Here is a 72089-nt window from a genome sequence, read left to right as displayed (position 1 = left end):
ACGATCCTCGTGTCTTCACACGAGGTATTACTTGGTGATCCCGTACACTTGCGGGGAAGCAATCAAGTTTCTGGCGCCGTTGCCGGGGAAGCAATCAAGTTTTTGGCGCCGTTGCCGGGGACCTTTAAGGAATTTTAGGAAACTTTTAGATTATTACTCTAGCCATTTCATTCTTTACTCATTTTTTATCGTTATTTTTCTTTTCCTTCGATCTTAACTTTTGATCATCTTTCTTGGTTTTGCAAGGTACGGTGCATGACACATCCGTCTCGTTCATACATCATGGCTAATCCGAACATCAAGTTGGAAGATTGCGTACACAGATTTGATGGTTGGATGAATTTGCAGACTCAGCAACATTTTTCATACCCTCGAGACAACCATTTATATACTCTGCTGCTATCTGGGGATTCTAGCATATCTTCTGATGGTTGTAGCTGGCACACAGTGTTTGAGACCTTTATGAAAAGTGGAAAACCATCAGTGAGTGAAGGCAGCACATCACCAATTGAACAGTTTGTTTTGATCACCGAGGGTCGACAGTTGGCCACCATGAATCCCACCTTGGAGGACCGTGCTAAAATGGGCCAAGTGCCAGCAAGGGTACAGGTGTGCACCTTGGGGCAACAGTTTGGGCCACATGATGGTCTTAGAAGTAGTCCTGAGTGTTGTGAACTTCGTGTTCATAGTATGGACAACGATTCGATGAGAGTGCGGGAGTGCAGTAGAAGAGGTAGAATCCGAGCAGGGGTGATGGGCTTTGGAGCAGAGGGTTGATGTCAGTCAGCGAGGAAGCACCAGATTTGGAGTTGAAAACATTACCTGAACACCTGGAGTACGCCTTCTTGGGAGAAGATACACAACTTCCGGTCATCATTGCTTCAAACCTAACAGTTAAGCAGAAGAATGGGTTGGTGGATGTACTAAAGAGACACAAGAGAGCAATTGCTTTGAAGATCGCTGACATTAGAGGGATAAATCCATCTGTTTGCACTCATAAAATTCTAATGACGGACGATCACAGACCCTAAGCCTTGCCACAACGAAGATTCAATCCAAATATGAAAGAAGTGGTCCGGGCAGAAATCATCAAGCTTCTCGATGCGGGCATTATCTACCCGATATCAGACAGTGAGTGGGTTAGCCCTGTACAAGTGGTCCCAAAGAAAGGGGGGATGACCGTAATCACTAATGAAAAAAATGAGTTAATCCCGACTTGTACAACAACTGGGTGGAGGGTATGCATTGATTATAGAAAATTGAATGATGCCACCCGAAAAGATCATTTTCCCCTACCATTCATTGATCAGATGCTAGAGCGGTTAGCTGGGCATGCCTACTATTGTTTTTTGGATGGGTTCTCTGGTTATTTCCAAATTCCCATCGCCCCCGAAGATCAAGAAAAGACTACGTTCACTTGTCCGTATGGCACATTTGCTTATCGCCGCATGCCTTTCGGGCTATGTAACGCCCCAGCGACCTTTCAGAGGTGTATGACGGCCATTTTTGAGGACATGGTAGAAGATTTTATGGAAGTGTTTATGGATGATTTCTCCGTCTTTGGTGATTCTTTCGATGTGTGCCTCAAGAACCTTGAGCGGGTCCTCATTCGATGTGAAGAGACCAATCTTGTGCTAAGTTGGGAGAAGTGCCATTTCATGGTCCAAGAGGGGATAGTCTTGGGTCACAAAATTTTGAAAGATGGAATTGAGGTCGACAAGTCAAAGATCTCCACCATCGAAAAGTTACCACCTCCAAATTCTGTGAAGGCCATAAGAAGTTTTCTGGGACATTCCGGGTTCTATCGAAGATTCATCAAAGATTTTTCCAAAATTGCTAGACCCCTAACAAGGTTGTTGGAAAAGGATGTACCATTCGAGTTCAATAATGATTGCATGACATCCTTCATGACACTCAAGGAGAAACTAATTCAAGCACCCATCATGGTAGCTCCAGATTGGGACTCTCCATTCGAATTAATGTGTGATGCTAGTGACTTTGCAGTTGGGGCGGTGCTTGGTCAGCGGCGAGACAAACATTTCCATCCCATTTACTACGCGAGTAAGACTCTAACGGGAGCCCAAGCAAATTACACTATGACTGAGAAGGAACTACTTGCCGTGGTATTTGCCTTCGATAAATTCCGGTCATATTTGGTTCTTTCTAAAGTGGTGGTGTACACCGATCATTCGGCGTTGAGGTACTTACTTAGCAAATCAGATGCCAAACCACGTTTGATAAGGTGGGTCTTATTGCTTCAGGAATTTGACCTTGAAATTAAGGACAAGCGGGGAGCAGAGAATCTTGCAGCTAATCATTTATCCCGTTTAGAGGGTTCTGGCACAGAAACTATAAGAGAAAAGGACATTAATGACTCATTCCCTGAAGAACACTTGTATAATATTCAGGTGGTAGAAGAGAAGGAACCACCCTGGTTTGCCGATTTTGCTAATTACTTGGTTGGTGGGGTTATCCCGAAATGGTTTACATATCAACAAAGGAAGAAATTTTTCTCTGACCTTAAGCACTACATTTGGGAAGATCCTTACCTTTTCCGAGTTTGTTCCGATCAGGTTGTTCGAAGATGTGTTTCTAGGGCAGAAGGTCTAAGCATCTTGAGGCATTTGCCACTCGGGGACCCATGGTGGCCATTATGATGCAAATAGAACAACAAAAGAAAACTCCTTGATGCAGGTTTCTATTGGCCTTGGTATTCCATGACACCAGAAATTCATTCAAGCTTGTGATAGATGTCGTGGGTCGGCAACATATCTCGCCGGGACGAGATGCCCCAAAATTGGAACCAAGCTTGTGAAGTCTTTGATGTGTGGTGGATTGATTTCATGGGACCGTTCCCGAGCTCCCATGGAAACAAGTTCATTCTCGTGGCGGTCTATTATGTGTCTAAATGGGTGGAGGCTCAAGCCTTGCAAACAAATGATGCGAGGGTGGTGGTGAAATTCTTGAAGAAATTATTTTCCAGGTTCGGCACACCACGGGCTATTATTAGTGACAGAGGCACTCATTTCTGTAATGCCCAATTCGCGAAAATAATGAAGCGCTATGGAGTCTCCAATAAAATGGCAACAGCATACCACCCACAAACTAGCGGACAAGTAGAAGTTTCCAACAGGGATTTAAAGCGAATCCTGGAGAAGACGGTATCTCAGAACCGAAGAGATTGGGCAGAGCATCTCGATGACGCTCTCTGGGCATACAGAACAGCTTACAAAACTCCTATTGGAATCACTCCGTATAGACTAGTCTATGGAAAAGCTTGCCATTTACCAGTTGAGCTCGAGCATAAAGCCTATTGGGCTATTAAGTTTCTAAATCTCAACTCTTCTCTTGTAGGTGGCAAGAGGAAACTCCAACTGAATGAACTTGATGAGTGGCGCTGCACGGCATATGAGAGTTCGAAACTATATAAAGAAAAAGTAAAGGAGTACCACGACAGACGCATCAAGCACCCTAAGAAATTTCACGAGGGTGATCAAGTCCTACTGTTCAACTCTAGGCTGAAATTATTTCCGGGGAAGCTAAGATCACGTTGGTCAGGTCCATACACGGTTACTCAAGTCTTCCTACATGGAGCGGTTGAGGTAACCCACCCGGAAAACGGCACTTTTAAGGTCAATGGGCAACGATTAAAATTTTCCTTCAATAACAACACTTCAAAGGAAACCGGGGGTGGTATCAAACTCTTTGAGCCCCCATGAGGTAAGGAATGAGGTATGTCAGGCTCGTGACGTTAAACAAGCGCTTCTTGGGAGGCAACCCAAGCGTTCGGTGGTCTTTGCTTGCATTTTTCGTATTCTAGTTCCTAGTTCATTTCAAATTTTCGTATTTCTTAGTTTTGCTTTACTTTTGAATAAGTTCATGCTCACACACTTGGCACAATGCTCTATCGTTTTAATTGTGGTATATTTGTGCAACTTCTTGAGAAACTCATGTTTAGGTGTTAATTCATGCACTAGATCGTCGTTTTATTCATTTCATTCATTTTTGGAGAAGCCTTCGACCTTGCCATACCATGTTTACATCATTTGGAGCAGGTTTTCGAAGTTTTGAGTGAGTTTAAAAGGTTTACGACCTTACTAGACCGTATGGAGGTCGTCTGAGATGAACACAGAGCAATTCCGAGGCTCTGTGCCATCTCAGACGGCTCCCCATACGGCCCCCCATACTGGGCGGTCTGGGATGCCATCCAGAATGCCCGAGAAGCCTTCTCAGGCCATACGGCCCCCATACAGGCCGTATGGGGGCCGTATGGCCGGGTTCTTGCCGATTTAACCCTCATCTCTCTTCTCTCTCTTCTCTTTCTTCCATTCTCTTCTTTTATCTCTTTTTCCACCGATTTTCTCTCTTCTTTCTCACTCAATTCTTGGCCAAATCTCTTCATTTTTCCTCCTAAATCTTCTCCTCATCCATTTGAGACGTCGATCTAGTGGTTTTCCCTGAGTTTGTTTTCTCAAGATTTCATCGGTATGCCTTTTCTATGCCCTAGTTTTATTTTTCTCATTTCTTGGGCATTCTTGGAGATTTTGTGTGGGATTTCTTTAGCATTTTGCTTGGTTTGAATGATGTGAATGTCATGGATGAATTTTCTTTCAAATTTATGTAAAAAAATTTTCGACGCTTTGAATATAGGGGAAACTCTTGCTGTATGAATAGTGACCATACGGCCCCTATACGGCCGTATGACCTTCAAACTTGGATTTTTCTTGAGTTTCCTCTATCTCTAGCATTTTCCTTTGCTTTATCTTGTATCCCTATGAGCTTGAACAAAGTTTATCTTCATTGTAGGGATGCCTAACACAAAACGGCTCGCCTCCAAGCGCCCAAGGACCTCCGGACCCTCCTCTACACCCGATGAGCCCCTCTTCAAGTTATCCCATCATCGAGAGAGATATGATCGACTGAAAACAAAACCATTTGAAACATTGTGCTACCTTGATTGGGGACTTGTGGAGAACCTTGGGATTGCAAGTCAAGTAAGGGAGTGGCTATCAAAAAATTGCTGGGATAAAATTTTCGACATAAACGAGCGAACCTTTCGTCAATTAACCTTGGAGGTTTTGAGTACATTTGAGGCACAACAAGATGGAGATTCCGTGCGGAATAGGAAAATTCTCACCATCAATTTTCAAGCTTTTGGACGGAAGCGTACTATGCACCACTTGGATTTTGCCAAGTACTTGGGGATTTATGATGATGAGTTTATCAACTCCATGCCCGGTAAGCGTCTTAAGCTTGATTTCCCAAGTGGAGTGGGATGAAGCAACTATTGGGCGACCTTGGCGGGTGATGATCAAACATGAAAGGCCTCACGCATGATTGACCTGGCCCACAGATTCATTCATGCTTTGATTGCTCGATCCATTTGGGGCGGACCCGATAGCAAGGGGGTTGTAACTCAATCGATCTTTATACGATGTATGGCATCTTGACGACGCCCTACTCACCTTGGCCACCTTGTCGCCGATGCATTTCTTCACCAGGGCTCATATCCACGATTGGGAGCTATATTTATTGGGCCCTATGTGACTAGATTGATCCATGGCATGGGTTTACTTGAGCAGACGCAAGGCATGACCGTTGTAGGAGGTACGGTACCTCTTGGACCAACCCACATATGGGCGATAGGCTTGATGATCGCACGTGGCAGACCCACACGCCCAGGGCCCCTTTGGTGAGTCTAGTCGATGCAGGGCTCGAGCACACGAGTTAGACCCTGAGGGCGCGCCTGCTCCGACCCCCGGCGCTACATCTTTATCTGACTTTGACATGAGACTGAGGGGACTTGAGGGTGAGGTTCGGGCTGTGCGTCTGGAGCAGAGTGAGATTCGTGGCCCGGCTTTACGGATCATTGAGGGACAGCGCCGGCTTGAGGCAGATCTTCACCGTTTTATCACTTCCTATTGTGGTTCATCCTCGCACACTGTTGCCACTCCTTCTGCCACCATGCCACCACCACTAGCACCTGATTGTGATGAGTAGCAGCTTGTTGGAGCCTGAACAAATATTGTTTACTTTTGCTTGCTTTGTTTTGTGTTTTGTTACGTTGGCATGGTTCTACCCTACCGACTTGTGTTGTTGAACTTTAGTTTATGTTCATCTTTGTGTTTTTGTTTACTACTCTCTAGTTTTTCCCCTTGTGCTTGTATTTTTCAAATTTTGTGGAATGATGATGTCCCCTTTTTGCCTCGCAGGGCATTAAGGGAATTTGGTGAGCTTTCCTAGTTTTAATGGAGGCCGGACGAGACATGTCTTGCTCACCACACCTTTTGTCGAGTCCTACCTCACGGTGAGCACAAGTTCAACCGGGGAGTTCGTTTTCACCCTCCTTTATTATTTGTATTGTTTCATCATGCATGTTTTTTCATGATTAGTGTACATTGAGGGCAATGTACAACACTAAGTGTGGGGATGGGTGCATTTCATGTATTAGGACCATTGTTACATGCTAGTGTTACTTATGATGGTTTTGTTCATTCTTGTAAGATTCTTTTAGCTTGGACTAATGATTGATGTGAGTTACTTGTTTCTATGCTTTATTGAATCCTGTTTTACCCCTAGTATTGTCATGTGCACTGAATTTTTTGTCGATGCCCTAGGAATAGCCAATGTGACTACTCTAACTCTCTTGTATGCTTAACACACTACTTTGAGTACTTGGCCTTAGAACACTAAGTTCTATCCTTCAATGGACTCTTAAGAACTTCTAAGTCTTGTTGAGCTAATCCTCGTTCTGTGTCATGTAGAGTACTCTGAAGATGTGATCTAGGGTGAATGTGAAAAAAAAAAATGAAATGACAATAAAATGAATGAAAAAGAAGAAAAAGAGAAAAAAGAAAGAGATGAGTCTATGTCGAGTATTCCTCTGCTACTGAAGCATGAATGCGTCTATGTAGACTATAATCGAGTAGTTGGGTGGCTCTTGTGCCTAACCAGCATGTGCACCCTCCAGAAAGATTTAAAAATGATGTTTGTGCAGTCTACATTAGTCGGACTCGAAAAAAAGAAATGAATGATGAAATGAAAATAAAAACTCTACTGATCTTTGTGAGTACCTACCAAAGGTTTTGAGATGAAAGTGGATTTAGTTTCGAGCTATAGAATTAGAAGGATCTTACTTGGCCATTGAAGTAGCATTTAGTAGTTTAAGACTTAGTATTCTTTGTAAGTGGAGTGATTAGCATCTAGAACTGTACTGATTGAAGTCCTTAGGCTAGACCAGATCAGGGCAAATGAGACATAAGATTCACTTACACGGCACAGACATATAAGTGGTGAAACAGGATATTTTTATTATGCTTATTGACTTTGACTCAACATCTATGTATCATTGTCCATTGCTATTGGAATCTTATATTTGCTTAAGCCAGAGGTAATGCATTTAGCCACTTCTCAGTCTCTTTGTTTTTCATGAGTTGTTTGCTTGGGGACAAGCAACGCTTAAGTGTGGGGATATTTGATAAGTGTCTAAATGTAGGTGTTTTCATATATTTATCGTATTCACTTTGCATGTATTTTGTGAGGTTTGATGCCCGTTTTATGCTTAATCGTCTTCTATTTGCTTTGTAGGGCATAAGGAAGCCATGGAGAATAAGAAGATATCATTTGGGCAAAAAGAGAAGAAAACAGGAATTTCATACTACCCAGTATGGGGGCCGTATGCACTGTAGCAGTGGATTGTTTTGGAGTCTCTGCCCAGATTTCCATACTACCCAGTATGGGGGCCGTATGCACCCCGTATGGATCGCGAATCTAGGGTTTTTGGGTGCCATACGACCCCCATACGACCCATATGCCTGGGGGTATAAATACCAACTTTAGAGGGCGAAAAAGGGGGACTTTTGAGCTAGGCTTTTTCTGGGCCGACTTTGAGAGAGCACTTGGGAGGTTTTGGGCGACCTTGGGAAGGAGAAGAAGGGCAAGGAAGCTAGAAGATCATTCAAGCCCAAGGTCCAAGGCTCTCAAGGCAAGAAGGCAACATCATTGAAGGGGAGATCTACCACGATTTGAAGGAAGGAGACCCGCGGCTAGAGGAAGCGTCATTCGGCATTCCTTTGGCGGGGGAAGCGTCATTCGGCATATATTCTACCTCCTCCTCCACCATTTCATCTAGGGAATGTCATTTATGCTTTTCTTGTGTGTTTTGCTTGATTTTATTGTTTGTTGTGGGATGATGACACACTAGACCCCCAAGGCCACCAGGTGTTGGTGAACCTTGGGGGTTTTTATCATGTATGTTGGATGATAACTTGTTAATTCCATGCTTGGGTAATTTTGAGATCTAATCTATTGTTTTCATGCTAAGTGCTATACTAAGGAGAAATCCGTAGCTCTTTTATGATTGATGCATGTAGATGTGACTTGCTCGCATGTATTAGGCCATGAATGGATTAGAAGGGGATACTTGTATCATCACACTGAGAAATCGGGTGTTTGGTAGCCCTCCATGTAGGTTTAATCCGAAGAAGAGTAGGTTTATTCCTAAGTGAGATATCCTTATACTTAATGCAATCGTAGGAATGTGGGTTTGGGAGAAATTCCTATCTATGTTCGTATGGGATTAGGGTTCAATCGCCGAGAAATTGGGGTTGTTCTATTCTTGGAATCTCATGGTCCATTTTACCCTTGCATCTTTAGATCATCATCCATGTTGCATGATAACCCCTCAAGGGGATCCACATCCATAGGCCTTTGCATTTCATCGATTATCTTGCTTGCTTATTGCTTGTTCTCTCTAATTTGTTCATAATATTGTTTTAATCTTGTTTTAGTTTTAATTGCACCTATTAGAGTAAAACCCATCACTTGAGATATTAGGCTAGATAATAGCTCGAGAAGGAGTAATAGGAGATCCTTAGCCCCGTGGAATATGATCCTCGTGTCTTCACATGAGGTATTACTTGGCGATCCCGTACACTTGCGGGGAAGCAATCAATAATGCAATGTAAGTCAATAAAAACCATGGAATAAAACCCCATTAAATTTGTGATGATGCCCTTGATGGGCCACTCAACGTCTTGAAGGATTCCTCTTTGAAGCTAGGTCGCTGATGGCTCCCTTGATGCTATAACAAAGAAAGAATCTATCAAAGCTGTTGAAAACCGCCCCCCCAAATTCACCAAAGACCTCCTCAACAAACCCTAGCAACTTCGCCCCTGAAAAGCTGTCCAAAAGTCTTGAAAGAATAGGGCAAAATGATTATTTATACTCAAAAACCATGTTTGTCACGTGCCTCCACACGACCGTGTAAGCCTCCATGCGCCTTTGTGGGTTGTAGAATTACCCACACGACAGGGTAAAAATTTTACCTGGTCACATAATATAGTATTTTGCTACAGTACTCTTCACAAACAAGGCTCCAACACTCTTCTCTTGAGAACATATGGATGGGCACACATCCGCATGGTAGGTTATGAGGCTTTTCGTCATCTAATCATTATAGGGAATGTTCTTGAATTCTTCAGACAAGTTGAGACATGGGAGTGTGACTGGCTTTGTGCCCTTCAAACTTACAATCTTGCTTGAATTCTATTGGAAGTTGGCACACATTTCTATGTGTATGAGCTACTCTTGTGTCTTGATCCTTATGTTGCGCAAAAACTCCCAAAAGGTGCCTTCATAACCTATCTTTGCTTCCTTTTCTTCTATAAAGGCCTTCACAACCCTATTTGCACAAAAGAACACTAAATACAACTTATGAGATATAAAATATGATAAAATGATGCTCAATGCATGTAAAACACATAAAGAAATATGTTTACTCAAGCACTTATCAATTGATAATAAATTCAAACCATCTATTGAGGAGCCACCAAACTAGAATTAAAGATATTAACAAATCACTTGGAGTATGCCTTTTTGGAAGAAGAATCATGATTCCAGTGATCATTATGGCAGGATTAGCTACGAAACAAAAGAAACAGATGTTGGAAGTTTCACGAAAGCATAAGAAAGCTATTGCTTGGAAAATATCGGACATTATGGGAATTAGCCCATCCTTTTGCACTCACAAGGTCTTGATGGAAGATGATCATAGACCCTCTACCCTACCTCAATAAAGGCTGAATCCAAGTATGATGGAAGTAGTGAAGGCAGAGGTAATGAAACTTATGGATGTAGGTATTATTTATCTGATTTCAGACAGCGCAAGGGTGAGTTCAGTACAAGTGGTACCAAAGAAAGGGGGGATGCCAGTAATTACCAACAAGGAGAACGAGCTCATACCCACTAGAACAGTTGCAAGATGACGAGTATGCATCCATTATAGGAAATTGAATAACGCCACCAGAAAGGACCACTTTTCGCTGCCATTCATAGACCAGATGCTTGAAATGTTAGCAGGGCACTCACATTATTGCTTTCTAGATGGATTTTTAGGATATTTTCAGATGCCCATTGCTCTGGATGACCAACAGAAGACCATATTTACCTGCCTATATGGGACTTTCACATACCACCGAATGCCTTTTGGATTGTGCAATGCCTATGCGACCTTTCAGAGATGCATGATGGCAATATTTGAGGATATGGTAGAGAACACAATGGAGGTATTTATGGATGATTTCTCTGCATTTGGAAACTCTTTTAAAATGTGTCTCAGGAATCAAGAATGAGTATTAGCAAGATGTGAGGAGACTAACCTTGTACTCAGTTGGGAGAAATGCCACTACATGGTCCCAAAGGCTATCGTGCTGGGACACATAATTTCAAAAAGGGATTGAGGTGGACAAGGTTAAGGTTGCTACAATTGAGAAGCTTCTGCCACCCACTTTAGTTAAGGCAATTCATAATTTCCTGGGACATGCAGGCTTTTACAGAAGGTTTATTAAAGACTTTTCACAGATTGCTAGACCATTGACCAAATTATTAGAGAAAGATGCACCATTTGACATCGACTAGGCGTGCAAGCCAACATTTAAAATGTGAAAAGATAAACTAGTGCGAGCTTTGATCATGACCACCCCGGATTGGAATTTGCTATTTGAGTTGATGTGCGATGCAAGTGACTTTATAGTTGGAGTGGTATTGGGTCAGTAGAAGGATAAGCATTTTCATCCCATCTACTATGCTAGCAAAACCTTAAATGATGTGTAAGAAAATTATGTGACCTCTGAAAAGGAATTGCTAGTAGTAGTCTTCACCTTTGACAAATTCTGGCCAAATCTAGTACTTTCAAAAGTCGTGGTCTACAACGATCACTCCGCACTCAGGTATCTCATTAGTAAAACTGATGCTAAACCACACCTCATTAAATGAATCTTACTCTTGAAGGAATTTAATGTGGAGATCAAGGACAAATAAGGATTAGAGAATTTAGCTGTAGATCACCTATCCAGGCTTGAGGATCCTTGAAAGAAATCATTAAAAGATGGAGACATTGATGACGCCTTCCCTAAAGAACACTTGTATAGATTCAATACAGTAAGAGATGAGGACCCACTTTGGTTTGATGACTTTGTAAATTATTTGGTTACAGGCACTCTCCCTAAATGGTTACATACCAACGAAAGAAAAAGTTCTTCTCGGACCTTAAGTAGTATTTGTGGGAAGACCCATTCTTGTTTAGAATCTATGTAGACTAGATCATTAGAATATGCGTACCATGATCCGAAGGGTGGGATATTCTCTAACATTGTCACTCAGGACCAGTTGGATGGTATTTTAGCACAAATCGAACAACTACCAAGGTCTTGGAATCAGGTTTTTATTGGCCCACAATCTTCTAAGATGCAAACAGGTATGCACAAAATTGTGACAACTACCAACGCACATGTAATCTTTCTCGAAGAGATGAAATGCCCCAAAATTTTATTCTTATATGTGAAATCTTCGATGTATGGTGTATTGATTTTATGGGATCCTTTCCTCCATCGTTTGGTAACAAGTTTATTTTTGTTGCAGTCAATTATGTTTCCAAATAGGTTGAGGCACAAGCTCTTTCAACAAATGATCCTGTGGTCGTGATTAAGTTCTTAAAGAAATTGTTCTCTAGATTTGGAACACCAAGGATGATATTAAGTGATAGAGGTACACATTTTTGCAGTGACAAGCCTACGAAAACCTTAAGGAGGTACGGAGTTACGCATAGACTAGCTACCCTTTATCATCTACAAACAAGTGGGCTAGTAGAGATATCTAATCAATAGTTGAAGCAAATTTTTGAAAAGAACATAGCTCATCATCGGAGGGACTGGTCGGATAAATTAGATGATGCCTTGTGGGTGTACCGAACCACGTTCAAAACACCTATAGGAACTTCACCATACAAATTAGTATATGGAAAAGCCTGCTACCTCCTTGTAGAACTGGAACATAGCGCATATTGGGCAATAAAAAGCTTGAACCTTGACATTTATCTCCCAAGAAGAAAGAGAAAATTGCAACTTTAGGAGCTTGAAGAATGAAAGACAACTGCATATGAAAATGTAGAGATCTATAAAGAGCGGATAAAAAGATGTCATGATCAATACCTCAAACGTAATAAGGAGTGTCGAGAAAGGGACCAGGTCCTCCTTTTAACTCAAGGCTAAGGTTATTTCCTGGTAAATTAAAATCAAGATGGTCAAGACTATTCATAGTAACGCAAGTATTATTTCCTGGACCGTAGAGATAACTCACCCTGAAATAGGCACTCATAAGGTAAATGGTCATTGTTTGAAGTATTATTTTGGGGGTAGTAATTCGAATAACAAGGAAGAGGAATTTGACCTATCAGAGCCATCTTGAGGTAAGAACACGTATGTTAGTCTCGTGACGTAAAATAAGCGCATCTTGGGAGGCAACTAAGTAGTTTTCTAGGCTTTAGTTTGTTTACTCTTAGTTTTAATTATTATTTGTAGTTAATGAAGTATAGGAAGTGGTAATTAATATGAAAGTGTAAAATTCGTTCACCCTCACTGAATTTTATGAGCAAAACTTGATTAGGGAATCTAGTATTATCAGTAGGAATTTTTTTCATGCCATTTTACACAGAAAAAATCTTTAGTTTTTCATTGTGAGCATCATAGTGGGCATGGTAAACCCATTATACCCATTGTCATGCACGAGTAGAGAGTCATGCTTCTATAGAAGAATTAAGTGAGTTTGAAACTGACTTACAATGCCCGTGGTAAATTATCTGGGCCGTTCCACAGAGCGTGCCATGACTTTGGGTTTTCCAAAGGTTTAGCATGACTTCACCATGGGCGATGTCTGACCATGGTGAACACAACGAGCCCTAGAACGGTCAATGCTATCAGTTAGAATTTTTTGAGCCCCAACCGAGTTGACAACGCCCCCATAACTGGCTTATAATAGCCGTGGTGCCTCAAAGAGACTGAACGCATGAACAACTGCCATTGTTTGGCCATTTTTAACTCTGTCAGGGGTAGATATAAGCCCACCAACGGCCGACTCTTGGCCTTTCTCACTCAAAACTCACTTCACTCTCTGCCACTTCACCGGAGACCCTTCCATGATCTTTGCTTAGTGATTCAGAGGAGCTTGGGCTTGTTTTTGTTTGATTTAACACCACATCTACTCGATTCTCACAGAGGAAAAAATCTCTTTTTTCGGCTAATTTTGTAGAAACCCTTCCAAATCTTTTAAATCGTGATTTTCTAATGTTCAAATGGCATGAAATTGTTTAATGATGCTTGGTAAATGTTTTTATGTAAATTACGATCTAAATAGGCCAATATATAGAAATTTTTCACCATGGTCAGGCATCACAACGGTAGTTCCTTGATAAACAACGACTGTTGTGATGACGTTGTGTTTAAATACTGAACAAAGGAAAGTTGGGCCATAACGGGCATTGTTCGCCCATTGTGAGGCTGTTATGAGATTTTTTCCACTCATCTTAGCTCAGCAACACCTGGCAATAGGAGGAAGCCCGTTGTCAGCTGGTCGTTGCTCTAGTCGAGGACACAAGGAATGCACCACGACCATTGTGCACTTATGGTAGCCCTAGCATAATGCACAATTGAGTTGCTTAATCATATAATGGGCCATTGTGTACCCGTTATGACAATCCAAAGAGACATCACAACCTTTGGAATGAGCATTGTGAGACTGTTATGGTCATATAACAGTCGTGATGTACCCGTTGTGTACTTGTTGTTCCTCCATCCATTGTATTTTCTGTATTCTATTGATTGAATTTTTGTATTCTTTCTGAATTGAAGAATATGGGTCAAAAGAGAATTACTAGTGGTCCACAAGTAGAGGTTGAGAAGAAGAAAAAGACCAGAGAGTCTTGTCGGCCATAAGTATCACGGTTCTGGTATCCCGAGCATGGAGCCTGCTATAGGAGGCTCATCGACCAGAGGTTCATGGAGAGATGTCAGATAGATTGGCTAATGCTCGAGCGCATAGGTCTCACAGATGAGGCACAAGACCTTATTTCAGTACAGGGCTGGGATCAATTCTTCGGCATCGATGGGCCAATGTACTCAGAGCTTAAGATGAAGGTCACGAGATCTTTCGAGCTTGACCGTACGATCATCAGCCTGTGGTATCAGGAGATGATCAGTTTCCAGATGTTTGGGGAGGAGTATATGATGTCCTACATGAACTTTTCACTTCAGATGGGACTGGTGGATGTGGAGTACAGCCGCATGACATCATACTCAAAGCTTCATGTTGACTTACAAGTCCACTTGATCATAGATTAGGTATGGACCTGTACACTTTGGATTTGTGAGACTTATGTCCGAGGGACCTCGAACGCATCTGTTTTAAGACGCCCGACATTTCGCTACCTCGATGCCATCCTATCATCGACGTTAACCAGGGGAGGAGATAGCATGGGGTTCATGAACCTTCGAGATCTATACTTCTTGTAGAGCATGGTTGATAGGGAGCCGATTCACATCAGTCACACGCTATCTTGCTAGTTGAGACATCGATCTCAGGACCCCCGCCTGGCGACCATATTCTTTGGTCCGTACATTACCAGGCTTGCACGTGGGATTGGTCTGATCAATCGATATGCATGCATGCACTGTGTAGGGGGCATGTAGCCGCTCGGAGTCACCATGCTTCAGGCCATGCGCTTGATTGAGCAGTGGTACACACCCGCACCGGCTACATCAGCTCTTGAGTATGGTTTGACCCGTCTCATGGAGGATTAAGTGAGGATTGAGGGTCTACTATGATAGATCCTGACGCATCTACAGTGTTAGGACCCCTCGACCACTCCCGCGCCTATATCACCAACTGTTATAGCTCCCATGGCACCGATGTCTCCTCCAGCTTCATCGACATCACCAATACTTCACTGATCATATATAGCGTCTGACTTCCCATATCGGCTTCAACCTTTTTGATTTTTATATATACCACTTTTATACTTTTATATTTCAGCACATTGTACATTTTATTACAGTAGGAGATGCTTGCCCTACTACTTTTGTATGTTCCGATCATTGTGGATTTTATCTTAAAGCTGTATATAGTTTTGTTTACTTTGTATTTAACTACCCCATTTGTGTTTCATCAGTGTTTGAGGTGATCATGTGCTATTCTGGCCCACACAATTTGTTGCTTGGATAAGGGTAACTTCATCGCCCTGGTCAGCCTAACTAAGAAATTAGAGGAGCACTAGAGACCATACACTCTTTTAATTTCTTTTCTTAATATATATCACTACACTTATGCATGCATGCATACATTGGGTAAAATGTACATCTTTAAGTGTGGGGAGGGAGTGTATGTTTATTTTTTCTTTGCAAGTTATTGAAAATCTCATACTATACTATACTGTGTTACTATATTATCTATCTTGTAAAATTTTTTTAGGGGTGCTTGAACCTTATACACATGCTAGTATTGATCTTTAAAGGCATTGCACTTATTTGTTGGAGTTTCTTTGGTCTAGGGACATGATATGCTAGACTAGCAATTCTTTGGCCCTTCTTGAGAGTTTGATTGGTCTACGAGTCTTTACCCTAACTTGTGTCCCTCTTGACATCACCTTGCATCTTATGTTTGTCTAGTGATTGATTTTTTATAATGGGGGCATGATCAGTACTTACTTTATTTCTCTAAGTTAGGATATATGTATAGCAAAAAGAGCTACCTCTTTTGTAGTACGTAGTTGCTCCCAACGAGTTGGATACAAAGTATATGTCCTACTAAGAGAGGGCTACCTCCTAGGAAGTATGAAAGCTACTGACTAGGGAAAAAAAGAAATAGAAAAGAGAATAGAAAATAAGAAAGAAAAAGGGTAATCACGTATAAAAATTATAAAAAGTGTAAGAGTGAGATTGAAGAAAACCCCAAAAAGTCTCTTTACACGATCTAAACTATAAGATAGTGGACTAGGAGATTGACACTTAGGAAAGTACTTTTCATCATATAGTATACTACTCTTTGTAGAGGAATAATCATGCTACCTGGCATTTAATTATTTCCCCGTACTACTAAAACTCCATACTTAGTTGCTTGAGATTAAGCACTTATCATGTATTCTATTTTTATCGGTTTTATTTGCTTGATGACAAGAAAAAGCTAAAGTTTGGGGATATTTGATAAGTGCTAAACTAATCATATTTTCTATACCATTTACACTACATTTAGCATGAAATTGCACTTGTTTATCATCTCATTAGTATGAAATTTCATTATTTTGTTCACAACGACCTTTATTTCTATTTTAGATAGAAAGAAGCAAATTCAAGGATGTTTTAAATTAAAATGAAGCAAGTTGCTAAATCAAGGTTGCACCACAACTCACAACGAGCCTTATGGCATCTCACAACGTCTGTTTCCTATACTTAACACTGTCGTTATCAAGCTGTGGTACCATGAGCTCACTAGTAGCAACATGGAAGCCATAAATGCCTCATAACGGCTGTTGTGAAGTCAATAACAGCTGATGTCAAGATATATAATGCCCAAAGACCATGCTAGGATGCGACTTGGAGCCCAAGCAACAACTTACACACAACAAGCATCACAATGCCCGTGGTAAGGCAATGGTGGAGCCGATTACTATAAATACTCTAATATTCTCTAAATTCAGGGAGACTCTTTTTCTGAACAACCTAGGGTGGCCAAATTTCTGGAGATATGAGTGGGGGAAGATGGTGCTTCTTCCATATTCCAATAGATTCTGGTGGATTTCTCAAGAGTACGTCAATGAGCATCATCGGAGAGGATCGCACATGACAGTCATCTTCAAAGATCATCATCAGAGGGGTGTGAGTGACACACGTCACCCGGACAATCTTGGGATTCTATAATCCCCAACCTTCACGTCGTGGATCACTTTGCTTCTTTAATGACGGACAAGTTGGTTGAGATCTTGTTCTATGTGCATAAGTCGGAATGCTTGAGTGTGACTGCCCTTGTGCCCCTCCAAATGGTTGTGCTAACTCAAATACGAGGAGGTTGGCACACACTCTAGCATCTCACACCCAACCTATGTCTTCGCGTTTGAACCTGAGCAAGATTTCCTCCAAAATCGGTGCATTATGATCCACATTGGTTTCTTTCCTTCATACTCGGCCTCACAACCCTACCTGCATGAAAGTAACATAAAAACACACATATTAGTGTAAAAACCCGAGAAAATTAATGCTCAACATAAGGAAAGAATGCTTCACATTCATATCACACAAGCACTTATCAAACTCCCCCACACTTAAGCTTTTGCTTGTCCTCAAGCAAAAATTAAACATTCTGTGCATAGATGAAGGAAATGTTGGAAGTGCTTAGCCTTAAGTTCACCAAAGTGTACAGAGAGAGCATTCTACAAGTAATGGAAGTTTCAACACTAAATATGAAAGATCGAAGCTCTAGTTAAAAACTTGAATAAAAAATGACAACAAACCCGAAATCGTGAAAGTGTGTGGACTCACTCAAGTCAACCCAAGGTATACTCCTCAAAGCTCTAAGTATAAGGGACTTATTTATCTACAGCAAGAAAGTAACAAAAATTTAAAGATGGTAGTAGCTTCACACATTCTCTAAGGTAGCCCTTTCCCAAGCGGCCGCTAAGGTGGCTTTCACACTTTTGAGGTGGTAGCTCTTTCTACCGGAGTGGTAGCTTTCACTCATCCTATGAGATAGCTCTTTCTCTCATTAGGGTATAACTAGTATCCGACTTATGAGAGTAGCTTCATACTACATAGGTGGTAGCTCTTTCCACCCAACAAGCACAAATAAACAATAAAACTATTTTGTTCTTTCTTTTCATTTTCCATATTTTTTTTTCAATTTAACACAAGAAACAACTATAACTAGTCCCTTTAATATCGAACATGAGTTTCCAATAGAGTTTAAAGAGTGAATAGTGCACTGAGTGTAATTCGGGCAAAAATTCCTAAAAATTCAAATAAAACTAGAACATGAAGATATTCAATGTTAGAAATTCTCCTAAACTCAAGAATACAATCATTGCAACTAAGGTGAACCGCCATTGGCTATGTGAACATGGATATCAATCAAGAACAATAAAAAGGATGTGTGCACTATGAAACTCCCCCACACACTTAAGTTGTACATTGTCCCCAATGTACACATGCAAGCTCACTCATAATGTATATCAATGAAGAATATATGTCGGAGAAGCAATCAAAACAATACTCCCCTGACTCCTAGTGTTACGTTTGATGAAGCTAAATCCTTGGTTGTAGTGTTCCAACGGGTTGTGAAGCTCACACGGTTAAGTGCCAAAGCACCTTGGCCATGCCCATGACAAAGTCTCAATTCTGCAAGTGACAAGACCATCTGCACGCATATACGAGGGGATTCACTGAAGCTCAATAAAAACAAAATAACTCGAGTATATATAAAAGATAGATAATGAATACAACTCGAGATGCAAAATGAAAATAAACTCAGAAGGAGAATCCTTTTTGAGTTAACAAGTCTAAAATAAAATGCAAAATAAAGAAAATGCAAAAAAATAAAGTCAAATGTCGGTGTCACGCTCTGTCGGCTCCTTTGCTACTGCTGGTGGTGGGGAAACATAAGGTGGATCCACCGGTGCTGGTATAGGAGATGGGAGTGCAGGAGATGCTGAGGGTCTAGATCTCAATAGATCTCGTAGGAAGTCGAAACGGGCCGTAAGATCTATATATTGAGGTGACTGTATCGCGTGGAGCTCTGCTATCTCGTAGGAAGTCGAAACGGGCCGTAAGATCTAAACCCGGTGGCCCCATGGCCTTTTGTGGACCCTGATTACTCCATGAGAAATTGGGATGATTCTTCCAACCCGGATTGTAGGTATTGCTATATGGGTTTCCTTTAGGTCTCATGCCATTACCTACAAAATCAACGTTCTCCACTGAAGAAACATCACTGATAGAGATCAGGCAATCGGAGGGAGCATGTCCTCCACCACACTAGGTGCAATTAGTCACGGACGCCACTCTATTTGAAGTTAGAAGATCTAACTTCTTACTCAAATTTTCCACTTGAGCCGCCAATGAAGTTACCGCATCTATTTCATGGAGACCGGACACTTTTTTCTTCTCCCTAGCATTCCATTGGTAGCTGTTTAACCCTATTTCTTCAATTAACTGATGAGCCTCATCGGGGGTCTTGCTACCTAAGGTACCTCCTGCTGCCGCATCCAAGAGTTACCTTGTACTCGGGTTCAAACCATTATAAAAGGTCTGAACAATCATCCACTTCGGGAATCTGTGTTGCGGGCACTTTCTCAGGAGGTCCTTGAACCTTTCCCATGTCTCGAATAGAGACTCCAATTCCAACTGAACAAAGGATGAGATCTCGTTCCGAAGCTTTGCTGATTTTCCCGGAGGGAAATAACGGGCCAGAAAAGCTTCTACCATCTCCTCCCACGTGGTAATTAACGCTCTAGGTAATGAGTGTAGCCACTGCTTCGCTCTCCCCTTTAGGGAAAATGGGAAGTCTAGCAACTTGATTGTATCATCCGTCACCCTGTTTATTTTCAGCATATCACACACCTGAAGAAAGCTCTCTATAAGACTGTTTGGATCTTCATCGGCCAAACCATTGAATTGTGCGGATTACTACAACATGTGGATGAATGAAGGTTCAGTTCGAAGTTCTGAGCTGTAATTGGGGGACGCACAATACTCCACTGTGTCCCCAACACTGATGGTCTGGCATAATCGGATAATGTTCGTTGTTGCTCATTCTGTTCTGCCATGTTTTCAGATTCTTCCTGATAAGTGCTCGTGTGATATGAATGCGAAGCATTCTTTCCTTATGTTGAGCATTACTTTTGATTGCTTCCCTGCAAGTGTACGGGATCACCAAGTAATACCTCGCATGAAGACGCGAGGATCATATTCCACGGGGCTAAGGATCTCTTATTACTCATTCTCGAGCTATTATCTAGCCTAAGATCTCAAGTGATGGATTTTTACTCTACTAAATGTAATTAAAGCTAAAACGAGATTATGACCAAATTAGAGAGAACAAGCAATAAGCAAGAAAGAAAATCAATGAGATACAAAGGCCTATGGATGAGGATCCCCTTGAGGGGTTATCATGCAACATGGATGATGATCTAAAGATGCAAGGGTAAAATGGACCATGAGATTCCAAGATTAGAACAACCCCAATTTCTCGGCGATTGAACCCTAATCCCATACGAACATAGATAGGAATTTCTCCCAAATCTATATCCCTACGATTGTATTAAGTACGAGGAAATCTCACCTAGGAGTAAACCTACTCTTCTTCAGATTAAACCTACATGGAGGGCTACCAAACACCCAATTTCTCGGCGTGATGATACAAGTATCCCCTTCTAATCCATTCATGATCTAATACATGCGAGCAAGTCACATCTACATGCATCACTCATAAAAGAGCTACGGATTTCTCCTTAGTGTAGCACTTAGCATGAAAACAATGGATTAGATCTCAAAATTACCCAAGCATAGAATTAACAAGTTATCATCCAACATACATGATAAAACCCCCCAAGGTTCACCAACACCCGGTGGCCTTGGGGGTCTAGTGTGTCATCATCCCACAACAAGCAATACAAACAAGCAAAACATGAAACAAAAGCATAAATGACACTCCCTAGATGAAATGGTGAAGGAGGAGGTTAAAAATGTGCCGAATGACACTTTCCCCGCCAAAGGAGTGCCAAATGACGCTTCCTCTAGCCGCGGGTCTCCTTCCTTCAAATTGTGGTAGATCTCCCCTTGAATGACGTTGCCTTCTTGCCTTGAGAATCTTGGACCTTGGGCTTGGATGATCTTCTAGCTTCCTTGCCCTTCTTCTCCTCCCCAAGGTCGCCCAAAAACTCCCGAGTGCTCTCCCAAAGTCGGCCAAGAAAAAGTCCAGCCAAAGGTCCTCTTTTCTGCCCTAAAAGTGGGTATTTATTCCCCCCGAGTCATACGGGTCGTATGGGGGTCGTATAGCACCCAAAAACCCTAGATTCGCTATCCATACGTGGTGCATACGGCCCCCATACTGGGTAGTATGGAAATCTGGGCAGACACTCCAAATCAATCTGCTGCTACAGTCTATACGGCCCCCATACTGTGTAGTATGGGGGTAGTATGAAATTCCTGTTTTCTTCTCTTTTCGCCCAAATGATATCTTATTGTTCTCCATGGCTTCCTTATGCCCTACAAAGCAAATAATAGACGATTAAGCGCAAAACGGGCATCAAATCTCACAAAATACATGCAAAGTGAATACAATATATACATGAAAACATCTACATTTAGACACTTATCAAATATCCCCACACTTAAGCGTTGCTTGTCCCCAAGCAAACAACTCATGAAAAACAAAGAGACTGAGAAGTGGCTAAATGCATTACCTCTGGCATCAAGTAAATATAAGACTCCAAAAGCAATGGACAATGATACATAGATGTTGAGTCATAGTCAATAAGCATAATAAAAAAATATCCTGTCTCACCCCTTATATGTCTGTGCCGTGTAAGTGAATCTTATATCTCATATGCCCTGATCTGGTCTAGCCTAAGGACTTCAATCAGTACAGCTCTGGATGCTAATCACTCCACTTACAAAGAATACTAAGTCTTAAACTACTAAGTGCTACTTCAATGGCCAAATAAGATCCTTCTAATTCTATACCTTGAAACTAAGTCCACTTTCTACTCAAAACCTTTGTAGGTACTCACATAGATCACTAGAATTTTTATTTTCATCTCATCATTCATTTCTTTTCATTTTTTTTCCGAGTCCGACTAACGTAGACTGCAAGAAAATCATTTTGAAATCTTTCTGGAGGGTGCACATGCTAGTTAGGCAGAAGAGCCACCCAACTACTCGATTACAGTCCACATAGACGCATTCATGCTTCAATAGCAGAGGAATACTGACATAGACTAATTTTTTTTTTCATTTCATTTTTTTTTACATTCACCCTAGATCACATCTTCAGAGTACTCTACATGACACAAAACTAGGATTAGCTCAACAAGACTTAGAAGTTCTTAAGAGTCCATTGAAGGATAGAACTTAGTGTTCTAATGCCAAGTACTCAAAGTAGTGTGTTACGCATACAAGAGAGTTAGAGAGTAGTCACATTGGCTATTCCCAGGGAATCGACAAAAAATTTCAGTGCACATGACAATACTAGGGGTAAAACAGGATTTAATAAAGCATAGAAACAAGTAAATCACATCAATCATTAGTCCAAGCTAAAAGAATCTTACAAGAATGAACAAAGCCATCATAGGTAACTTTAGCATGTAGCAAATGATCCTAAAACATGAAATACACCCATCCCCACACTTAGTGTTGTACATTGCCCTCAATGTACACTAATCATGAAGAACATGCAAGATGAAGCAATGCAAATATAAAGGAGGGTGAAAACGAACTCCCCAGTTCAACTTGTGCTCGTCGTGAGGTAGGACGTGAGAAAATGTGTGGTGAGCAATACATGTCCCGTCCGACCTCCATTAAAACCAGGAAAGCCCACCAAATTCCCTTAATGCCCTGCGAGGCAAAATGGGGACATTATCATTCCACAAAGAATTTAAAATACAAGCACAAGGGGAAAACTAGAGAGTAGTCAACAAAAACACAAAGATGAAAATAAACTAAAGTTCGACAATACAAGTCGGTAGGGTAGAACCATGCCAACTTAACAAAATACAAAACAAAGTAAGCAAAAGTAAACAATATTTTTCCAAGCTCCAACAAGCTGCTACTCATCACAATCTGGTGCTAATGGTGGTGGCATGGCGGTAGAAGAAGTGGCTACAGTGTGCGAGGATGAACCACAGTAGGAGATGATGAAACGGTGAAGATCTGCCTCGAGCGGGCGCTGTCCCTCAATGATCTGGTGAAGCTGGCCATGAATCTCACGTTGCTCTTGACGCACAGCCTAAACCTCGCCCTCAAGCCCCCTCAGTCTCATGTCAAAGTCAGGTAAAGATGTAGCGCCGGGGGTAGGAGCAGGCGCGCCCTCAGGGTCTAACTCTGTGTGCTCAGTCTGTCGCTGACTAGACTCACCAGTGGCCTGGTGGCGTGTGGGTCTGCCACGTGTGATCACCAAGCCAATCGCCTGTATGTTGGTTGGTCCGAGGGGTACTGTACCTCCTACAACGGTCATGCCTCGCGTCTGCTCAAGTAAACCCATGCCACGGATCAATCTTGTCACATAAGGCCCAATAAATATAGCTTCCAATCATGCATACGAGCCCTGGTGAAGAAATGCATCGGCGACAAGGTGGTCAAGGTGAGTAGGGTGTCGCTCGAAGATGCCATACATCGTATAAATATCGGCTTGAGTGACAACCCCCTTGCTATCGGTCGGGCCCCAAATGGATCGAGCAATCAAAGCATGAATGAATCTGTGTGCCGGGTCAATCTTGTGCGAGACCTTTCGTGTTTTATCATCACCCGCCAAAGTCGCCCAATAGTTGCTTCATCCCACTCCACTTGGGAGATCAAGTTTAAGACGCCTACCGGGCATGGAGTTGATAAACTCATCATCATAAATCCCCAAGTACTTGGCAAAATCCAAGTGGTGCATAGTACGCTTCCGTCCAAAAGCTTGAAAACGGATCGTGATAATTTTCCTATTCCACACGGAATCTCCATCTTGTTGTGCCTCAAATGTACTCAAAACCTCCAAGGTTAATTGACGAAAGGTTGGCTCGTTTATGGCAAAAAGCTTGTCCCAACAATTCCTTGATAGCCATTCCCTTACTTGACTTGCAATCCCAAGGCTCTCCACAAGTCCCCACTCAAGGTAGCACAATGTTCCATACGGTTTTGTTTTCAGTCGATCATATCTCTCTCGATGATGGGATAACTTGAAGACGGGCTAATCGGGTGTAGAGGAGGGCCCGGTGGTCCTTGGGCGCTTGGAAGCGAGCCGTTTTGTGTTAGGCATCCCTACAATGAAGATAAACTTTGTTCAAGCTCATAGGGATACAAAGCAAAGCAAAAGAAAATGCTAGAGATAGAGGAAACACAAAAAAAATCAAAGTTTTAAGGTTATACGGCCGTATAGGGGTCGTATGGTCACTATTCATATGGCAAGAGTCTCCCCTATATTCAAAGCATCGAAAACTTTTTACATAAATTTGAAGGAGAATTCATCCATGACATTCACATCATTCAAACCAACAAAATGCTATATAAATCCCACACAAAATCTCCAAGAATGCCCAAGAAATGAGAAAGATAAAACTAGGGCAAAGAAAAAGCATACCGATGAAATGTTGAGAAAACAAGCTTTAAATTCAGGGAAAACCACTAGATCGACGTCTCAAATGGATGAGGAGAGGATTTAGGAAGAAAAATGAAGAGATTTGGTCAAGAATTGAGTGAGAATGAAGTGAGAAAATCGGTGGAAAAAGAGAGAAAAGAAGAGAATGGAAGAAAGAGAGAGAGAGAGAGAGAGAGAGATTAAATGGGGGGGGCCCCGACCCCATACGGCTCCCATACGGCCCCGTATGTGAGCCGTATGGGCCAAAAGGCCCTCTCGGCCGAGGGTTCTCCTGTCGCAGACGGCCCCTTATGGGGGCCGTATGGGGGGCAGTCTGCGACGACACAGAGCCTCTGTGCTCATCTCAGACGGCCACCATATGGTCCAGTAAGGTTGTATACCCATTAGAATCAATTAAAACTTCGAAAACCTGCCCCCAAATGATGAAAAAATGATATAGCAAGCTCGAAGACTCCTCCAAAAATGAGTGAATTGAATAAAACTACGATCTAGTGCATGAATTAACACCTAAATATGAGTTTCTCAAGAAGTTGCACAACCATACCACAATTAAAACGATGAGAGCACTACGCGAAGTGTGTGAGCATGAACTTATTCAAAAGTAAAACAAGATTAAGAAATACGAGAATTGAAATGAACTAGGAACTAAAATACGAAAAATGCAAGCAAACACCCCCTAGCACTTGGGTTGCCTCCCAAGAAGCGCTTGTTTAACGTCACGAGCCTGACGTACCTCATTCCTTAACTCATGGGGGCTCAAAGAGTTTAATGCCACCCCCGGTTTCCTTTGTAGCATTGTTTCATCTCGGTAAATTCAGTGACAACATTGAAAAGACCTCAAATTGTTCATGAGTAGAGAGGGGTGAAAAATTTACCTTTCCTCCATGAGAAGTGGGGTGATGAAGCTTGTTACCTTTCTTCTTTCTCCCATGAATCTCCCTCCACATATTCTTGACAAATGACTCTTGTTTTTCTTTTTCCTTAGCATTAGTGCAGGACACCCTCTCTTTTGGTTGCTTCAAATTACGAATTTGAGGATGTTGGTGAGGTTCTCCTTGTTCTTCATTCTCCAACTCTCCCAAGTATTCATCCAAGGGATTTATAGAGAGCACCTCCCCGCACACAATCAAAAAAATCAATCTATCAGTTTCATCAACAAAGTAAAGTGTGTCATCATGATCTAAAGAATGTTTCATGGCGGCGGCAAAGTGTACACCACTTCCTCTTCTCCGACTCTTAACGTTAACTTTCCTCCTTTCAAGTCAATCAAGGCACCCGAGGTGCTGAGGAATGGTCGGCCAAGAATCAGTGGTATCTCCACATCTTCATCTATGTCCATGATGACAAAATCCATGGGAAAAACAAATTTGTCCACTCGGACAATTACATCTTCAACAATCCCACGAGATTTTCTTGTTGATCGATCCGCCAATTGTAAGGTCATCCTCGTGGGCCTCAACTCATCCAAGCCAAGTTTCAAATACATGGTGTAGGGCATGACGTTTATGCTAGCCCCCGAATCCGCTAGAGCATTTTTGTGGATTCCATCTTCAAGCATGCACGGGATAATGAAGCTTCCCGGATCTTTCAACTTTTGTGGGAGCTTCATTTCTAGAATGGCCGAGCAATTCCCCGTAAGCGCAACCGTGCCCTTTTCCTCCAACTTTCTCTTGTTTGTGAGGAGCTCTTTTAAGAACTTGGCATATTTTGGCATTTGAGTCAACGCTTCAACTATCGGGATGTTCAAGTGAAGTTGTTTGAAGATGTTAATGAATTTTCTGAAATGAATATCCTCCTTGTCATGCTTTAATCTTGTTGGATAGGGGATTGGAGGCTTGTATTCGTATGATTCTGACTGTCTTTGTTGTTGGGCCTTGTCATATTTTCCTTGATTCTTGTCTTCACTACTTCCTTCAACTAGCTTGGGGTCTTCCCCGGAGGCTACCTCACTTTCCTTGACACTTGGGTCAACCTCAACCCTTGTCTCAACTTGCCTCCCGCTTCTAAGAGCAATGGCCTTTAAGTGCTTCCTTGGATTTTCTTCCGTGTTACTTGGAAGACACCCTAGGGGACGTTCAGAATTTGCCTTTGCGAGTTCCCCTACTCGATGCTCAAGTGACTTCACCGAAGCTTGGAGGTTTCTCAAAATAGAACCTATCTCAGTGAACTGTTCGGCGTGTTCAGTGAGCTGAGCATTCACCTTGCCAAATTGTGCATCCATGCTATTGGTTAGGCTATTGGACCTGTCATTAGTACTAAGCATGAACTTGGCAAGGACCTCTTCAGTAGAAAACTTCCTCTCCATGGCCGGTTATTGGAATTGAGATCCTTGAGATGGTGCACCTCTTTGTTGCTGTTAGACTTGGTTCCATGAAAAATTTGGGTGGTTCTTCCACCCTGGATTGTAAGTTGAGCTATACGGGTTCCCTTGACTTCGTTGCCCTCCAATATAGTCAATATTCTCAATGGACGCAACTGAGGAGCTAGCAATAGGACATTGGGCTGCATCATGCCCACCACCACAAGTGCTACAATTCATCACTGATTCTGACCTCGAACTACTGCCAATGAGAAGATCAAGCTTCCGAGTCAACACATCAACCTTTGCGGCCAAGGCATCATTGCTACTAACTTCGTAAAGCCCAGTAGTCTTTTATGTAGATCCTCTTGAGGCCCAATGTGATTCATTGCTTGCCATAGACTCAAGTAATTGCACGGCCTCATCGGGATACTTGTTGCTAAGGGAACCACCCGCTGCGACATCAATGAGTTGGCGAGTAGCATAATTCAGCCCATTATAAATTATTTCCACTCGCATCCATAAGGCAAAACCATGGTGGGGGCACCTTCTAAGGAGATCCTTGAATCTTTCATAAGCTTCAAACAATGTCTCGGACTCCCCTTGTTTAAAGGCTGAAATTTCTTGCCTCAACTTTGCCGCCTTGCTTGGCGGAAAGTATCTCCCAAGGAACTTCTCAACCATATCCTTCTATGTTTTAATAGATCCCGGAGACAAAGATGTAAGCCAACGATAAGCTCCGTCTCTCAAGCTGAACGGAAATAGTCTCAAACGGATCGCATCGTCCGATACCCCATTAATCTTAAATGTGGAGCAAATTTGGAGGAACCAGGAAAGATGGTCATGTGCATCTTCATTCACGAGACTGTTGAATTGAACCGAGTTCTGGACAATGCCGATTGTACTCGCTTTAATTTCAAAGTTGTTGGATGCCACGGTCGGTGCTTGAACACTAAACTCATCTCCCGTGAATCGGGGTCTTTCATACTCGGATAGAGTGCGTCGCTCTTCGGCCATGATTGAAGACTCTCTATCCTCAATTTCAATGTTCTGCGAACCCGATCCTTCACCAACCTCTCTCAATCTCCGATGTAGAGTTCTTTCAATTTCACTATCTGGTGTAATCAATGTCGATGGATTTGAGCGTGTCATGCACAGTACCTTGCAAAACCGAGAAAGATGATAGAAAGTTAAGATTAAAGGAAATGAAAAATAACAATAAAAAATGAGTAAAGAATGAAATGGCTAGAGTAATAATCTAAAAGTTTCCTAGAATTCCTTAAAGTTCCCCGGCAACGGCGCCAAAAACTTGATTGCTTCCCCGCAAGTGTACGGGATCGCCAAGTAATACCTCGCGTGAAGACGCGAGGATCGTATTCCACAGGGCTAAGGATCTCCTATTACTCCTTCTCAAGCTATTATCTAGCCTAAGATCTCAAGTGATGGATTTTTACTCTACTAAATGTAATTAAAGCTAAAACGAGATTATGACCAAATTAGAGAGAACAAGTAATAAGCAAGAAAGAAAATCAATGAGATGCAAAGGGCAATGGATGAGGATCCCCTTGAGGGGTTATCATCAAACATGGATGATGATCTAAAGATGCAAGGGTAAAATGGACCATGAGATTCCAAGATTAGAACAACCCCAATTTCTCGGTGATTGAACCCTAATCCCATACGAACATAGATAGGAATTTCTCCCAAATCTATATCCCTACGATTGCATTAAGTACGAGAAAATCTCACTTAGGAGTAAACCTACTCTTCTTCGGATTAAACCTACATGGAGAGCTACCAAACACCCAATTTCTCAGCGTGATGATACAAGTATCCCCTTCTAATCCATTCATGATCTAATAAATGCGAGCAAGTCACATCTACATGCATCACTCATAAAAGAGCTACGGATTTCTCCTTAGTGTAGCACTTAGCATGAAAACAATGGATTAGATCTCAAAATTACCCAAGCATAGAATTAACAAGTTATCATCCAACATACATGATAAAACCCCCCAAGGTTCACCAACACCCGGTGGCCTTGGGGGTCTAGTGTGTCATCATCCCACAACAAGCAATACAAACAAGCAAAACATGAAACAAAAGCATAAATGACACTCCCTAGATGAAATGGTGAAGGAGGAGGTGAAAAATGTGCCGAATGATGCTTTCCCCACCAAAGGAGTGCCAAATGACGCTTCCTCTAGCCGCGGGTCTCCTTCCTTCAAATTGTGGTAGATCTCCCCTTGAATGATGTTCCCTTCTTGCCTTGAGAATCTTGGACCTTGGGCTTGGATGATCTTCTAGCTTCCTTGCCCTTCTTCTCCTCCCCAAGGTCGCCCAAAAACTCCCAAGTGCTCTCCCAAAGTCAGCCAAGAAAAAGTCCAGCCAAAAGTCCTCTTTTCTGCCCTAAAAGTTGGTATTTATACCCCCCGAGGCATACGGGTCGTGTGGGGGTCATATGGGGGTCGTATAGCACCCCAAAACCCTAGATTCGCGATCCATACGGGGTGCATATGGCCCCCATACTGGGTAGTATGGAAATCTGGGCAGACACTCCAAATCAATCTGCTGCTACAGTGTATATAGCCCCCATACGGGGTAGTATGGGGGTAGTATGAAATTCTTGTTTTCTTCTCTTTTCGCCCAAATAATATCTTATTGTTCTCCATGGCTTCCTTATGCCCTACAAAGCAAATAATAGATGATTAAGTGCAAAACCGGCATCAAACCTCACAAAATACATGCACAGTGAATACGATATATACATGAAAACATCTACATTTAGACACTTATCAACTTTTCTCATGTTTTTACACTAATATGTGTGTTTTTATGTTACTTTCGTGCAGGTAGGGTTGTGAGGCCAAGTATGAAGGAAAGAATCAAATGTGGATCATAATGCACCGATTTTGGAGGAAATCTTGCTAAGGTTCAAACGTGAAGACATAGGTCGGGTGCCAGATGCTAGAGTGTGTGCCAACCTCCTCGTATTTGAGTTAGCACAACTATTTGGAGGCGCACAAGGGCAGTCACACTCAAGCATTCCGACTTATGCACATAGAACAAGATCTCCACCAACTTGTCCGTCATTAAAGAAGCAAAGCGATCCACGACGTGAACGTGTGCCCGTTTGCATCACCTCGATGAAAGTATGGACTTGGGAAGTATTTTAGGCCAGGTACTATAGCAGAGCACTATAGAAAAGTACTGTAGCAGCATTGTTCACAGCCGGCCGAGAAAACAGGAATTCTGAGAATCCACATGGGCGTGGGGAAATTATACACGCCCGTGTGGAAATTCCACATGGGCGTGTGAAAAATCCACAGGCCCGTGTGGTTGCCCGATTCCAGCCCTATTTAAAGCCGATTTCAGCCCCGATTTCAGCATTCTTTTCTCCATCTTTTCCCCAACTTGAGAGAGGGTTTCGGCTAGGGTTTTGAGAGGTATTGGCTAAGGTTTTGGAGAGGTTCTATGGCTCTGACATCGTCATTCCTGAGGAAGAAGGTTGGTAGGGGAGCTTCATCGAGGCGTATCCTATACCGGACAAGGGAATCCTTGGATGGCAAGTAGATGACTTTCCATAAGACCATCGACACGACTATCGAGGGGGTTTCTCTATGGATTCATTGCTTTTACATTCTATTTCTTTGATTGTACTTAGCTCCATGGAGAGCTAAACCCCTAGTGGGCACTTGGGTATTTGTGAACCCTAGGATGTATTTGTTTCTTTGAATCTCTTTATTATACTTTTAATTAATTGATGTTTGTTATGAGTTCCAACCTTGAATGCTTGATTGGATGAACATTTCCCCTAGAGTGACACTAGGGTTGAGAGTTCTTGTTGGTAACCTTGTGAGTAAGTGACACACCACGAGCGTTAGACAAAGCTAGGTTGGAGAGGGTTGAGAGGGTGAGTCGAGAGGTACAGGAGCATCCCCTTTCCCCTCTGATGTGATAGATTCTACCTCCATTCCTCGAGTTCTTTGCGGCCATAATAAAGCGAATGGTGTAAGGGATGACCCTCCGCTGGGGCTTAGTTGCGCGTGCAACGGAGTGAAGCATTGAGGTGATCTTAGTATCTAAAGTCACTTCAACGCTTCACTCTGTTTCTCGCGCAACTAATCGCCAGCGGAGTTCATCTTCTAGAACTTCACTCTATTATGACGACAGAAAACTCAAGGAAATGGAGGTTGGATAAATCACACCGGAGGGTAAATGGGACGCTCTGCTACCTCTCGACTCACCCGCTCAACCCTCTCAAATCAAGCAATGTCTAACCCTCATAGTGTGGCACTCATCTACAATGATTACCAAGATGGACTCTCAACCCTAGTGTCACACTAATTGAGAAATCATTCAATAAGCATTCAAGATTAGAACTCAATTGAAACATCAATTTAGAAAAACATAATAAAAGATCAATGAAACAATAACATCCTAGGGTTTACAAAATCCAAGTACCCACTAGGGGGTTAGCACTCCATGGAGCAAAATACAATCAATAATGAAATTAAAAGTAAATCCAAGTAATCCATAAGAAAACCCCCTCAGTAGTCATGTCAATGGTCTTGTAGAGTAGCCAAGTCTTCTCCAAAAGTCTCCTTATCCGGCCTAGGGCACACCTTACCGGATCGGTGTTGACGAAAGCTCTCCAAATAACCTTCTTCCAAGTGGAGCGAGGTGTTGAATCCTTAGAACCACTCCAAAGAAGTGCCAAAAGCCTCTCTAAACACTGGCCGATGGCCTCTCGAAAGATGGATGAATGTTGGAGAAAAGGCGAAAAGAAGATCACGACAATCTGGCTGAATCGCAGCTTCAATAGTGCTGGAATCAGGAATCCACACGCCCCTATAGATTTTTCCCACAGGCTTATGGATTTCCACACAGGCGTGGGGAATTTCCACACGCCCATGTGGATTCTCTGGAAATCCATTTTTTCAGACGGCTGTGAACAGTAACTACTACAGAACTTACTACAATGTTTTGCTACAGTAACCTTCTATAATACTCGTCCAAAACACTCCCAATACCAAGCTTTTAATCGAGGCAACATAAACGGGCCCACGTTTATATCATAGATCGCACGTCTTCCTCAATCAAAAGTTTTATTGGCAGAGATCTTGTTATCAATGCACAAGTTGGTATACGCAAATGTGACTGCCTTTGTGCCCCTCCAACTCATTGTAGTAACTTGAATTCATGGAAGTTGGCACACATTCACGTATCTTGGAGTCCCACTTGTGTCTTCACATTTGTTCCTTACATGATTCCACCAAATAATTCGTTTACTATTTACTTTTGGCTTCTTTTCTCAATACTTAGCTGCACAACCCTACATGCGTAAAAGAACACAAATACAAATGTATTAGCGCTTAGACCTGCTAAAAGTAATGCTCAACATAAGGAAAGAACACTTCGCATTCTTATCACACAAGCACGGAGTAAGGGTGATGGACACTTGTGCTTTAACAAGCTCGATAACTCTCCCTCTACCTTAAAATAATTATGTGCATCATGCTTTCAAGTTGTAGGTAAGAGGGCAATTTTCATCTATGAGCCCCTATGAGGTAAGAAGAGGTACATCAAACTTAGTGACATTAAAAAAGTGCTTCTTTGGAGGTATTTCAAGTCTTTACTGTTTTCTAGGTTTAGTTTAGTACTTGGATGAATAAGTGCTTTAGTGTTGGTGTCTTGATTTTTTACATGCTATTGTTGTGTTTTAGTTATGGATTGTTGGTGTTTTAGTGTGCTTAATTATGATTGACGAAGTTTCTTGGTCGTTTGAGCATGTTTTCCATGATTCTCTGGTCAATTCTTCATCATATTTGCAGTCTCTTTGTGTGTATAAGTGTGCAAAAATTTTCTGGAGAGTCTCTAATTTTTTCTAAGTCATCCAGAGAAGACACACGACCATGTGAAAATTTCACATGAGTGTGTGTTTCCATTCAGAGCTCATCCCAAGAGGACACAGGGGCATGTAAATGCCCCCGTAAATGGCCTTGTGATGGTCACACGCCCGTGGGTAATTTTCACATGGGCGTGTCTTTCTTTGCAGAGTTCTCATACTCCATCCTGAGAAGACACAAAGGCATTTGAGTGCCACTGTGGATGATTTTGTGAACAAGACAGGGGCATGGGTAATTTCCACACACACGTGTGAAACTCTGTAGAGAGTTCTCTTCCATCCCGAGAAGACACAAGGGCATGTGAGTGCCCCTATGAGTACCCCTGTGAGCATCCACACGTCCGTGTCGAATTTTCACAAGGGTGTGTGGATCATTTAGCCAATTCACGGGAGGACAGAGAGCACACAGGGACGTGTGGATACCCCTATGGGTTGGGCAAATAGGCGTTTGAAATTTCCACACACCCGTGTGGATGCATTCAGAGGAAACTTGAGATATCCCAAGAGCACATAAGGGTGTGTGTTTGTTCCTGTGAAGCTCCCCTGTGGAGTCACACCGGCGTGGGTAATTTCCACACGCCCGTGTGGATGCACAGAATGCCAAGGGACGCGGCATTTCTTTAAAATCTACTCGCGTCCCTTCATTATTTCACTCCAAAACACTCAGAGAACACTTTCCCTCGCTCTCCCGACATTGCTGCCATTTATTTGAGGGGATTTTAGGGTGTTTTGTGGCTACTTTTAAGGTTTTCTACTCCAAATTTGTCAGTAAGCCCTCTTCCTCTTTTTCTTCGCCAATCTTGATTTATTTCTCTTAAATTGGTGAATGCTGCTTCGATTTCATGATTAAATGGATGGTGCATGTTTTCAAGTAATTTTAGAATAAATTTGTAATGTATTTTTGGGATTTTTGCATATTGGACGTCTGGCTAGCATGCCCCAATGATCCACACAGGCGTGTGTAAATTCCACACGACCGTTTGGATTTTTTTGCAGTATTGTTTTGTGAGTTTGGTTGATTGATTTTGTTTTTAATTCTTGCAGATATGGCCCCTAGAACAAAGAAAGTGGCCGGCTATCATCCCCGAGACCCCTATCTGGAGTAGCTAGAGTTCACGATCCCTTAGCATCAGGCTCGTTTCAAGCAATTAGTGAAACTCAAGTTTGGACAATCAAGGTTTCCCGACTTGAGTGCATTGAGAGAGGTTCAGTTGTGAGACGATATGGCTAATGAGATGGAGAAGATTTTTCCATGGGCAGCTGGATAAGATTATTGTATATCTGAGAGCCGGCTAGTCGCATGGTCACACTGGAGGTATTAGCATCATTTGAGTTCGACAGAACGTACAACAACTTCTCTAGCATTAATGCTATTCAATTCAGAGTATTCGGACAGCACCATAGCATGGGCGCCCCATAGTTCTTTGTTAGACTAGATTTGTATGATGTGGCCTACATAGACAGTGAGGAGTACGATCAGTTACCAACCAATTATCAGGGTAGTTTGACTTCTTAGAGAGTGTACGGAGCACCATACAACCAGGGTTAGTATGAGCTGGGGGTGTCCAAGGCCATGTGCCTTTCTCGACCTGCATACCGTTATCTTCATGCCGTTCTGAGCAGGTCGGTGAATGGTTTTGGTGACAATACTGGGGTGTTGAGCCGACAGGAGCTACTCTATCTATATTCGATGGTGCAAAGTGAGCCACTCCACCTGGGGCACATTTTGGTAGAGTACTTGAGGCATCAAGGTTAGTATACTAGTATCGGAGTCATCTTTTAGGCCCGTACATCACTAGACACATCATGGGAATGGGTCTTATGGACGCCATTTGAGGGCCTGAGAAGATTATTGTACCATCTCCCGTCAGTCTTGAGACGATGCGCCTCATGGGGATAATCCGCTGGTACAATAAAGGCATCATTATGATGATCATGCCCCCACCTGTGATTGCTGAGACCGAGGGTGATGCAGTAGAGGGGTCTAAGGCAGCGCAGGAGCACTAGCAGGTACAGATGGAGACCGATGCACCCTCTACGGCACTGGAGCCACCTCCAGTGTGCATGATTTGTCCATATCAAGCCTATGATCATTTCGAGAGGCTCAAGGGTGCTGTAGGGGTACTACTGGCAAAGATAGCTGAGGTTCGCGTGACAGAAGCTACGAACCACATAAAGGTGATGGGCGCATCTCGACATCTTACAGCAGATTCTTAAGCGAGATGTGACTTCTCCCTTTGTGATGCGACCTAGAGTTCCATCGACTCCTCTGACACACCCCTTGTGTGTGACTTGCAAGAGCACAAGTTTGTCGAAGTAATAAATCCCAAGTGAGTAGGGCATCGTATCCACATGAAATAAGGAATAGAAAACCAAGATTGCTACTTAACTGAGCGAAGATGAAACAATGATTGTGTTGATAAGATGTAATGTAGACAAAATAAAAGAAATAAGAAAAAGAGGCACAAATAAGTGAAACGAAAAGGCAATCGATAAGAAGTGGTGTATTTGAATATTATTCCACCGAGGATTATCACTTCAAGTGCAAAACCAACTATTATACTTCCTAACTAATGATCAATGAGTCATAGACATCCTAAGATACACGGTCCCAAATCTAAGATCAATAGTGACAAACTCTATGATCTGACTCGGTCGATTAATCGATCAGTCTCAATACCTCACACTGTGCAAAGCCCTAAGAAGCTCTAGGGATTCCGAGTGATAAACCCTATTCATATATATAGACCTAACTATTTGTTCCAAGCGAAAGACCCCTAGTCACAATTAAGCCCCAGATACTAAAGTTCACTTCAACGCTTCACTTTGTCGGTCGCGCAACTAAGTCTCAATGGAGTTCATCCTTTAGCACTTCACTCTATTATGACCACAAATAACTTTAGGAAATGGAGATAGGATAAATCACATCAGAAGGAAAAGGGGACGCTCCGCTACCTCTCGACTCACCCTCTCGATCCTCTCCAATCTAGCTTTGTCTAGCCCTCATTGTGTGTCACTCACCCACAAAGGCTACCAAGATGGACTCTCAACCCTAGTGTCACTCTAAGGGAGAAATTATTCAACAAGCTTTCAAGATTGGAACTCAATTAAAGATATCAATTAAGGAAAGCATAATAAAAGGTCAATGAAATAAATACATCCTAGGGTTCACAAATCAAAGTACCCACTAGGGGTTTAGCTCTCCATGGAGCAAGATACAATCAATGATAGAATCAAAAGTAAAAACAAGCAATCCATAGTAAAATCTCCTCTATATTCTTGTCGATGGTCTTGTGGAGTAGCCTCGTCTTCTTCAAAGGTCCCCTTGTCGAGATTAGGGCACACCTCGCTGGATCGGTGCCGATGAAAGCTCCTCCAATAACTATCTTCAAAGAGAAAAGTGGTGTCAAGGCTGTAGAACCACTCCAAAAGCCTTGCCAATACCTCTCTAAACCCTAGCCGCAAGCCTCTCAAGAGTTTGAGAAAAGATAGGAAAAATGCCATCTAAATCGGGCTGAATCGCGGCTTTAAATTGGGTGGAATCAGGTATCCACATGGCCCTGTAGATGTTCCACACGCCCCTATGGAATTTCCACACGGGCGTGTGGATTCTCTGGAATTGTGATTTTCTGTGGTCTGTGAACAGTAACTGGTACAGTGAATTACTACAGCAACCTGCTACAGTACCCCCACCAAAATGCTCCCAATTCTATGTTTTTCATCGAGGTAACATAAACGGCACACATTTATGCCGTACATCACGTCGCTTCTTCAATAAACATACTCATTGGTGAAGACCTTACTATCATTGCACGAGTTTGAATACGCAAATGTGACTGCCTTTATGACCCTCCAAACCATGTGATTGCTTGAATACACGGAGGGTGGTTCATTTACATATCTTTGAATCTAACTAGTGTCTTCGCCTTTGTTCCTTCTAAGATTTCATCAAATAGTGCATTCACGATCTACATTAGCTTCTTTCTTACATATTTTGCTCCGCAACCCTACATGCACCAAAGTAACACAAATACACATGTATTAGCGCTAAAACCTAATAAAAGTAATTCGCAATGCAAGCAAAAAATACTTCGCATTCTTAACACACAAGAACTTATCAAACTCCCCCACACTTAAGCTTTTGCTTGTCCTCAAGCAAAGATAAACATTCAAACATAGAAGAAGTTACTTTTGAAAGTTCTTTGCCATAAGTTCACAAAAGCATGCAAGGAGAGCATTCTACAAGTAAGGGAAGTTTCAACACTAAATACGAAAAATCAATGCTCTAGCTAGAAACTTGAATAAAAAAGGACAACAAATCCAAAATCATGTAAGTGTGTGTAAACTCACTCAATTCAATCCAAAGTATACTCCTCAAGGTTCTAAGTAATAAGGGATTTATTTATCTACAAAACACAACAAAATAAAGGAATGGTAGTAGCCTCACACATCCTCTAAGGTAGCCCTTTCTAAAGCGGCCGCCAAGATGGCTTTCACTCTTTTGAGATGGTAGCTCTTTCTAACAGGGTAGAAGCTGTCACTTATCACATGAGATAGCTCTTTCTCTCATTAGGGCATAACTAGTATTCGAATTATAAGAGTAGCTTCATACTTCATAGGCGGTAGCTCTTTCCACCCCTAATACACACAAACAAGTATAAACTATTTCTCTTTTTCCAATTTTTTTTATTACAAAACAAGAAATAGAACTAATTAGTCTCTTAAACATCGAACTTGAGTTTCCAAAAGAGTTTAATGAGCGAGATGTGCAACAAGTGTCAATCGGGCAAAATTTCCTAGAAATTCAAGTAAAAACTAGATCTTGAAAACATTTATTGTTAAAAAATTCTCCTAAACTCAAGAATACCATCATTGCAACTAAAATGAACCACCATTGGCTACGTGAGCATGCATAATAAAAGTATAAGTATAAAGGACATGTGTAAAGCGAACTCCCCTCCCCCCCTCCCCCCACACTTAACATGTACATTACCCTGAATGTACACATGCAAGCTCATTAACAAGTATAACATTCAAGAATATATATGGAAGTGGCAATCCAAACAATACTCCCCTGACTCCTAGTGTTGCATTTGATGGAGCTAAATCCTCCAGAGTAAAGTTCCAACGGGTTGTGAAGCATACACGGCCAAGTGTAAAACACCTTGGCCGTGTCCATGACTAGTTCTCAATTACCATACTATCAAGACCATCTAGTGCTTGGGGACAGCGAATCCCATATTCTCTGGCTCAGGGGATGGCTCACGCGGGCACTTGTCAGCTTGCTTCTTTGACTGGGGTGCCATATCTACATAAATTGAAAAAGAATTGATCATAGAAGCTCACAAAATAATATTGCAGGAATCCACACGGCCCTGTGGAAATTCCACACACCCGTGTGGAGCCACAGGGCGTGAAAGTTGCACGGTCATCATGCTAAAAACTCAAAAATACAACACAAATTCATTCCAAACTCGTTCTAAAGTATGAATCCATCATTTAAAAGCCGAAATGAAACATATTTAGCAGATTTAATCGAACATAATCAAGTATGACAAAGAAAAGAGAGAATAAGGGTTTACCGATGAGATGAAGTTGAGAAACCTTGAAAGCAGCCGACAAACTCAATTAAAACTTCTCTAATCGACAGTGGGAAGTCGGGAGGGTGCAAGAGAGCATTCTATGAGTGCTGGGGAGTGTGATAATGAAAAAGGTTTGATAGACTTATAAAGGAAATCGTAGCCTTCTTGAGTTTTGTACATCGACATAGGCGTACGGAAACTACCCACGCCCGCCCATGGGAGGGCTTCACAGGGGCAGACGCACACCCCTGTGTGCTCTCAGGATAACACTCTGAACCTATGAATGCAACCACATGGGTGTACAAAAACTACCCACGCCCGTGTGCCCAACCCATAGGGGCAGACGCGCGCCCTTGTGGCTTCTCTGTCCAACCAAGAAAACTCTCTAAGTGTAACACACGCCCCATCGGAAATTCCACATAGGCATGGACCTTCACAGGCCCAGCTCACAAGGACACCCACACGTACCTTTGTATTCTCACGATGGAGAAGAGTTCTTCCTCAGAGACCCACACGAGCGTGTGGAAATTACCCACGCCCTTGTGTTTATCACAAGATCATCCACAAGGGCGAGTCCACACCCCTGTGTCTTCTCAAGAAAAATCTATAAGTCTCTATAGGAAGACACACGCCCGTGTGAAAATTACCCACAGGCGTGTGACCATCAAAACGTCGTTCACAGGGGCGAGTCCACACCCCTGTGTCCCTTCGGGATGAGCTCTCAGTAAAGACGCATGACAATGTGGAAATTCCAAACGGCCGTGTGTTTTCTCTGGATGACTCTAAAAACTTTTAGGATCTGCAAAAATGTTTGAACGTGTATACACACTCAGTGCCTGCTTTGCATGCAACATATACCTGGGAAAAACACGAAAAACTTGCTCAAATGACCAATAACTTCGCCAAACACATTTCAAAGCACACAAAACACCAAATAATCCATAATAAAATGACTGCAAAAACATCGAAAAGATCCAGACACCGACACTCAAAGCCTTATTCATGCAAAGACTAAATAAACACTAGAAAAATAATAAAGACTTGGGTGGCCTCCTAAGAAGCGCTTGTTTAGTGTCACTTAGCTTGACGTACCTCGCCTTACCTCACAGGGGCTCTCAGAGAAAGAATACTTCCTTTATATCTTTACTAATATCCCCACTAAAATAGGGATTTAGCCGATGTCCGTTCACCTTAAATATACCGCTCTCCGGATGAGAAATTTCAATAGCACCATCTAGATTTAATCTTCCCCGGAAATAGCCTTAGGCGAGAACTAAGGTGAACCGCCATTAGCTACGTGAGCATGTATGTCAATTAAAACTTGTGTAAAAACCATGTGCAAAGTGAACTCCCCCCTACACTTAAGATGTACATTACCCTCAATGTATACATGCAAGCACAATAGAAAGTATAGCAATCAAACAAATATGTGGGAGTGGGCAATTGAAACAATACTCCCCCAACTCCTAATGTTGTGTTTGATGAAGCTAAATCCTTGGGAGTAAAGTTCAAATGGGTTGTGAAGCAGACACATCCCACATTGGCCGTTTCCATGACTAGTTCTCAATTTCCACACTGACAAGACAATCTACACACAAACACAAGGGGGTTCAGTGAAGCTCAATAAACAAAAATAACTCGAGTATATAAAAGATAGAGCAATAAAATACAACTTGAGACAAAAATAAAAGATAAACTCACAAGAGAGATCCTTTCTGAGTGTACAAGTCCAAAATAAAATGCAAAAAGAAAGAAATGAAAGGTGCATCAAGTGTCAGTGTCATCGGCGGTCGGCTTTGCCGCTGCTGTCGGTGCCAGGTGGAATGGTGCCGGTGGATCTGGTGACAATGATGCTGGCGGGGCTGGAGGGATCCTCGATCTTATGATGAAAGGTAAAGACGCGTCTCGCTCAAATAACTACTGTAAGGAATCAAGACATGCCATCACCTCCGTGTGCTGCACGGCCTGTCTCGCTCAAACCTCAGCAATCTCAGTCCGGAGTACACCTACAGCACTATCGAGCCTCTTAAAATGATCATAGGCTCGAGAGGGGGAAGACATATGCACTAGGGGCAGCTCCTATGCTGGAGGTGGTGCCTCATTCTCTGTATGCTCTGGCTGTGGCTCAGGAGCAGGCTGAGGATCCTCTCCTGTATCACCTCCATCCTCTGTTACTTCTAGAACAGATGTAGTCAATACATATACACTAGGGCTATGTCTGCGCACCAATCCCATCAATCTCAATGTATCCAGGCCTAATGGTGAAGGCACATTCATCTTCTCAGCCCCACGTATGGCGTCTAGCAAACCAATGCCCATAAGGAGTCTGGTGATGTACGGGCCTGAATAGGTGACACCAACTCTGAAATACTAGCCCTGGTGGCACAAATATTCTGCCAGTATGTGCCCTAAATGGATCGGCTGACGTTGTACCATCGAATGAAGATAAAGTAGCTCCTGTCAGCTCAGGACTCTAGTATTGTGACCATGGTCATTCACCGACCTGCTCAGAATGTCATGAAGATAACGGTACACCGATGGGAAAGTCCCATGGCCTTGGACATCCTTGGCTCATACTATCTCTATCCACATAGAATGCTATACACTCTCCGAGGAGTCAAAATACCGGGGTAGTCGGCCAGAAATCACTCATAATCCTCAGTGGCCGTAAAGGTCTCATCATATAGGCCCAACAAGATCAAGAACTGTGTAACACTCATAACATGGTAATGCCTAAGTACTTTAAACTATATAGCATCAACACTGTCAAATCTAGCATATGACCTATCAAACACGAATGAGGATAAAACCTCCAGTGTGAGTGCAAGGATGGCTGGCTTTTTGATCAATAGTAACCACCTCCAACCACCCATTAAGACAAGATCCTCTACCTCAACCACCAACCTATCTCCCTGTTGTATATCTCACAACACGCTTGTGTCTAGAAAGCGAGATTGTCTGAATCTCAATTTTGACAACCGCTCAAAATGGACTTGGTGCTCGGGAGTAGCAAATCCTATATTCTCCGGCTTAAGAGATGACTCATGCGGACGTTTCTTAGCTTTCTTTGTTGACCAGGGTGCCATATCTGTAAAAATAAAACATAAAATCAATCAAAAGCATTCAAAAATTTTTGCACGCCCGTGTGGATTCACGGGGCATGAAAACCGCACGGTCGTATGTTAGAAATCCAGAAATACACCATCAAATCATTTCCAAACTCTTCCTAAGCATGCATAAACCATCTAATTGATGAAACGATGTAGCATTCACAATTCTTATTGATTAAAATCAAGTATGATGAAGAAAATAAATAATTAAGGGTTACAAATGAGATGAAGTTAGAAACTTTGAGTTTGGCAGGAAAATTCAAGTAAACCCCTCCAAATCAACAGTGTAAGGTCGGGAAGTTGAGTACGAATGTTCTCTGAGTAATGGGGAATGTGAGAATGAAGGAGAATGAACAGATTTTAAAGAAAACCTGCGGCTTTTGCATTTTTGTACATTCACACTGGTGTGTGGAAATTACCCATGCCCGTGTGCCCGATCCACAGGGGTAGACGCACGCCCCTGTGGCTTCTCTATCCATCCGAGAAAAATCTCCAAGTCTTTCACATGCCCATGCGGAAATTCCACACGGGCGTGGACCTTCACAGGACCAGCTCATAGGGGCACTCGCACGCCCTTGTGTATTTTTGGGATGGAAGAGAGCTCTTCTGCAGAGATCCACACGGGCGTGCAAAAATTACCCACGCTCGTGTGTTTGTCACAGGGTCATCCACAGGGGCGATTCCACGCCACTGTGTCTTCTCGGAAAAATTTCTATGTCTCTGCAGGACGACACACATCTATGTGGAAATAACCCACGTGCGTGGACCGTCACATGGTCATTCACAGGGGTGAGTCCACGTCCCTGTGTCCTCCTAGGATGAGCTCGTAGTAGAGACCCATAGCCGTGTGGAATTCCACACGGCTATGCGTTTTCTCTGGATGCCTTAGAAAACTCTACATGCACTGTAGAAAATTCTTGAACATATAAATACACTCAGAGCCTGCCTTACCATACAAAATATACCAGTGAAAAACACAAAAAACTCACTCAAATGACAAACAACTTCGCCATAAACATTTAAGCACACGATAACACCAAAATGTCCGTGAGAAAATCACAGTAATAGCATCTAAAAATCAAAACACCAACACTTAAAGCCTTATTCATGCAAACACTAAACTGAAAACTAGGAAAATAGTAAAAACTTGGGTTATCTCTGAAGAAGTGCTTGTTTAAAGTCACTTAGCTTGACGTACCTTGTCTTACCTCATTGGGGTTCATAGATGAAGGCTTCCTTCTTACCTATGACTTGGAAGCATGATAAACGTAATCTTTTTAAGGTAGAGGGAGAGTTCTTGAGCTTGTTACCACTTAAGTGTTCATCACCCTTGTTCCATTCTTGTGCTTCCCCAACAGCCTTGGGGTATTTCTTGTGACGTCTCCTCACTCACTTCATCTTCCGGAGCATCTTCTTCATGATCTCCGGAGTAGTTGGTACCTTATCCTCTAGACCATGCATCATCATCTCTTCGTTCTCCATTTCTTAGTCTAGCAACCCCACATACCAATCTAGATTCAACATTTCCTGCACATATTCATCGATTAGTTCATTGGTAGTGTCAAGAAAATCAAGAGTATCATCAAATTCGAGAGAATGTCGCATAGCTTCGGCGAGGAGGTATGTGAGCTTGTCATCTCCAACCCTCAGTGTCAACTCCCAGCCGTCCATGTCAATAAGTGCCTTGGAAGTGCGCAAGAATGGCCTCCAAAGTATCAAAGGAACATTTGCATCCTCATCGACATCCAACAACATAAAGCCTACAGGAAATATGTACTTGTCCATCTTGACAAGTATGTCTTCACTGATGTCCCTCGGATGTATCACTACTCAGTCCGCTAATTGTAATGTCGTCTGAGTGGGCCTAGGCACTACTAAGCCTAACTTCTGAAAGAATGAGTATGGCATGATGTTGATACTAGCCCCGAATCCTCCAATGCCATCTCTTCACCCAAATTGCCAATGTTACATGGAATCACAAAGCTTCCGGTGTCTTTCTTCTTGTTTGGCATATTCTTTTGCAACACCACCAAACAAGGGGCATCTAAGATCACCGATGCACTCTCCACCAACTACCTCTTATTGGTTAAAAGATCTTTCAAGAACTTGGCATACCAAGGCATTTGAGATAACGCCTCCACAAAAGGAATATTGATGTGCAATTGCTTTAATAGAACCAAGAACTTCTTGTATTGCTCATCATTTTGGTCGTTCTTCAATCTTGAAGGATACGGGATTCTTGGCTTTCAAGATGGGGGTGCCACCTCCTTCTCTTTATTAGTCAAGGCTTTCTCTATGTCAGTCATCTGTGTTTCCAAGCCTGAAACTCTATGCTCCATGTTCGGGGCTTGTTGTTGTTGAAAACCAGGTGGTGTTATGGCCGTTTGCTGTCCTTGGTTACTCCATGAGAAATTGGGGTGGTTCCTCCACCCTTGGTTGTAGTTGTTGCTATAAGGATTACCTTGTACCCTTCTCGAATTGCCCCAAAGTCTACTTGTTCAGTCGGGGCTGAAGTAGCAATTGAAATAGGACAATCAGATGGCATATGTGAACCCCCACAACCATCACAATTCGTGATTGCAGCCACCCTCAGTGGAGTCAATATATCCAATTTCTTGCTCAATGCCTCTACTTGGGCTGCTAAAGATGTAACCACATCAATTTCATGGAGTCCAGCCATTTTTTTCTTTCCCCTTGCATTCCATTGGTAGCTGTTCATGGCCATTTCCCCTACTAATTATCAGGCTTCTTCAGGGGTCTTGTTCCCCATTGTACCACCTACAGTGACATCTAGAAGTTATCTCATACTTGGATTCAACCCGTTTTAAAAAGTCCGAATGATCATCAATTCCGGGAAACCATGATGTAGGCACCTCCGTAAGAGGTCCTTGAATCACTCCCATGTCTCAAACAAGAATTCATGCTATATCTAAACAAACAATGATATTTCATTATGAAGGTTCGCCGATTTCCCTGGAGGGAAGTACCTTGCAAGAAAAGCTTTGACCATTTAATTCCATGTCGTGATGGATGCTCATGGTAAAGATTGTAGCCACTGCTTTGCTATACCTTTTAGAAATACTGGGAAAGCCCTCTATCTTATAGCATCATCCATAACAGTATTAATCTTCAGCATGTTACAAACTTCTAAGATGTTTTCAATATGGTTGTTTGGATCCTCATCAGCCAAACTATTGAATTGCATCGACTGCTGCATCATTTGGATGAATGCTGGCTTTAGCTCAAAGTTCGGAGCTTTAATCTGGGGCCACACATTGCTAGATTGTGTCCTCAATACTGATGGTCTGACATAATTAGAAAGTGTTCTCTGTTATTCATTCTGTTCTGCCATGTTGTCAAACACTTCAACTTCCACTTCAGCTAGATTCAATGATTCTTGCACATGTTCTTTACCCTTTCTTTTGAGTGTACGTTCAAGTTTAGGATCATTTTCAATTAATATCAAAGGGTTCCCTCAGGTTATAAATTGGAGCTGCACCAAAATAAAGAAAACAAATCAGAATGATGATAGAATAAGAAGATGTGAAGTAGAATGAATGATGAATGGCGAAAATAACAAATTGCAAAGTATCTCTAAATGGCTACTCCCTGGCAACTGCACCAAAAACTTAACACACCCCTTGCGTGTGACCCGCAAGAGCACAGGTTTGTCAAAGTAATAAATCCCAAGTGAGTGGGGTATCATATCCAAAGGGAGTAGGGAATAAAAATACTAAAATTGCTACTTAACCAAGCAACAATGAATAATGATTGTTTTGATAAAATGTAATGTAAGCAAAAACAAAAGAAATAGGAACGAGAGGCCCAAGTAAGTGAAAGGAAAGACAATCAATAGAAGTGGGGTAATCGGACAATGCTCCCCCCTAGGACTAATGTTTCAAGTGCAAGAGCTACAATTATGCTTCCTAACTAATGCTTAATGAGTTGTGAAAATCCTAAAGTACATGGCCCCAAACCTAAGGTCAATCGTGACTAACTCTACACTATGTGCCAGCGGAGAAATCGCTCGGTCTCAACACCTCACACTATGCAAAATTGCATGGAGTTTTAGGGATTCCAAGTGATAAACCCTATTCCTATATGTAGATCTAACCCTTTGGTCCAGGCGAAAGACCCCTAGTCACAATTAAGCCCATATACTAAAGTCACTTCAACGCTTCACTCTATTGCTCACGCAACTAATCCCCAACAGAGTTCATCCTTTAGTTCTTCACTATATTGTAACCACAAAGAACTCTAGGAATTGGAGGTAGGATAAATCACACTGGAGGAGAAAGGGGATGCTCCGCTACCTCTCGACTCACCCTCTAAACCCTCTCCAATCTAGCTTTGTCTAACCCACGTGGCGTGTCACCTATCCACAAAGGTTACCAGGATGAACTCTCAACCCCAGTGTCACTCTAAGGGAGAAATCATTCAACAAGCATTTAAGATTAAAACTCAATTAAAAACATCGATTAAGGAAATCATAATAAAAGGTCAAAGAAACATTAACATCCTAGGGTTTACAAAATCCAAGTACCCACTAGGGGGTTTAGCTCTCCATGGAGCAAGATACAATCAATAATAAAATCAAAAGTAAAAACAAGTAATCCATAGGAAAACCCCCTCGGTATTCATGTCGATGGTCTTGTGGAGTAGAGTCTTCTTCTCCAAAGGTCCCCTTGTCCGGCCTAGGGCACACCTCACCAGATCGATGCCAATGAAAGCTCCCCCAATAACCTTCTTCCAAGAGAAGTGCGGTGTCAAATCCGTAGGACAACTCCAAAGACTTGCCAAAAGCCTCTCAAAATCCTAGCCTATGGCCTCTCAAAAGATGGAGAAAAGTTGGAGAGAAGGGCGAAAGATTTTTCTAAAATCGGGCTGAATCGTGGATTTAATAGGTCTGGAATCGGGTATCCAGACACCCCTGTGGATTTTTTCATACAGGCCTGCGCAATTTCCATGCGGGCGTGGGGAATTTCCACACGCCCATGTGAATTCTCTTGAAACCTGATTTTCGGCCGGTTGTGAACAGTAACTACTACAGTGTATTGCTGCAATGATTTTCTACAATGAACTGCTATAGTTCTCCACCAAAACACTCCCAATTCCACACTTTTCATCGAGCCAACATAAACAGGCACACCTTTATGCCATAGATCGCAACTCTTCTTCGATAAAAGTCCTCATTGGTGAAGATTTTGCTATCAATGCGCAAGTCGGGATACACAAATATGACTGCCTTCGTGTCCCTCCAACTCATTGTAATGCCTTGAATACATGAAGGTTGGCACACATTCATGTATCTTAGAGCCCCACTTGTGTCTTCACATTTTTTCCTTCCAAGATTCCACCAAATAGGCGTTCATGATCTACTTTTGGCTTCTTTTCTTGATACTCAGCTTCATAACCCTAAATGCGCAAAAGAGCACAAATACATATGTATTAGCGCTTAAACCTGATAAAAGTAATGCTCAATGTAAGGAAAGAACACTTCACATTCTTAACACACAAGCACTAATCAACAGGAATGGGTCGTCCCAAAAGTAATTCTTCAGATCATTAAAGAACTTCTTCTTTTTTTGGAATGTGAGGCCTTACTTAAGAACTTTCCCTGATAAGTAATTTGGAAAATCTGTGAACCATGGAGTACCCTCTAATTCTGAACTCTGAACTACATACAAATGTTCCTCGTGAAAGAAATCATTAATTTCTTTGCTTGCTGGCTCTTGACCTTCACACCCCTCTAGTCGAGACAGATGGTGTGCAACCACATTGTTGGTGCCTCTCTTATATTTTATCTCCGTATCAAATTCTTGCAATAATAAGATCCAACTAATCAACCACGATTTCACATCTGCTTTGTTCATAAGATAACGGATGACCGAGTGATCGGTAAACACAATAACCCTAGATAAGATGAGATATGGCCTGAATTTGTTAAAAGCAAACACCACTGCTAACAACTCTTTTTCGGCGCTGGTATAATTCTCTTGAGCACTTGTAAGTGTCTTGCTAGCGAAATAAATCAGTCAGAACTGCTTATCTTTCCTCTGTCCCAACACTGCTCCAATAGCATAATCACTTGCATAGCACACTGATAAGTGCTTGTAAAATAAGAATACGAAGTGTTCTTTCCTTATGATGAGCATTACTTTTATCGGGTTTTAAAGTTAATATGTGTGTATTTATGTTACTTTCATGCAGATAGGGTTGTGAGGTCGAGTATTAGAGAAAGAAGCTAATGTGGATCGTAAATGCACCATTTGGAGGAAATCTTGAGAAGGTTCAAACGGGAAGACATAAGTCGGGTTTGAAATCCGAGAATGTGTGCCAACCTCCTTGCATTCAAGTTAGCACAATGATTTGGAGTGGCACAAAGGCAGTCACATTCTTAGCATTCCGGCTTGTGTATGTATAGCAAGATCTCCACCAACATGTCCGTTATTAAAGAAGCAAAGCAATCTATGACGTAAACGTGCGCCCGTTTACGTGACCTTGATGAAAGCATGGATTCGAGAGTGTTTCGGGCCAGTACTGTAGCAGAGCATTGTAGCAAACCATTGCAATAGGTACTGTTCACAGCTGGTCGAAGAAGGATGAGAATGGAGAATCCAAATAGTTGTTTGGAAATTCCACACGCTCGTGTGAAAAATCCACATTGGCACCCACATGGGCTTGTGGATTCCCGATTCCAGCCCTATTTAAGGCCGATTTCAGCCCCGATTTGAAAATTCTTTTCTCCATCTTTTCCCCAACTTGAGAGAGGGCTGTGGCTAGGGTTTTGAGAGGTATTGGCTAGGGATTAGGAGAGGTTCTACTGCTCTGACATCGCGCTCCGTTTGGTAGAAGGTTAGTGGAAGAGCTTACGTCAGCACCGATCCGGCGAGGTGCATCCTAGGCCGAACAAAGGGACCCTTGGACGAGTAAAGACTCTCCACAAGAGTCATCCTCATGACTTTTGAGGGGGTTTCCTATGGATTTATTGCTTTTACATTCGATTTCATTGATTGTAATTAGCTCCATGGAGAGCTAAACCACCTAGTGGGTACTTGGATTGTGAACCCTAAGATGTATTCATTTCATTGAACCTTGTGATTATGCTTTCATTAATTGATGTTTTTATTGAGTTCCAATCTTGAATGCATTGATTATATGAATACTTCCTTAGAGTGACACTAGGGTTGAGAGTTCTTGTTGGTAACCCTTGTGAGTGAGTGACACACAACGAGAGTTCGACAAAGTTAGATTGGAAAGGGTTTAGAGGGTGAGTCGAGAGGTAGCAGAGCATCCCCTTTCCCCTCCGGTGTGATTTATTCTACCTCCAATTCCTCGAGTTCTTTGCAGTCATAGTAGAGTGAATGGGCTAAGGGATGACCTTCCGCTGGGGTTTAGTTGCGAGTGCAATGGAGTGAAGCGTTGAAGTGATTTTAGCATCTAGGGCTTAATTATGGCTAGGGACCTTCCGCCTGGACCAAAGGGTTAGGCCTACATATAGGAAGAGGATTTATCACTTGGAATCCCTAGAACTCATTGCAATTCTGTACAAGTACGAGGTTGAGAGATTGTTCAATTTCTCCTCCGGGACATGTATAGGGTTAGGCATGGTTGACCTTAGATTTGGGACCATGTATTAAAGGATCTCCATGACTCATTAATGTATTAGTTAGGAGGCATAATAGAGGTTTTTTTCACTTGAAATGATTGTCCTAGGCGGAACAATATCCGAGTATCCCATTTATATCGATTGCCTTACCTCTCCTTTACTTGTGCTCTCTCTTGTCTCTTTTACTTTTGTTTACATTACATCTTGTCACACAAATCACTATTTATATTTCGCTTAGTTAAGAAACAATTTAATTATTTTTACTCCCTACTCTCTGTGGATACGATACCCACTTACCTGGGATTTATTACTTTGATAAACCCGTGCACTTGATGGACATACACAAGGGGCGTTTTCACACACGAGCTCAAAGGGTTCACTCCAATCCGGTATAGTTAAAATTGGTGCTTGCACTAATTTTTCCTTCAACAAGTTGAAGGCAATCAAACAGTTATTCCCAAAATCAAAGGGGGCATTCTTTTTAAGAAGTTTAGTCAACGGTTGAGTGATCTTCGAAAAATCCTTGATGAACCATCTGTAGAAACCCGCATGCCCCAAGAAACTACGAACCCATTTTACATTTTTAGATGGAGGAAGCTTCTCTATGACTTCAATCTTTGCCTTATTTACCTCCATCCCCACTTAGGAAATCTTATGTCCGAGGACAATGCATTCTTGCACCATATAGTGACATTTCTCCCAATTAAGAACAAGATTTGTCTCTTCACACCTTACTAGAACTTTCTCAAAATTCTTTAGACACATGTCGAAGGAGTCTCCGAATACCAAAAGGTCATCCATGAACACCTCCATTATGTGCTCTAGAAGAACATTGAAGATGGCAATAATGCAATGTTGGAATATAGCTGGTGCGTTACACAACCCAAAAGGCATTCTTCTGTAAGCAAAAGTACCATATGGACAAGTGAATGTTATCTTCTCTTGATCCTCTGGAGTTACTAGGATTCGGAAGTACCCCAATATACCATCAAGGAAGCAATAAAACTGATGCCTTGCTAATCGCTCCAATGTTTGATCAATAAACAGCAATGGAAATTGGTCATTTCGAGTAGCATCATTCAGCCTTTTGGAGTCAATGCAAACACACCAGCCCATCACTGTCCTGGTTGAAATAAGTTCATTCTTTTCATTCCTCACAACCATTATTCCTCCCTTCTTCAGGACTACTTGAGTTGGGCTCACCCATGCACTGTCGGAGATGGGATAAACAATTCCCGCATCTAGTAGTTTTACCACTTCTGCTTTGACAACTTCCTCCATGTTTGGGTTCAATCTTCTTTGGGGTTAGATCATAGATTTATAATTATCCTCCATTAAGATTTTATGAGGGTAAAATGATGGATTGATGCCCTTGATATCTGAGATCTTCCAAACAATAGCTGATTTATGTTTTTTCAACATGCTAACAAGCTTCTCCTTCTGATCTATAGATAAATTTGAAGCCACAATTACGGGGAGCCTTGATTCTTCCATTAAAAAGGCATAATCCAAATGTGCCAGCAATGTTTCAAGCTCTAGTTTGGATGGTTCCTCAATTGATTGCCGCAATCTGCTTCCTTTCAATCTGACAATGTCCTCAAAATTGCTCGCCTCCTGTTCAAAATTAATCTCCACCTCTTCCACTTGTGCATGTGCTTCTGAATGGTCTTCAATGACTATCAATTCCTCCATCTCACGACTTTTGATCCCAAAAATTAACACACCCAAAGAGAAAATTTCCTGTCTTTGTTCATGATAAGAAGAGTCAAATTGAGCAAGGACTCTCTCCAAACTTTCTTCTAAGAGATTACTTGATAAGTGCTTGTGCGATATGAATGCGAAGCATTCTATCATTATGTTAAGTATTACCTTTCTCGGGTTTTTACACTAATATGTTTGTTTTTATGTTACTTTTATGCAGGTAGGGTTATGAGGCCGACTATGAAGGAAAGAAGCCAATGTGGATCATAATGCACCGATTTTGGAGGAAATCTTGCTAAGGTTCAAACGCAAAGACATAGGTCGGGTGCGAGATGCTAGAGTGTGTGCCAACCTCCTCGTATTTGAGTTAGCACAACCATTTGGAGGGGCACAAGGGCAGTCACACTCAAGCATTCTGACTTATGCAGATAGAACAAGATCTCTATCAACTAATCCGTCATTGAAGAAGCAAAGTGATCCACGATGTGAATGTGTGCCCGTTTGCATTACTTCGATGAAAGTATGGATTATGGAAGTATTTCAGGCCGGATACTATAGCAGAGCACCGTAGCGATACTGTAGCAAAGTATTGTAGAAGCGCTGTACACAGCCAGCCGAGAAAACTGCAGAACAGAGAATCCACATGGGCGTGTGGAAATTCCACACGCCCGTGTGAAAAATCCACAGGGGCGTCCACAGGGGCGTGTGGATCCCCGATTCCAGTCCTATTTAAAGCCGATTCAGCCCCGATTTCAGCATTCTTTTCTCGATCTTTTCACTAACTTGAGAGAGGGCTTCGGCTAGGGTTTTGAGAGGTATTAGCTAGGGTTTTGGAGAGGTTCTATGGCTCAGACATCGCGCGTCATTTGGAAGAAGGTTATTGGGAGAGCTTTCGTCGGTACCGATCTGGCGAGGTGTATCCTAGGCTGGACAAAGGACCCCTTGCGACGAGTAGAGGACTCTCCATAAGATCATCGACACGACTATTGAGGGGGTTATTTATGGATTCATTGCTTTTACATTCTATTTCTTTGATTGTAATTAGCTCCATGGAGAGCTAAATCCTTAGTGGGTACTTGGGTATTTGTGAACCCTAGGATGTATTCGTTTCATTGAATCTCTTTATTATGCTTTCAATTAATTGATGTTTATTGTGAGTTCCAATCTTGAATGCTTGATTGTTTGAATACTCTCCTAGAGTGACACTAGGTTTGAGAGTTCTTGTTGGTAACCTTGTGAGTGAGTGACACACCACGATTGTTAGATAAAGGTAGGTTGGAGAGGGTTAAGAGGGTGAGTCGAGAGGTACAGGAGCATTTCCTTTCCCCTCCGATGTGTTAGATTCTACCTCCATTCCTCGAATTCTTTGCGGCCATGATAGAGTGAATTGTCTAAAGGATGACCTTTCGCTGGGGCTTAGTTGCGAGTGCAATGGAGTGAAGCGTAGAAGTGATCTTAGTATCTAGGGCTTAATTGTGGTTAGGGATCTTCCACCTGGACCAAAGGGTTGGGTCTATAATTAGGAAGAGATTTATCACTTGGAATCCATAGAGCTCATTGTAATTCTATGCGAGTGTGAGGTTGAGAGGTTATCCAATCTCTCCTCCGGGACATGTATAGAGTTAGGCATGGTTGACCTTAGATTTGGGAGTATGTAATTAAGGATTTCCATGACTCACTATTGCATTAATTAGGAAGCATAATAGAGTGTTCTTGCACTTGAAACGATTGTCCTAGCCGGAGCAATATCCAGGTACCCCATATTTATCGATTGCCTTACCTTCTCCTTTACTTGTCTTCTCTTACTTGTTGTTTTACTTTTGAGAATTGAATCATTGTCACATATATCATTATTCACTTTTCACATAGTTAAGAAGCGAATTAAGTAATTTTATTCCCTTCTCCCTGTGGATACGATACCCACTCATTCGGGATTATTACTTCGATAAACCCTTGCACTTGCGGGATATAAGCAAGGGGACCTTGTCATTACTCATAGAAGCCAATGCAGATTTCTCTAACTGATTTAATATACTATCTAATTCTCCATTCTGATCCTGAATTCCGGAAATATAATCAACAACTGATTCTTCCACTTGATGGTGAAGAGTGTAGTACTCTTGGAGGGAATAACACGGTGTTGCTTGTACTGCAAACAGTTGAACTTTCTGTTATATATTTTCAACCATCCCTATGATTGTGCCAAATAATTCATGTATGTTGATCATTTTTTATGTAATCAAAGAAAAAGAACAAATTAGAATAAACCGATTCACCTGGGGCACATAGTGGCACATTTCCTGAGGCACGAGGACTAGTATATGAGATTGGGAGTATTATTCACAGACCCTTACATCACTAGACTCATCTTGGGGATGGGTCTATTGGATACTATCAGAGGTGCCGAAAAGACGATTGTTCCCTCCCCTCTTGGCGTGGACACGATGAGGATGATGGGGTTAGTGCGCAGATATGGACCTGGAGCATACATACTAACTATGTCTACCCAACTGACCGACGAGGGAAGGAGATACGCAGCAGAGGGTTCACAGCAGGTGACAAGGTCCCCTTGCGTATATCCCGCAAGTGCACGGGTTTGTCGAAGTAATAATCCTAGGTGAGCGGGTATCGAATCCACAGGGAATAGGGAATAAAAATACTTAATTCGATTCTTAGCTATGTGAAAGATCAATGATGATAAGTGTGACAATGATTCAATTCTCAACAATAAAAACAACAGGTAAGAGAGCAAAAGTAAAGAAAGGGGGTAAGGCAATCGATAAAGATGGGGTACTCGGATAATGCTCCGCCCAGGATAATTGTTTCAAGTGCAAGAACCATCTATTATGCTTCCTAATCAATGCAACGGTGAGTCATGAAAATCCTTAATTACATAGTCCCAAATCTACGGTCAACTATGCCTAACTCTATACATGTCCCGGGGGAGAGATTAGATAACCTCTTAACCCCGCACTCATATAGAGTTGCAATGAGCTCTAGGCATTCCAAGTGATAAATCTCTTTCTAATTATAGACCTAACCCTTTGGTCCAGGTGGAAGGTCCCTAACCACGATTAAGCCCAAGATACTAAGATCACCTCAACGCTTCACTCCATTGCACGCGCAACTAAGCCCCAGCGGAAGTTCATCCCTTAGACTATGCACTCTATTATGGCCGCAAAGAACTCGAGGAACGGAGGTAGAATCTATCACGTCGGAGGGGAAAGGGGACGCTCCTGTACCTCTCGACTCACCCTCTCAAACCTCTCAAACCAAGCTGTGTCTAACGCTCGTGGTGTGTCACTCACTCACAAATTTACCAACGAGAACTCTCAACCCTAGTGTCACTCTAGGGGAAATGTTCATACAAACAAGCATTCAAGGTTGGAACTCACAATCAACATCAATTTATTGAAAACATAATAAAGAGATTCAACGAGAACTCTCAACCCTAGCGTGCATGTTTTCTCCTTCTCAAGCCTATGATCATTTTGAGTGGATTGAGAGTGCTATGGGGATGCTCCAGAGTGATTTGGCCGAGGTTCGTGCACTACAGCCGATGAACCACGCAGAGGTGATGTCCTGTCTTGACATTTTACAACAGTTATTAGAGCGAGATGAGGCGTCACCATTCATTATGAGACCTCGGGCCCCTCAGGCATCTCCAGCACCACCATCACCCATTCCAGCACCGGTCAATCTACCAGCATCATCTTCTTCACCGACAGCAGCACCAACAGCAGCAATAGAGGTGACACCAGATAACACCGATGCTTGATGCGTCTTTCCTTTTATTTCTTTTATGTTTTTCGTATTTTATTTAGTATTGCTATTTTGGACTTGTACCCTCAGAAAGGATTCTCCTTATGAGTTTATTTTCTATTTTTGTCTTGAGTTGTATTCCATTGCTTTATATTTTATATACTCGAGTTGTTTTTGCTTATTGACCTTCACTGAATCCCCTTATGTATGTGTGCAGATGGTCTTGTTAGTATGGGAATTGAGAACTAGTCATGGGCACATCCAAGATGTTTTACTCTTGGTCGTGTGTGCTTCACAACCCATTGGAACTTCGCTCCCGAGGATTTAGCTCCATCAAATGCAATAGTAGGAGTCAGGGGATTATTGTTTCGATTGCAACTTCCGCATATATTCTTGATTGTTATACTTGTTAATGAGCTTGCAAGTGTACACTGAGGGCAATGTATATCTTAAGTGTGGGGAGAGTTCACTTTACACGTGTCCTTTATACTTATACTTTTATTGTGCATGCTCACATTGAAAATGGTGGTTCACCTTAGTTGCAATGATGGTATTCTTGAGTTTAGGAGAATTTCTTAACAATGAATATTTTCAAGCTCTAGTTTTATTTGAATTTCTAGAAATTTTTGCCCGATTGACACTTGTTGCACATCTCGCTCATTAAACTCTTTTGGAAACTCAAGTTCGATGTTTAAGAGACTAATTAGTTATGTTTCTTGTTTTGTTATAAAAAAATGGAAAAAGATAAATGGTTTATACTTGTTTGTGTGCATTAGGGGTTGAAAGAGCTACCGCCTATGAAGTATGAAGTTACTCTTATAAGTCGGATACTAGTTATGCCCTAATGAGAGAAAGAGCTATCTCATGGGATGAGTGAAAACTACTACCCCGGTAGACAGAGCTACCACCTCGAAAGTGTGAAAGGCACCTTAGTGGCCGCTTTGGAAAGGGCTACCTTAGAGGATGTGTGAAGCTACTACCATTCCTTTATTTTGTTGTGTTTTGTAGATAAATAAGTCCCTTATTACTTATAACCTTGAGGAGTATACTTTGGGTTGAATTGAGTGAGTTTACACACACTTACACGATTTCGGGTTTGTTGTCCTTTTTGATTCAAGTTTCTAGCTAGAGCATTGATTTTTCATATTTAGTGTTAAAATTTTCCTTACTTGTATAATGCTCTCATTGCATGCTTCGGTGAACCTAAGACCAAGCACTTTAAATATTTCCATTTTCTATGTTTCAATGTTTATCTTTACTTGAGGATAAGCAAAAGCTTAAGTGTGGTGGAGTTTGATAAGTGCTTATGTGTTAAGAATGTGAAGTATTCTTTCCTTGCGTTGAGCATTACTTTTATCAGGTTTTTGCGGTAATACATATGCATTTGTGTTACTTTGGTGCATGTAGGGTTATGGAGCCAAATATGTAAGAAAGAAGCTAATGTAGATCCTGAATGTACTATTATAAATATTGGCGAGAACAAACGAGAAGATACAAGTTGGATTCAAAGATACATGAATTTGTGCCAACCTCTATGTATTCAAGCCATCACTTGGTTTGGAGGGGCACAAAGGTAGTCACATTTGCGTATTCCAACTCATGAAGTGATAGCAAGATATTCACCAATGAGTCTGTTTATTAAAGAAGCGATGCGATCTAAGGTATAAACGTGTGCCTGTTTATGTTACCTTGATAAAAAATGTCGAATTGGAAGCATTTTGGATGACTGTAGCAGGTTACTGTAGCAAAACACTATATCAATTCACTGTAGTAGTTATAGTTCACAGCCTGCAGAAAATCAGGATTCCAGAGAATCCACACGTCTGTGTGGAATTTCCACAGAAGCATGTGGAATTTCCATAAGGGTGTGCGGAAATTCCACAGGGGCATGTGGAACATCTACAGGGCCGTGTGGATGCCCGATTCCAGCCTACTTAAAGCCACGATTCAACCTGATTTGGGAGGCCTTTTTTCTATCTTTTCTCCAACTCTCGAGAGGCTTGCGACTAGGATTTAGAGAGGTACTGGCAAGGCTTTTGGAGTGGTTTTACGGCTTTGACATCATGTTTCTCTTGGAAGATAATTATTGGGGGAGCTTTCGTTGTCACCGATCTGGTGAGGTGTGCCCTAGGCTTGCCAAGGGAACCATTGGAGAAGACGAGCCAACTCCACAAGACCATCGACATGAATACCAAGGGTGTTTTACTATAGATTGCTTGTTTTTACTTTCGATTCTACCATTGATTGTATCTTGCTCCACGGAGATCTTAACCCCTAGTGGATACTTGGATTTGTGAACCCTAGAATGTATTTGTTTCATTAACCTTTTATTATGCTTTCCTTAATTGATGTCTTTAATTGAGTTCCAGTCTTGAATGCTTGTTGAATGATTTCACCCTTAGAGTGACACCAGGGTTGAGAGTCCATCTTGGTAGCCTTTGTAGATGAGGGACATACCATGAGGACTAGACAAAGTTAGATTGGAAAGGGTCGAGAGCGTGAGTCAAGAGGTAGCGGATCGTCCCCTTTCCCTTCCGATGTGATTTATCCTACCTCCATTTCCTAGAGTTTTTTACGATCACAATAGAGTGAAGTGATAAAGGATGAACTCCGTTGGGACTTAGTTGCATGAGCGACAAAGTGATTGTTGAAGTGAACTTTAGTATCTGCGTTTTAATTGTGACTAAGGGCCTTTCGCTTGGACCAAAGGGTTAGGTCTACATATAAGAATAAGGTTTATCACTTGTAATCCCTAGAGCTTCTTGCAACTTTGCACAGTGTGAGGTGTTGAGACTGATCAATTTCTCTGTCGGGGCATAGTGTAGAGTTAGCTATGGTTGACCTTAGGTTTGGGACTATGTATCTTAGGATGTCCACAACTTATTGAGCATTAGTTAGGAAGCATAATAGTTGGTTTTGAACTTGAAGCGATAACCCTAGGTGGAATAATATCCGAGTAGACCGCTTCTTATCGATTGCCTTTTCCTCTCACTTATTTGTGCCTCTTATTCTTATTTCTTTTATTTTGTCTACATTACATCTTATCAACACAATCAATGTTTCATCTTCACTCGATTAAGTAGAAATCTTGGTGTTTCTATTCCTTCTTCCCTGTGGATACGATACCCCACTCACCTATGATTTATTACTTCCACAAACCCGTGCACTTGCGGGTCACACGCAAGAGATGTGATAAGTGCTTGTGTGTTAAGAATGCAAAGTGTTCTTTCCTTACAATGAGCATTACTTTTATCAGGTTTAAGCGCTAATAAATGTGTATTTTTGCTCTTTTGCGCATGTAGGGTTGTGAAGCTATGTCTTAAGAAAAGAAGCCAAAAGTAGATCGTGAATGTACTATTTGGTGGAATCTTGGAAGAAACAAACGCGAAGACTCAAGTGGGGCTCTAAGATACGTGAATGTGTGCCAACCTCCATATATTCAAGCCATTACAATGAGTTGGAGGGACACGAATGCAATCACATTTGCGTATCCGAACTTGTGCAATGATAGCAAGATCTTCACCAGAGAACCCATTTATTGATGAAGCGACGCAGTCTACGGCATAGACATCTGCCCATTTATGTTGCCTTGATGAAAAGTGGATTCAGGAATGTTTTTGGATGGGACACTATAGCAGGTTACGGTACCAAATCACTTTCTCAATTTACTAAAATAGTTACTATTCACAGCCGGCCAAAAAGTAGAATTCCAAAGAATCCACACTGGCGTGTGGAAATTCCCCACGCCCGTGTGAAAATTCCACAAGGGCGTTTGGAACATCCACAAGCCCATGTGGATGCCCGATTCCATCCTATTTAAAGCCGTGTTTTAGCCCGATTTCAGCATCCTTTTTCCAATCTTTTCTCCATCTTTTGTGAGGCCTGCGGCTAGGGTTTAGAGGGGTTCTGGCAAGGCTTTTGGAGCGGTTCTCCAGCTTAGACATCACAATTCTCTTGGAAGATAGTTGTTGGTCGAGCTTTCGTCTGCACCGATTCGGTGAGGTGTGCCCTAGGCCTGACAAGGGGACATTTGGAAAGGACGAGGCTGCTCCACATGACCATCGACACGAATTCCGAAGGGGTTTTCTTATGGAACACTTGTTTTTACTTTTGATTTCACTGTTGATTGTATTGTGCTCGATGGAGAGCTAAACCCCCTAGTGGGTTCTTGGATTTTATAAACCCTAGGATGTTATTATTTCAGTGACATTTTATTATGATTTCCTTAATTGATGTCTTCAATTGAGTTGCAATCTTGAATGCTTGTTAAATGATTTCTCCCTTAGAGTGACACTAGAGTTGAGAGTCCATCTTGGTAGCCTTTGTGGATGAGTGACACACCATAAGAGTTAGACAATGCTAGATTAAAGAGGGTGGAGAGGGTGAGTCGAGAGATAGCGGATTGTCCCCTTTCCCATCCGGTGTGATTTATCCTACCTCCATATCCTAAAGTTCTTTGCGGTCACAATAGAGTGAAGTGGTAAAAGAAGAACTCCACTGGGGCTTAGTTGTACGAGCAACAGAGTGAAGCATTGAAGTGACTTTAGTATCTGGGGCTTAATTGTGACTAGGGGCCTTTCGCCTCAACCAAAGGGTTAGGTCTATACATAGGAAGAGGGTTTATCACTTGGATTCTCTAGAACTCCATGCAACTTTACACAGTGTAAGATGTTGAGACTGAGTGATTTCTCCGCCGGGACATAGTATAGAGTTAGTCATGGTTGACCTTAGATTTGGGACCATGTGCTTAAGGATTTCCATGACTCATCGAGCATTGATAAGGAAGTATAATAGTTGGGTTTGCACTTGAAACAGTAATTATAGGAGGAGTATTGTTCGAGTATCCCACTTTTATCGAATTCCTTACCTCTCAATTTTATTGTGCCTCTCGTTCTTATTTCTTTTCTCTCTTTTCATATCAATCTCATTTATCATATCACAGATTTATTCTCATCATAGTTAGAAAGCAATCGTTGTGTTTATATTCACTATTCCCTATGGATACGATACCCACTCACCTGGGAGTTATTACTTTGACACCCGTACACTTGCGATGTACACGCATATTCGGTTGTGTCAAGGTGTGTTAAGTTTTTGGCGCTATTGCCGGGGAATAGGCATTTTGAGATACTTTGCACTTTGCTATCTTAGCTATTCATTCATTTATTCTATTTCACATCTCCTTATTCTATCATCATTCTGATTTGTTTTCTTTCTTTTGGTACAGCTCTAGGTTATAACCCGAGGGAACCCTTGATATACATTGAAGGTGATCCTTAACTAGAACATACACTCACAAAAAGGGGTAAATAACATGTACAAGAACTGTCCAATCAAGCTAAAATAGAAGTTGAAGGGTCAGACAATATGGTAGAGCAGAATAAAAAACAGAGAACACTTTCCGACTATGCCAGACCCTCAGTTTGGGGCACACAATCTAGTATTGTGCGATCCGTGAGTACAGCTCCAAATTTTGAGCTAAAGCCAGCAATCATCCAGATGATTTAGTTGTCAGCTCAGTTCAATGGTTTGACCGATGAGGATCTAAACAATCACATTGAAAACTTTTTTGGAAGTTTATGACACGCTGAAGTTCAACGGAGTTTCAGATGATGCTATCAGATTAAGGGCTTTCCCATTCTCTCTCAAAGGAAGAGCCAAGACATGGTCTCATTCCCTGCCAAAAGCATCCATCAGGACTTGGAATGAGATGGTCGAAGCTTTCCTTGCAAGATACTTTTCTCCAAGAAAGTCTGTAAGGCTTCGTAATGAGATATCATCGTTTGTTCAGATGAAGCTTGAATCGTTGTTTGAGATATGGAACGATTCAAGAATCTCTTGCGGAAGTGTCCACAATAAGGATTTCCCAAATTAATGATCATTCAAACTTTTTACAACGTGTTGAATCCAAGTACAAGACAACTTCTAGATGCCGCCGAAAGAGGTACAATACGGAGCAAGACCCCTGATGAAGCTCGACAGTTGGTAGAAGAAATGACCACGAATAGCTACCAATGGAATGCGAGAGAAAGGAGGAAAGTGGTGGAACTCCATGAGATCGATGCAATTACATCTTTGGCAGCCTAAGTAGAGGCATTAATCAAGAAATTAAATACATTGACTTCACCAAGGGGTGCCACAATCATGAGTTGTGATGGATGTGGGGGTTCACATATGCCATCTGATTGTCCTATCTCGATTGCTACTTCAGCCCTGACTACATACGTAGATTTTGTGGGTAACTCGGGAAGGGTACATGGTAATCCTTATAGCAACACCTATAACCAAGGGTGAAGGAACCACCCCAATTTCTCATGGAGTAACCAAAGGCAGCAAAAGGCCATGTCACCACTGGGTTTTCAACTACAATAAGCCCCAAACATGGAGAATAGAGTTTCAAGCTTGGAGACCCAGATGACCAATCTAGAGAAAGCTTTGACCAGATTTGTTCAATCATCGAATACACATTTTTAGTCAGTCAAAGCTACACTTCGTAACCACACCGCTTCCTTGCACAATTTAGAGAATCAAGTGAGGCAAATTGCGAAGTCTCCATGAGAACATGTGAAGTCGATCCCTTAGATAAGTGGTCGTGAGGTTGAGGGTAGGCTTCCTAGTGAGAAGCCCAATGTTGAAGCACCCGAGGTCGTGGAGGTTGAGAAAAGAGCAAACAAAGAGAAGGAGGTGGTACCCCCACCTTACAAGCTAAGAATCCCTTATCCTTCAAGATTGAAGAACGACCAAAATGATAAGCAATATAAGAAGTTCTTGGGTCTATTCGAGCAATTGCACATCAACATTCCTTTTGTGGAGGCATTGTCTCAAATACCTCAGTATGCTAAGTTCTTGAAAGATCTTTTGATCAACAAGAGGAAGTTGGAAGAGAGTGCATCGGTGATTCTAGATGCCTCTTATTCGGCAGTGTTGCAAAAGAATATGCCAAACAAGAAGAAAGATCCCAGAAGCTTCATCATCCCGTGCAACATTAGAAATTTGGGTGAAGAAATGGCATTGGCGGATTCAAGGGCCAGTATCAACGTCATGCCATACTCGTTCTTTCCCAAGCTAGGCTTGGGAGAGCCTACGCCCACTCATATGATATTATACTTGGCAGACTGAACGGTGAGACATCCGAGGGGCATCATTGAATACGTGCTTGTCAAAGTTAACAAGTATATATTTCCTGTAGACTTCATAGTGTTGAACATCGATGAGGATGCAGATGTTCCTTTGATACTTGGGAGGCCTTTCTTACGCACTTCCAAGGTACTGATTGACATGGATGGTTGGGAGTCGACACTGAGGGTGGGTGACGACAAGTTAACCTAGCGTCTCGCCAAAGCCATGCAACATTCTCTTGACTTTGATGATACTCTCTACTTTCTTGACACTACTGATGAACTAATCGATGAATATGAGCAGGAAATGTTGAATCTGGACCTGTACGAGGGGTTGCTAGACCAAGAAGTGGAGGAGGAAGAAGTATTACTTCTTGGTCTAGAGAAGAAAGTACCATCTACATCGGGGATAATGAAGAAGGTGCTCCGGAAGATGAAGCGGACAAGGAGATGCCACAAGAAACTCCCCAAAGCTGTTGGGGATTTGTAAGAACGGAACAAGGGTAACAAATCCTTAGGCGGTAACAAGCCTGACAACTCTTCTTCTACATTCAAAAGACTATGTTCATCATGCTTCCAAGTCATGGGTAAGAGGGAAAACTTCATCTATGAGCCCTCATGAGGTAAGGCGAGGTACATCGAGCTAAGTGACGTTAAACAAGCGCTTCTTTTGAGGCAACCCAAGTCTTTACTGTTTTTCTAGTGTTTAGTTTAGTGTTTACATGAATAAGGCTTTTGAGTGTCGATGTCTAGATCTTTTCGATGTTTTTGCTGTGATTTTTTTGTCGATTATTTGGTTTTTTGTGTGCTTAAAATGTGTTTGGCGAAGTTATTGGTCATTTGAGCAATTTTTCATGTTTTTCCCAGGTATATGTTGCATGCAAGCAGGCTCTGAGTGTGTATACACATTCAGACATCTTCTGCAGAGGCTGAAAATTTTCTGAGTCATCCAGAGAAAACACACAGCCATGTGGAATTTCCACAAGGCCATGTGTCTTTATTAAGAGCTCATCCCGAGGGGACACAAGGGCATGGACTCCCCCGTGCGAACGACCTTGTCATGGTCACACGCTCGTGGGTAATTTCTGCACGGGCGTGTGTCTTCCTGCAGAGACTTAGAGATTTTTCGCGAGAAGACATAGGGGCGTGGACTCACCCCTGTGGATGATCTTGTCACAAACACATGGGCATGGTTAATTTCCACATGCTCGTGTGGGTCTCTGCAAAAGAACTCTCCTCCATCCCGAGAATACACAGGGCTATGTAGGTTTCCCTATGAGCTTGGCCTGTGAAGGTCCATGCCCGTGTGGAATTTCCGCACAGACGTTTGTTACACTTAAAGAGCTTTCTCGGTTGGATAGAGAAGCCACAAGGGCGTGCGTCTACCCCTGTGGGTCGGGCACACGAGCATGGGTAATTTTTTCATCCTCGTGTGGTTGCGTTCAGAGGTTTAGAGTGTTATCCTGAGAGCATACAAAGGCATGTGTCTGCCCTTGTGAAGCCCTCTTGTAGAGTCACACAAGCGTGGGTAATTTTCACACACCCGTGTGGATGTGCAGATTTCCAAGAGACACGGGTTTTCCTTTAAAACTCCTCGTGTGTCTTCATTTTCACACTCCCAGTCTCTTTGAGAATACACTATTTCACTCCCCCGGTCTTTCATCGTCGACTTAGAACGGTTATACTCGATTTTCATAACATTTTTGAAGTTTTCATAATCATCTTGTCGGTAAATCTTTAATTTCTTTTTTTCGTCTCTTCACAATTACTTGTTTTCATTGGACTAAAGCTAGTGAATGTGCTTGGATTTTACTCTGGAAGGGTAATTGCATGCTTAAAAAGTAGTTTAGGAACGTCTTGGAGCTGTCTATTTAAATTTTTTTTGGTACGCAGCCATGAGGTTTTCATGCCCCGTGAATCCACATAGGCGTGGGGAATTTCCTCACTACCATGTGGATTTCTGCAGTATTACTTTGTGAGCTTCTTTGATCTTTTCTTCTTCAATTCTTGCAGATATGGCACCTCATCCGAAGAAGCAAGTGGGTAAGCGTCCCAGGGAGACTTCACCTAAGTTGGAACACATTGAGTTTTCAAATCCCGAGCATCAGAATCAATTTGAGCAGTTGTCGAGATTCAGGTTTAGACAGTCTCGTTTCATGGACTTGAGTGCCCTGAGAGAGGTTCAGTGAGATGATGAGTTGGCCATTGAGATTGACGAGCTACTGGCCATGGGAAGTTGGAGGAGATTATTATCGATTAAAGAGCCAGCTATCTGCACATTAACGCTGGAGGTATTGCCGTCCTTTGAGTTTGATTGGTCATTCAGGAGATTTGATAGCGTCGATGTCATGCAGTTCAGAGCATTTAGACACCATTTCGGTATGAGTGTCACTGAGTTTTCAGTTCGTATGGGCCTCTATGATGAGACATATACAGATACAGAGGAGTATGGACACTTACCGACGGATTACCCTGGTGCACTAACCCCGCAGTAAGCGTACTGAGCTTTATGTTAACATGGACAGTATGAGCCGGGAGTGTTCAAGGCCACATGGCTATCCCGGCCGAGTTATAGATACTTACACTCGATCCTTAGCAGATCCATGAATGACTGAGTGATAAGTGTCTAAATGTAGATGTTTTCATGTATATATCGTACTCACTTTGCATGTATTTTGTGAGGTTTGATACCCGTTTTGAGCATAATCGTCTATTATTTGCTTTGTAGGGCATAAGGAAGCCATGGAGAACAAAAAGATATCATTTGGGCGAAAAGAGAAGAAAACAGGGATTTCATACTAACCCCATACTACCCAGTATGGGGGCCATATGTACTGTAGCAGTGGATTGATTTGGATTGTTTGCCCAGATTTCCATACTACCCAGTATGGGGGCCGTATGCACCCCGTATAGATCGCGAATCTTGAGTTTTTGGGTGCTATACGACCCCCATACGACCTCCACACGACCGGTATGCCTCGGGGGGGGGGGTATAAATACCAACTTTTTGGGCAAAAAAAGGACTTTTGGCTAGACCTTTTCTTGGCCGACTTTTGGGGGGAGATCACTTGGGAGATTTTGGGCGACCTTGGGAAGGAGAAGAAGGGCAAGGAAGCTAGAAGATCATTCAAGCCCAAGGTCCAAGACTCTCAAGGCAAGAAGGCAACATCATTCAAGGGAGATTTACCATGATTTGAAGGAAGGAGACCCGCGGCTAGAGGAAGCGTCATTTGGCACTCCTTTGGCGGGGGAAGCATCATTCGGCACATTCTTCACCTCCTCCTTCACCATTTCATCTAGGGAGTGTCATTTATGCTTTTGTTTCATGTTTTGCTTGGTTATATTGCTTGTTGTGGGATGATGACACACTAAACCCCCAAGGCCAAAGGGTGTTGCTGAACCTTGGGGGATTTTTTCATGTATGTTGGATGATAACTTGTTAATTCCATGCTTGGGTAATTTTGAGATTTAATCTATTGTTTTCATGCTAAGTGCTACACTGAGGAGAAATCCGTAGCTCTTTTATGAGTGATGCATGTAGATGTGACTTGCTCACATGTATTAGATCATGAATGGATTAGAAGGGGATACTTGTATCATCACGCCGAGAAATCGGGTGTTTGGTAGCCCTCCATGTAGGTTTAATCCTAAGTGAGATTTCCTCGTACTCAATGCAATCGTAGGAATGTAGATTTGGAAGAAATTCCTATCTATGTTCGTATGGGATTAGGGTTCAATCGCCGAGAAATTGGGGTTGTTCTAATCTTGGAATCTCAGGGTCCATTTTACCCTTGCATCTTTAGATCATCATCCATGTTGCATGATAACCCCTCATGCGGATCCTCATCCATAGGCCTTTGCATCTCATTGATTTTCTTGCTTGCTTATTGCATGTTCTCTCTAATTTGGTCATAATCTCGTTTTATCTTTAATTACATTTAGTAGAGTAAAAATCCATCACTTGAGATCTTAGGCTAGATAATAGCTCGAGAAGGAGTAATAGGAGATCCTTAGCCCCGTGGAATACGATCCTCGTGTATTCACGCGAGGTATTACTTGGCGATCCCGTACACTTGCGGGGAAACAATCAAATTTTGGCGCCGTTGCCGGGAGTCTTTAAGGAATTCTAGGAAACTTTTAGATTATTACTCTAGCCATTTCATTCTTTACTCATTTTTTATTGTTATTTTTCTTTCCCTTTAATCTTAACTTTCTATCATCTTTCTTGGTCTTGCAAGGTATGGTGCATGACACGTCCGTCTCTTTCGTACATCGTGGCTAATCCGAACATCAAGTTGGAAGACTGCGTGTACAGATTTGATGGTTGGATTAATTTGCAGACTCAGCAACATTTTTCACACCCTCGAGACAACCATTTATATACTCTGCTGCTATCTGGGGATTCTAGCATATCTTTTGATGGTTGCAGCTGGCACACAGTGTTCGAGACCTTTATGAAAAGTGAAACACCATCAGTGAGTGAAGGAAGCATATCACCAATTGAACAGTTTGTTTTGACCAGCGAGGGTCGACAGTTTGCCACCATGAATCCCTCCTTGGAGGACCGTGCTAAAATGGGCCAAGTGTCAGCAAGGGTACAGGTGTGCACCTAGGAGCAACAGTTTGGGCAGCATGAATGTCTTGGAAATAATGCCGAGTGTTGTGAACTTCGTGTTCATGGCACAGACAACAGTTCTGATGAGAGTGCGTGGTCTGTAGAAGAGGTAGGATCCGAACAGGGTGATGGGCTTTGGAATAGAGTGTTGATGCCGTCAACTGAGGAGCACCAGATTTGGAGTTGAAAACACTACCTGAACACCTGGAGTACGCCTTCTTGGGAGAAGATACATAACTTTCGGTCATCATCTCTTCAAACCTAACAGTTAAGCAGAAGAATGGGTTGGTGGATGTACTAAAGAGACACAAGAGAGCAATTACTTGGAAGATCGCTGACATTAGAGGGATAAATCCATCTGTTTGCACTCATAAAATTCTAATGACGGACGATCACAGACCCAAAGCCTTGCCACAACGAAGACACAATCCAAATATGAAAGAAGTGGCCCGGGCAGAAACCATCAAGCTTCTCGATGCGGGCATTATCTACCCGATATCAGACAGTGAGTGGGTTAGCCCCATACAAGTGGTCCCAAAGAAAGGGGGAATGACCATAATCACCAATGAGAAAAATGAGTTAATTCTGACTCGTACAACAACCAGGTGGAGGGTATGCATTGACTATAGAAAATTGAATGATGCCACCCGAAAAGATCATTTTCCCCTACCATTCATTGACCAGATGCTGGAGCGGTTAGCTGGGCATGCCTACTATTGTTTTTTTTGAATGGGTTCTCTGGTTATTTCCAAATTCCAATCACCCCCAAAGATCAGGAGAAGACTATGTTCACTTGTCCATATGGCACATTTACTTATCGCCGCATGCCTTTCGGGCTATGTAACGCCCGGCCACCTTTCAGAGATGCATGATGGCCATTTTTGAAGACATGGTAGAAGATTTTATAGAGGTGTTTATGGAAGATTTTTTCGTCTTTGGTGATTCATTCGATGTGTGCCACAAGAACCTTGAGCGGGTCCTCATTCGATGTGAAGAGACCAATCTTGTGCTAAGTTGGGAGAAATTCCATTTCATGGTCCAAGAGGGGATAGTCTTGGGGCACAAAATTTCGAAAGATGGAATTGAGGTTGACAAGGTAAAGATTTTCACCATCGAAAAATTGCCACCTCCAAATTCTGTGAAGGCCATAAGAAGTTTTTTGGGACATGCCGGTTTCTATAGAAGATTCATCAAGGATTTTTCTAAAATTTCTAGAGCCCTAACAAGGTTATTGGAAAAGGATGTCCCATTCGAGTTCGATAATGACTGCATGACATCCTTCATGGCACTCAAGGAGAAACTAATTCAAGCGCCGATTATTTTAGCTCCAGATTGGGACTCCCCATTCGAATTGATGTGTGATGCAAGTGACTTTGCAATTGGGGCAGTGCTTGGTCAGCGGAGGGACAAACATTTCCACCGCATTTACTACGCAAGTAAGACTCTAACGGGAACCCAAGCAAATTACAATATGACTAAAAATGAGCTACTTGCCATGGTATTTGCCTTTGATAAGTTCCGGTCATATTCGGTTCTTTCTAAGGTGGTGGTGTACACCGATCATTCAGCTTTGAGGTACTTTCTTAGCAAATCAGATGCCAAACCACGTTTGATTAGGTGGGTCTTGCTGCTTCAAGAATTTGACCTGGAGATTAAGGATAAGCGGGGAGCAGAGAATCTTGCAGCTGATCATTTATCCCATTTGGAGGGCTCTAGCGTAGAAACTATGAGAGACAAGGACATTAATGACTCATTCCCTGAAGAACACTTGTATAATATCCAAGTAGTAGAAGAGAAGGAACCACCCTGGTTTGCCGATTTCGCTAATTACTTGGTTGGTGGGGTCATCCCGAAATGGTTTACATATCAACAAAGGAAGAAATTCTTTTCAGACCTCAAGCACTATATCTGGGAAGATCCATACCTATTCAGGGTTTGTTCTGATCAGGTAGCTCAAAGATGTGTTTCTAGGGCAGAGGGTCTAAGCATTTTGAGGCATTGCCACTCGGGACTCACTGGTGGCCATTATGATGCGAATAGAACAACGAAGAAAATTCTTGATGCAGGTTTCTATTGGCCATCAGTGTTCCATGACACCCAGAAATTCATTCAAGCTTGTGATAGATGTCAGCGGGTCGGTAACATATCTCGCCGGGACGAGATGCCCCAAAATTGGAACCAAGCCTGTGAAGTTTTTGATGTGTGGGGGATTGATTTTATGGGACCTTTTCCAAGCTCCCATGGATAAAACTTCATACTCGTAGCAGTCAATTATGTGTCTAAATGGGTGGAGGCTCAAGCATTGCAAACAAATGATGCGAGGGTGGTGGTGAAATTTTTGAAGAAATTATTCTCCAGGTTCGGCGCACCACGGGCTATCATTAGTGATAGAGGCACTCATTTCTGTAATGCCCAATTTGCAAAGATATTGAAGCGCTATGGAGTCTCCCATAAAATGGCAACAGCTTACCAACCACAAACTAGCGGGCAAGTAGAAGTGTCCAATAGGGACCTAAAGCGAATCCTGGAGAAGACTATATCTCATAACCGAAGAGATTGGGCAGAACATCTCGATGACGCTCTCTGGGCATACAGAACAGCCTACAAGACTCCTATTGGAATCACTCCATATAGACTAGTATATGGAAAAGCTTGCCATTTACCGGTTGAGCTCGAGCATAAAGCTTATTGGCCCATTAAGTTTCTGAATCTTGACTCTTCTCTTGCAGGGTGCAAGAGGAAGCTTCAATTGAATGAACTTGACTAGTGGCGCTCCACGACATATGAGAGTTCAAAGCTCTATAAAGAAAAAGTAAAAGAGTACCACGACAGATGCATCAAGCACCCTAAGCAGTTTCACGAAGGTGATCAAGTCCTACTGTTCAACTCCAGGCTGAAATTATTTCCGGGGAAGCTAAGATCACGTTGGTCAGGTCCATACACGGTTACTCAAGTCTTCCCACATGGAGCGGTTGAGGTAACCCACCTGGAAAACGGCACTTTTAAGGTCAATGACCAATGATTAAAATTTTACTTTAATAACAATGCTACAAAGGAAACCGAGGGTGGCATCAAACGTTTTGAACCCCCATGAGGTAAGGAATGAGGTACGTCAGGCTCGTGACGTTAAACAAGCGCTTCTTGGGAGGCAACCCAAGTGTTCGGTGGTGTTTGCTTGCATTTTTCGTATTCTAGGTCTTAGTTCATTTCAATTCTCGTATTTCTTAGACTTGTTTTACTTTTGAATAAGTTCATGCTCACACACTTGGCGTAGTGCTTCATCATTTTAATTGTGGTATGTTTGTGCAACTTCTTGAGAAACTCATATTTAGGTGTTAATTCATGCACTAGATCGTCGTTTTATTCAATTCACTCATTTTTGGAGGAGTCTTCGAGCTTGCTATATCATTTATTTCATCATTTTGGGCAGGTTTTCGAAGTTTTAATTGGTTTTAATGGGTATATTCCCTTACTGGCCGTATGGTGGCCGTCTGAGACGAGCACAGATGCTCTGTGCCGTTGTAGACGGCCCCCCATATGGCCCGTATACGAGGCCGTCTACGACGGGAGGCCCCCTCGGCGGAGAGGGCCTCTTGGCCCATACGGCCCCCATACGGGGCCGTATGGGGCCATATGGGTCGGGCCCCCCCATTTAACCTCTCTCTCTCTCTCTCTCTTTCTTCCATTCTCTTCTTTTCTCTCTTTTCCACCGACTTTTTCTCTTCTTTCTCACTCATTTCTTGGCCAAATATCCTCATTTTTTCTCCTAAATCTTCTCCTCATCCATTTGAGACGTCGATCTAGTAGTTTTCCTCAAGTTTAAAGCTTGTTTTCTCAAGATTTCGTCGGTATGCTTTTTCTATGCCCTAGTTTTATCTTTCTCATTTCTTGGGCATTCTTGGAGCTTTTGTGTGGAATTTCTTTAGCATTTTGCTTGGTTTGGATGGTGTGATTGTTATGGATGAAGTCTCCCTTGAATTTATGTAAAACATTTTGATTTTCATGTTTTTGGGGTGGTTATGTGAAAATGAACAGTACCCATACGGCCCCCATACGACCTTATGGGTACAATACATCATATTTTTCATTGTTTCTTCATCTCTTACACTACATTTTGAATCATATTGGATTCCTCTATGCTTGATTGGGGTTTTCATGGTTTTTAGGAATTTTGGGGATGAAGAAATTGACAAGCAACCATGAAGTGATATTTACACCACACGGGTGGCCACATGGAACAAGATGTCTTGTTGTGATGAGAGACCTAATTCTAAGGACAAGGATGCGCATGGACAATTTATTTTATTGTTTAGATTTTATTTTCTAGTTTTTATGTTCCCTTTGTATTTTGTTTTAGTTTTTGCATGATTACTCCCCATCTCTCCTTTGTAAGTTTTTGTGGAATGATGATGTCCCATTTTTGCCTCGCAGGGCATTGACGGAATTTGGTGAGCTTCCCTAGTTCTCAATGGAGGTCGGACGAGACATGTATTTCTCACCACACCTTTTGTCAAGTCATACCTCACGGCGAGCAGAAGTTGAACCGGGGAGTTCGTTTTCACCCTCATTTATTATTTGCATTGCTTCATCTTGCATGTTTTTCATAATTAGTGTACATTGAGGGCAATGTACAACACTAAGTGTGGGGATGGGTGTATTTCATGTATTAGGACCATTTGTTACATGCTATTGTTACCTATGATGGCTTTGTTCATTCTTGTAAGATTCTTTTAGCTTGGACTAATGATTGATGTGAGTTACTTATTTCTATGCTTTATTGAATCTTGTTTTACCCCTAGTATTGTCATGTGCACTGAATTTTTTCTCGATGCCCTGGGAATAGCCAATGTGACTACTCTCTAACTCTCTTGTTTGCGTAACACACTACTTTGACTACTTGGCCTTAGAACACTAAGTTCTATCCTTCAATGGACTCTTAAGAACTTCTAAGTCTTGTTGAGCTAATCCTAGTTTTGTGGCATGTAGTGTATTCTGAAGATGTGATCTAGGGTGAATGTAAAAAAAAAAAATATGAGTCTATGTCAGTATTCCTCTGCTATTGAAGAATGAATGCGTCTATGTGGGATCAGAATCGAGTAGTTGGGTGGCTCTTGTGCCTAACTGGCATGTGCACCCTCCAGAAAGATTTCAAAATGATGTTGGTGCAGTCTACATTAGTCGGACTTGAGAAAAAAAAAAAAGAAATGAATGATGAAATGAAAAATAAAAAAACTCTAGTGATCTATGTGAGTACCTACCAAAGGTTTTGAGATGAAAGTGGATTTAGTTTTGAGCTATAGATTTAGAAGGATCTTATTTGGCCATTGAAGTAGGACTTAGTAGTTTAAGACTTAGTATTCTTTCTAAGTGGAGTGATTAGCATCTAGAGCTGTACTAATTGAAGTCCTTAGGCTAGACCAGATCAGGGCATATGAGATATAAGATTCACTTACACGGCACAGAAATATAAGGGGTGAGACATGATATTTTTATTATGCTTATTGACTATGACTCAACATCTATGTATCATTGTCCATTGCTTTTGGAGTCTTATATTTACTTGATGCCAGAGGTAATGCATTTAGCCACTTCTCAGTCTCTTTGTTTTTCATGAGTTGTTTGCTTGGGGACAAGCAACGCTTAAGTGTGGGGATATTTGATAAGTGTCTAAATATAGATGTTTTCAAGTATATATCGTATTCACTTTGCATGT

General features: G+C 42.1%; 3 non-coding genes across 3 annotated transcripts; all 3 read left to right on the top strand.

Annotated features, from left to right (window-relative positions):
* The first annotated feature begins 19644 nt into the window (after nucleotides 1–19644).
* LOC120268062 lies at nucleotides 19645–19751 on the top strand. The gene has a single exon (XR_005538733.1). It is a non-coding gene; the product is annotated as a small nucleolar RNA R71 (small nucleolar RNA).
* A 7749-nt stretch (nucleotides 19752–27500) lies between these two features.
* LOC120268128 lies at nucleotides 27501–27607 on the top strand. The gene has a single exon (XR_005538798.1). It is a non-coding gene; the product is annotated as a small nucleolar RNA R71 (small nucleolar RNA).
* Nucleotides 27608–44426: 16819 nt separating this feature from the next.
* Nucleotides 44427–44533, top strand: LOC120268099. The gene has a single exon (XR_005538768.1). It is a non-coding gene; the product is annotated as a small nucleolar RNA R71 (small nucleolar RNA).
* The last annotated feature ends 27556 nt before the right edge of the window (nucleotides 44534–72089 follow it).

This window comes from Dioscorea cayenensis, chromosome 8 (assembly GCF_009730915.1).
Source record: "Dioscorea cayenensis subsp. rotundata cultivar TDr96_F1 chromosome 8, TDr96_F1_v2_PseudoChromosome.rev07_lg8_w22 25.fasta, whole genome shotgun sequence".
In the NCBI taxonomy this organism is placed as follows: domain Eukaryota; kingdom Viridiplantae; phylum Streptophyta; class Magnoliopsida; order Dioscoreales; family Dioscoreaceae; genus Dioscorea; species Dioscorea cayenensis.
The sequence above is the reverse complement of the archived record's forward strand: the minus strand, read 5'-3'. Positions and strand labels throughout refer to the sequence as shown.